This window comes from Martes martes (assembly GCF_963455335.1).
Source record: "Martes martes genome assembly, contig: scaffold_265, whole genome shotgun sequence".
NCBI lineage: Eukaryota > Metazoa > Chordata > Mammalia > Carnivora > Mustelidae > Martes > Martes martes.
The window spans coordinates 1,496-73,584 of record NW_027666359.1 but is presented as its reverse complement, the minus strand read 5'-3'; the positions used below and the strand labels follow the sequence as shown (position 1 = coordinate 73,584).

At 44.0% G+C, this 72,089-nt stretch overlaps 1 long non-coding RNA gene across 1 annotated transcript; it reads left to right on the top strand.

The window, feature by feature from the left end:
* The first annotated feature begins 31,209 nt into the window (after positions 1–31,209).
* LOC308338067 lies at positions 31,210–39,221 on the top strand. Its single transcript, XR_013966366.1, has 3 exons — positions 31,210–31,286; positions 32,139–32,226; positions 38,776–39,221. It is a non-coding gene; the product is annotated as an uncharacterized lncRNA (long non-coding RNA).
* Positions 39,222–72,089: the final 32,868 nt, after the last annotated feature.

Here is a 72,089-nt window from a genome sequence, read left to right as displayed (position 1 = left end):
CCATTATGTTTATATATAATACCTTCTCCATATAGCAGTGTGTATTAAATTAATGGTCATTTCAGTTTCAACCAATTGTTTACTCCTCTCCTCCCCATGTTTTAGGTATATGATATCATATTTTAAATCCTTTTATTTTATGAGTTTCTTGACTTATATTTTTATAGAAATATTCATTTTTATTGCCTTTTTGTTTCCTACCTTCACAGTGTCATTTTTTGGTCTTTCCTTTCCACTTAGAGAGTTCCCTTTAATATTTCTTTCAGGGCTGGTTTAGTGGTCATGAATTCCTTTAGTTTCTGTCTGGGAAACTATCTCTATTTCTATTCTGAATGATTGTCTTAATAGTTAGCGTATTCTTGGCTGTAGATTTTTCCCATTCAGCATTTGACTGTATCATCCCACTCCCTTTTGGGGTTTTCCTTGTATGTTACTGTTTTCTTTTGTCTTGCTCCTTTTAACATGTTTTCTTTATCCCTGTATTTTGCCAATTCAGTTATAATGTCTTGTATGTATCTGCTTTTGTTGATTTTGTTGGGCGTTCTCTGTGCCTCTTGGATTTGAGTATCTATTTCCTTTCTCAGATTATGGAAGTTTTCAGCTATTATTTCTTTAAAAAGTTTCCTGCCTCATTGTGTGTATGTCTCTCTTTCTTTTTATTTTTATTATTTTTACTTATTTTTAAAAATATTTATGTATTTGAGAGAGTGAGAGAGCATGGGGGGGAAGGGTCAGAGGGAGAAGCAGACTCCCCGCTGATCAGGGAGCTGAGTGTAGGGCTTGATCCTGGAACTCTGGGATCACAACCTGAGCCAAAGGCAGACGCTTAAGTGACTGAGCCACCCAGGCACCCCTCTCTCTCTTTTTAATGATTTTATTTTATTTTTTAAGTAATCTCAATACCCAGTGTGGGGCTCAAACCTACACCTGCAAGATTGAGAGTTTCACGCTCCACCAAATGAGCCAGCCAGGTGCCACATGCCCCCTTTTCTCTTCTTCATCTGGGACTCCTATAATATGAATGTTAGTGCATTTAATGGAGTCAGTGATTTCCCTGTGTTCTTATTTTGCATAATACTTTTCTCCTTTATTTAGCTTGCCTACTTTCCATTATTCTGTCTTCTAAGTCATTAATTTGTTCCCCTTCCAGTCTGCTGTTTATTGCACCCAGCATGTTTCTAATCTTGTTTATTGCACTCTTCATCTCTGCTGCTTTTTTATGTCTGGGTTAAGTGTCTCACTCATGTCTTCTACTCTTTTCTCAGGTCTGGTGAGTATCCTTATTATCATTGCTTTAAATACTCCATCAGCCATGTTACTTATATCTGTTTCACGTAGATGTCCAGCTGTGGCCTTGTCCTCTTCTTTCAATTAGGACAGATTTCTCTGTCTTCTCTTTTTGTCTAAGTCTCTGTGCCTGTTTCTATGTTAGGAAAGTCAGCTCGATCTCCTGTGTTTGAGGATAATGACCTTATGAAGAACAGGTCCTGTAGTGCCCTGCTGTGTATTGTCCCCTGTTCCCTAGGGCCTGGTGCTTCAGGAAGTGTCTCCAGTGTGTGCTGCGTGTGCTCTGCTGTTTCGTCCTGGCTGCCTCATCCCTCAGGCCAATCGTCTGCAGAGGTTCTTTGCCTGTTGTGGGCAGTGTTTCGTCCTTGGCCTGAATGTGGTGCATTTTAACTAGGTGTGCTCTGGTCCGCTTGTGAAGTAAGACCAGTCACCACTGCTACTGGAACTGAAGCTCCACAGTACTCCGAGATCAGGAGACATGGTGGTGGCAGGGGTTAGGGTCAATCTTTTGGGGGTGGAGTCCCACCACACTGGCCCTGAGGAAATGTGTCTGGGAAGGCCGGTTCCACCATAGTGTGGGGCAGCGCACTTGGTGTAAGCCAGTCAAATAGCAAGTGTCAGCACTGCGCTGGTTCTCGTAGGTGGCTCTCTGTTTATTCTGAGGGGCAGCAGAGGGAAAAGTCATGTTCCAGCTCCTTTGTTCCTGGCAGGGTCTCTCTGTGAATGCTGCCTCTCTGCTGCCTCTCTGGGACTTGCCTCGAGAGGAGTAAATAACCTCCCCCACGTGCCCCCGGTGCTCTTCAGACTGCCATTTCCACACTCTGTGTGTGCGGGCTGTTTGCCCTGCCTTCTCTCCAAGAGCAGTGCAGTGCCCTCTGTGCTCTCTCTGAGCCAAGCCAGCTGACCTTTTAAAGTCTAGGCTTTGGGGCACCTGGGTGGCTCAGTGGGTTAAGTGTCTGCCTTCAGCTCAGGTCTTGATCCCAAGGTCCTGGGATGGAGCCCCGCATCCGGCTCTCTGCTCAGCGGGGAGTCTGCTTCTGCTTCTCCCTCTCCCTCTGCCTGCTGCTCCCCCTGCTTGTGCACTCTCTCTCTGACAAATCAACAAATAAGATCTTAAAAAAGATTAAAAAATAAAAGTCTAGGCTTTAAGCCCCGCCAGTTCCAAGAACCCAAGAAATTTCACCCCTTTTGCTTTCTAGGCCAGTTGCTGTGGGGATTTGTTTTCCCTTTGCACACGCCTGTGTACTAGTCTGTCTCAGCCTTCCCTGCGACCCTGGCTCTTTCCCCACCACAGTGGCCATTGATCTGTTTCTCTCTCAAACCACATCTCCTCGCTTCCTACCATCTTTGATGTGTCCTTTTCTCTACTTTTAGTTGTGGAACTTTTTCTGCCAGTCTTCAGGTTGATTTCCGGGGTATTTAGGACAATTTGATAGTTATCTAGTTGTACTTGCCGCAGGTGTCCCTAGGGCCCACGTTTACATGGCCATTTTCTCTCTGGTTATTTTTTTAAATTTTAATTTAATTTAAAGATTTTATTTATTTGACACAGAGAGAGAGAGAGAGAGAGAGAGAGCATGCACACAAGCAGGGGGAGTGGCAGGTAGCCGGAGAGGGAGGAGAAGCAGACTCCTGGGGAGAAGGGAAACTGATACGGGACTTGATCCCGGGATCCTGGGATTGTGACCTGAGCCAAAGGCAGACACTTAAAGCCACCCAGGTGCCCCTGTTTTATTTTTTAAAAGATTTATTTATTTTAGAGAGAGAGTGGGTGGAGGGGCAGAGGGAGAGAGAATCTCAAGTGGACTCCCTACTGAGTGCGGAGCACGATGCGGGGCTTGATTCTGCTACCCTGAGGTCATGTCTGGAACTGAAACCAAGAGAAGGATGCTTTACCAACTGAGCTACCCAGGTGCCCCTCTCTGGTTATTTTAATAGTTCGTGTATCTTCTCTTGACCTTGAACAATATCTTTTTCTTTTTTTTTTTAAGATTTATTTATTTATTTGACAGAGAGAGATCACAGGTAGGCAGAAAGGCAGGCAGAGAGAGAGAGGGAAGCAGGCTCTCTGCTGAGCAGAGAGCCCAATGTAGGGCTCAATCCCAGGACCCTGAGACCATGACCTGAGCTGAAGGTGGAGGCTTAACCCACTGAGCCACCCAGGTGCCCCTCATTTTCCTTTTATTGTCATCTTCATTATCTTTTATTTTTACACATCCCATCATGTTGTGTTCCTTACTTTTTTCTTGACTGTGGTAGGTTAGGGTGCGGTTTGGCTTAGAGCACACTCTCACGGGCCAGTTTCCCATATTACATATAACTGGTTGAGGAAGCATCAAGGCCTTTGTACCTTGTACCAAGGTACAAGGCTACTTATACCACAGGTTCATGCAAACGTCTGGCAGTAATAAGTGTAATTTGGGTCCATTCTACTAGCATATCCTTAAGAACATGTGTTTCTTTTATCATAAGGGGACTCTCTATAGCCTACGGGCTCCATTCTCCCTTTTGATATTGGGGAACTGCAAAAGTGTGGTAATCCAACATCATGTTCTTTTATAAGTGCCAATGTATTAAAGGTTCTGATAGCATTTTTCAGGTAAGTCAAAGCTACCTCTCGAGTCTCTGTCCATCTAACTTCTGTATTCTTACTAGTTATATCATAGATAGGTTTTCATATCATCCCTATATGCAGTATGTGGTGTTTCCAATATCCAAACAGTCTTACCAGTTTATGAGCTTCTTTTGTGGTAGGAGATGTTTTGCAATCGATCTTGTTCACGACTGGATTGGGTATTTTTCTACCTTCAGAGAACTAAATTATGTCTAGAAATTTTACTGTAGTGTGGGGTATGTGGACCTTATGTGGGTTAATTGTCCATCCTCTAAGTGTAAGGAATTCAGTTCACCCTATGTTGACCTTAATCTGTTCTTCTATGTTATTACCGTAAGTAAGGATGTCATTAATAGAGGAAATCATGGTGTGTTTATGTGTTGTGTTTTCCTGAAGGCCGGGATGTCTTGTGTTAGAAGGTGGTGGGGTTTTGCTGGGCTGTTGAGGTATCCTTGTGGTAACATAGTAAACCGATATTGTCTGCCTTCCCATGTGAATGCGTTCATAGGTTGGTTTTCCTTATCGATTGGAATAGCAAAGAAAATGTCAGGTAAGTCTATAACTGTATAGTATGTTCCGGATCCCATGCTGCTGTTGTCTGTGACAGTGCCTGCGTTTGGGAGTGTTCCCTCAGTTTTGGGAGTGTTTAAATTCCTATAACTTAATGTAAATCCATATGATCCATCTAGCTTTTTAACAGGCAAGACTGGGTGAAAATAGTAGGAACAATACCCTGTTCCTATAATAGTTCCTAAATTTTGTTCTTAACTTGCATATGTCCTCCCTTAAGATCATATTGGGGTATGTTTGTTATTTTAAATAGGGTGGGCAGGGTGCCTGGGTGGCTCAGTCAGTTAAGCATCTGCCTTTGGCTCCAGTCATGATCCCAGGGTCCTGGGATTGAGTTCCGCATCGGGCTCCCTGCTCAGTGGGGAGCCTGCTTCTCCCTCTGCCTGCCGCTCCCCCTGCTAGTGCTCTCTCTCACTCTCCCTCTCTCTCAAATAAATAAATAAAATCTTTAAAAACTTTTTTAAATTAAAAAAAATGGGGTGGGCTGTTCAATTGCAGTTCATTTTGATATAGCTAAGGTATTCTGTGGGATGGTTATATCTTTGTTGTTTACATCTTGTATTACTACATCTATTTAAATCGGGACCTACAAAGCATTTGTTCTTAATGGGTGGTATAGCATCAGTTAAGAGTGTATGTACCCATGTCCAGGGGTTAATTTTCCTCCTAATCCTTCAGTTAGTCTCTTTTATTGGTTAAGTTTTCTAAATTAGTAGGATATCCTTGTATCATTGTTCTTTGGGACTCTGTATCTAACAGCGTAGTAGTATATGTAATTTTTTATTTACAGAAGGAGTTTCTATAGATATGGGCACTGTAACATGGGTAATTGTCCCTGACTTGGGCAAAGAGATGATGTCCCTGTATGAGGCTCATGGGGCTTTCTGCCTTTCACCTATCAGTGGCATGTCTATTTATGGGGCTAGGTTTTATAACAGGGTAGTATTTACAATAAATGAGTTAGTGGGTCTACATGTTGATTTATTTTCTGTTAGTCTATTTCCTGTAAAAAAAAAAAAGTGGGTGTTTCCATCTCTCTGCCACTGTAAATAGTTTCTGGGATTCTTACGTGGATTAAAGGTCTGTATTTCTGGCACCTTCAAATACTGTGAATAGTGCTGTTCTATCCTGTGGAGGTGCAGCTGTTAGAATGACCTTTTAGGAGCGCCTGGGTGGCTCAGTCTGTTAAGCGGCTGTCTTTGGCTCAGATCATGATCCCAGGGTCCCAGGATCAAGCCCCACATCGGGTTCCCTGCTCAGCGGAGAGCCTGCTTCTCCCTTTCCTTCTGCCTGCCACTCTGCCTACTTGTGCTCTCTCTCTGTTAAAAAAAAAAAAAAAAAAAAAAAAGGAATGACCTTTTAAGTTAATTCTCGTGCTACTGTGTATAGTAATGAGGGTGTCTGTCCCCTATTGTAAATTATAGCTAACAGTCCTAATCTCATTACATTAGGAGCTTCCCTTGCTGTTTTTCATTGAGATGTTCTCTGGGGTGATGTCTTACGTATAGGCCGTATTAATCTCCAGGTTGCTGCTGTCCAGACATCTTTGTATATTAATGTACTTTTCCCCAAATGTTCTAAATTGTTCGTTAAATTTGGCATCACTGGTAATGGGTCTGAGTTTCACAATTTCTGCTCCTGTGAAGATCAGATTCTGTCTTCCTTTGGATTATAAATGTAATAGCCACTGGGTTTCTGTGTCAAAATCAGTTTGTTGGAATGTCATTCCAATTTTTGCCATTTCATGTGTAGTATAAGCTCTCTCGTCAGTGATTCTGATTGGTTCCATATTATCATTTGTTGTAGTTCTGTCTATTTTCATGGGTAGTTTCTAGTAAGTTAAAATTTACCGAGGTCAAAAGGGTTAAAGTAATCATCATTGTTGGGGTGTGGATTGGTGCTATGAGGAGCAAAAAGGTCTAGGTTTCTTCCTACTCTGGAGATTACCTGCTAGTACTTTTCCTCCTAGTCTGTCAGTATCTGTGTTAATATTCCTAATAAGAGTGATAGAATTTCTTCCTTATGTGCTTTTTTTGAAAGAAAGCAATTATTTTATAAATCATAATAAATGTGTTATTTTGCTTATTAAAAGACAGATTGACAGGTTATAATTTAAAATTTCTAGTAATATGCTGGGTTTTATTGACATTTTGGCTTCTTCATAGTCTTTTTTTTTATACATAGTATATTAGTTTCAGGCCTATAACCTAGTGATTCAGCAATTCCCTACATTACTAAGTGCTCACCATGGTAGTATAGTTACCATCTATCACCATACAAAGTTTTTATAATATTATTGACTATATTCCCCATGTTGTACCTTTAATCCCTGTGACTTATCCCTTACAATTTGAACTTATACCTCTTAATCTTCCTCGAACATTTTGCCCAACCCCCAAACCTCCTCCTTATGTCCTCTTCTATTTTACTTTAAAAAATACTGTTTATATTCGTGTATGAAAATAATGGCTGTACTACCATGTTTATGTACATACCGATACTGGAAACAATTCAATAATGAATCTTTAAATCTTTTAAAGAACATACAAACATTAAAACACTGATTGATTATAGAAAGTACGATGGAGAGGGGCGCCTAGGTGGCTTAATTGGTTAAGCATCTGCCTTCGGCTCAGGTCATGATCCCAGGGTCCTAGGACTGAGTTCCACTTCAGGCCCCCTGCTCATCAGAGAGCCTGCTGCTCCCTCCTCCTGCTGCTCCCCCTGCTTGTGCTCTCTCTGGCAAATAAATAAATAAAATCTTAAAAAAAAAGAGGAGAATGTAGGAAAAAACCATTGGCTATATTTTCATCAAAGAGAAGCATTCTGAGAAGAATCAAATCAATTAGTAATATTCATCTATATTACAAAATGATGCATACATAGGAAAGTTTGTAATCATACTGATCTTACTACTTTTTCTAAGCCATTTTATCTTCCTCAAAGTCAATGCAAAGAAATAAAACAATATAAAGAAAAATATGTCCTCATTATTATTCACAATAAAAAAAGGTCTGCTTCATTCTACAGGCCTGGGCATATTGTATGATATGGAACACTTAATGGCTCAAGTGGGTCAAGGTACCAATTTGATTCTGACTCACTGAAAGGAGTTTCACGTGTATTTGGTGACAGGACTAGCTCCATGGGAGCTGTAATGTATTGAAGCATTTCGTTGGTGTCCCCAGATCTCACACTAAGTAAGAAAAGACCCTAGTCAAGAAAATATAACAATCAGTCTGTCCATAAATTATCTCCATAGGCTCCTTCTATTTATTTATGTATTTATTTAGAGAGTATGTGTGAGCAGGGGAGGGGGGAACGGGGCAGAGGGAGAGGGAGAGAATCCTCAAGCTGCCTCTGTGCTGAGCATGGAGCCCTATGTGGGGTTTGATCCCAGGCCCCCGAGATCACGACCTGAGCTGAAGTCAGGAGTCAGTCACTGAACTGACTGAGCCACCCAGACTCCCAGGCTCTTTCTTTAGTGTAAGGTGGGAAAAGGGGCCCTTTCTCGAGTACATGCATACAAGTATTGTTGTGGTCTAAAGATTATTAGATTGATATTTTGTCTGTTATAAGGAAAATGAGTTGTACAGCACAACGACGGCCAGATTAAGAAACTTCCACAGTGTGTCTCAGTTCTTCAAATAATTGAGCAGGTTCCTCTTCTAGGCTGATAGTCTGGTATTGGCGTTGCTGCTGGCTATGAAACTCCTCACCTGAGGTAAAGGTTCCATTGAACCACCTGGTTGGTGTTATGGTAACAGATGATACTGTTCTAAAACATTTTTTTTAATTTTTAATTTTTTTTGAAAGAGAGAACATGTGTGAGCTGGGGGAGGGTCAGAGGGAGAGAGTGCATCTCAAGCAGGCCCCACACTCAGCACAGAACCTGACGCTGGGCTTGATGCCAGGACCCTTAGATCATGACATGAGTCGAAATCAAGAGTCAGTTGCTTAACTGACAAACCACCCAGGTGCCCCGTTAACAGATGACACTTTTTTTGAAAGTCCAAGTTTGCCCTCTTGGTCTGTTACAAGAGCAAAGTAGGTAAGAAACCTGGTATCAAAGAATGCTTTGGAGCATGATCATTGGCTGCTTTAATATCAGGCACTCCGTCTCTAACAGACACAATAATAGCATGGGGCCCTTCAACATGGAGTAAGTTTTGTATTTTATTTTATTTTATGTATTTTAAAGATTTTATTTATTTATTTGTCAGAGAGAGAGAGAGAGCACACACAAGCAAGAGGAGTGGCAAGCAGAGGGAGAAGCAGGCTCCCTGCTAAGCAGGGAACCCCATGTGGGGCTTGATCCTGGGATCATGACCTGAGCTGAAGGCAGACGTTTAACTGACTAAGCCACCCAGGCATCCCTATAGTAATTTTTTAAATTAAGTGTTTAATTTCAATTCCAGTATAGTTAACGTACAGTGTCATATTAGTTTTAGGTGTACAGTATAGTGATTCCGAAATCCCAGACATCACCTAGTGCTCATCAGGACAAGTGCCCTCCATAATCCCCATCATCTGGTTCACCCATCACTCCTCCCCCACTTCCCCTCTAGTAACCATCAGTTTGTTCTCTGTAGTTAACAGTCTCTTTCTTGGCTTGGCTTTCTCTTTATTTTCCTTTCCTTATTTGTTTTGTTGTTTCTTAAATTCCACATACAACTAAAATTATATATTCATATTCTTCTGACTGACTTATTTTACTTATTATTATACTCTCTAGCTCCATCCATATTGTTGCAAATGGCACAATTTCATTCTTTTTTTATGAATGAGTAATATTCCATTGTGTGTGTGTGTGTGTGTGTGTGTATATATATATATATATATATATATATATCACATTTTTATTCATTCATCTATCTGTGGACACTTGAGCTACTTCCGTCATTTGTCTATTGTAAATAATGCTACTATAAACTTAGGGGAGTGTGTATCCTTTTGAATTGGTGTTTTTGTATTTTTCAGGTAAATACCCAGTAGCGCAACTGCTGGATTGTAGGATAGTTCTATTTTTAACTTTCTGAGGAAACTCCATACTATTTTGCACACTGGCTGCACCAGTTTGCATTCCCACCAACAGTGCAAGAAGGTTCCTTTTTCTCTCAAGTCCTCACCGGTACCTATTTTTTCTTGTGTTTTTGATTTTAGCCATTCTGGCTGGTGTGAGTTGATATAGCATTGTGGTTTTGATTTGCATTTTCCTGAAGGATGTTGTACCTTGATCCTTTTTTCTGTGTCTGTTGAGCTGGTCATATGGTATTTATCCTTTCTGGTTTTTTGTTTTTAATTTTACTGGGCATGTTCTGTTTTTTTTTTAAAGATTTTATTTATTTATTTGACAGAGAGAGTGAGAAAGCACAAGCAGGGGGAGTAGCAGGCAGAGGGAGAGGGAGAAGCAGGCTCCCCTCAGAGCAGGGAGCCCCATGTGGGTCTCAATCCCAGGACCCTGGGATCATGACCTGAGCTAAAGGCAAACGTTTAACTGACTGAGCCACCCAAGCGCCCCTATACTTTCTCTTCTTGATGTGATTTATTTGCAATCATTGAACTACCCTTGCATCCTGGCAATAAATCCCACTTGATCATGCTGAATGATTTTCTTTAATATGTTTTTGGTTTTAGTTTTCTAGTTTTTCATTTAGTATTTTTTACATCTATGTAAATGTTTATCAAAGATTTTGACCTGTAGTTCTCTTTTTTTGTGGTGTATTTATCTAGTTTTGGTTTCGGGGTGATACTGGCCTTATAGAATGAATTTGGAAATTGTCCTCCTCTTCTATTTTTTGTAGTAGTTTGAGAAGAATAGGTATTAACTCTTCTTTTTAAAAAAAATATTTATTTTAGAGGGGAGCAGGAAGGGTAGAGGGAGAGTTAGAGAGAATCTTAGGTGGACTCATGCTGAGTGTGGAGCCTGAGGTCTGGTCCTGGAATTTTGTTTGTTGGGAGTTTTTTGATTGGTGATTGAATTTCATTGCTGGCAATGACTCTGTTCAAATTTTCTAATTCTGGGACGCCTGGGTGGCTCAGTTGGTTAAGCAGCTGCCTTCGGCTCAGGTCATGATCCCAGCATCCTGGGATCGAGTCCCACATCGGGCTCCTTGCTTGGCAGGGAGCCTGCTTCTCCCTCTGCCTCCGTCTGCCAGCGCTCGCTCGCGCGCTCTCTCTCTCTCTGACAAATAAATAAATAAAATCTTTAAAAAAAAATTTCTACTTCTTCCTGCTTCAGTTTAGGTAGTTTATATGTTTCTAGAGATTTATCCATTTCTTCTAGGTTGTCCAATTTATTTGGCATCATGTAATTTTTCACAATATTCTCTTACAATTGTGTGTATTTCTGTGGTGTCAGTTGTTATTTCTCCTTTTTATTTCTGATTTTTTTTAACTTGGGTCCTTTTTTTTTTGATGAATCTGGCTAGAAGTTTATAAATTTTGTTGATCCTTCAGAGAAGTAGCTCTTGGTTTCATTGATCTGTCGTATTGTTTTGTTAGTTTCTATATCATTTATCTCTGCTCTAATCTTTATTACTTCCTTCCTTCTGTTGGTTTTAGGTTTTGTTTGTTCTTCCTTAGCTCCTTTAGGTGTATGATTATGTTGTTTATTTGGGATTTTTCTTGCTTCTTGAGGTAGGCCTGTATTGGTATAAAGTTCCCTCTTAGAATTGCTTTTGCTTCATCCCAAAGATTTTTGGCTGTTCTGTTTTCATTTTCATTTATTCCCATGTTAATTTTTTAATTTCAAATTTGATTTGTTGGTTGACCCATTCCCTGTTTAGTAGCATGTTATTTAACCTCTGTGTATTTGTGCTCTTTCCAGATTTTTTCTTGTTCATTTCTAGTTTGGTGGTACTATGGTCAGAAAAGATGCATGGTATGACTTTGATCTTTTTGAATTTGTTGACACCTTGTTTTGTGGCCTAATATGTGATCTATTCTGGGGAGTGTTTTGTGTGCCCTTGAAAAGAAAGTATAGGGGCTCCTGGGTGGTGGAGTCGGCTAAGTGTCTGAATCTTGATTTTGCCTCAGGTCCTGATCTCATGGGTCCTGAGATAGAGACCTGTCTCTGGCTCCATGTTCAGCAGGGACTCTGCTTGAAGATTCTCTCCCTCTGGCCTTCACCCCACTTGGATGTGTGTATTCTCTCTAAAAAAATAAATAATTTTTTAAAAGTAGACCAGTACTGGGCGCCTGGGTGGCTTAGTGGGTTAAAGCCTCTGCCTTCAGCTCTGGTCATGATCTCAGGGTCCTGGGATCGAGCCCCGCATCGGACTCTCTGCTCAGCAGGGAGCCTGTTTCCTCCTCTCTCTCTGCCTGCCTCTCTGCCTACTTGTGTTCTCTGTCTGTCAAATAAATAAATAAAATCTTAAAAAAAAAAAAAAGTAGACCAGTACTATACAAAAACATTGTTTTAACAGGGGAAAACCAAATCATAATTTTGTACCAGTGTACTTCTGATATTAAAACTCATTTTATTTTTTATTTCATTTTTTAAAGATTTTATTTATTTATTTATTTGACAGAGAGAGACACAGGGGGAGAGAGAATACAAGCTGAGGGAGTGGCAGAGGGAGAAGTAGGCTCCCGCTGAGCAGGGAGCCCTGTGAGGGACTCCATCCCAGGACCCTGGGATCATGACCTGAGCTGAAGGCAGACGCTTAACGACTGGGCCACCCAGGCACCCCAAAACTCATTTTATTTAATTAAATTTATTCTAATTTTAGCTAGTCCTGATCATGTATAAGATTACTTTCCAAAGATTCTTTTGTTTTTTTTTAAAGTAGGCTCCACACTCAGAGTGGAGCTCAACACAGCGCTCGAACCCACAACTCTGAGATTAAGGCCCAAGCTGAGACCAAGAGTTGGGTGCTCAACTGACTGAGCCACCCAGGTGGCCTCCACTTTCAGAAACATGTATTTATTTCCTTTGGTAATCTCTATACCCAACATGTGGCTTAAACTCATGACCATGAAATCAAGAGTTGTGTGCTCTTACAACTGAGCCAGCCAGGTGATCCCCAAAGATTCTTTTTTAATAAACCTTCTGCAAGTTTTTTTTTTTTTTATTTGACAGACGGAGATCACCAGCAGGCAGAGAGAGAGGAGGAAGCAGGCTCCCCGCTGAGCAGAGAGCCCCATGTGGGGCTCGATCCCAGGACCCTGAGATCATGATCTGAGCTGAAGGCAGAGGCTTAACCCACTGAACCACCCAGACGCGCCTGCAAGTTTTTTTTAAAGATTTTTTTTTAAAGATTTATTTATTTATTTATTTGTCAGAGAGAGAGAGGGAGAGAGAGAAAGCACAAGCAGAGGCAGAGGGAGAAGCAGGCTCCCCGCCAAGCAAGGAGCCTGATGTGGGACTCGATCCCAGGACGCCGGGATCATGACCTGAGCCGAAGGCAGCTGCTTAACCAACTGAGCCACCGAGGCGTCCCTTTTTTAAAGATTTTATCTATTTATTTATTTGATAGAGAGAGTGCAGGTGCGTGAGTCGGGGGTGGGGGACAGAGGGAAAAAGAGAGAATCTCATGGACTCTGTGCTGAGTGTGGAGCCTGACTCAGGGCTCCATCTTAGAACCCTGAAATCATGACCCGAGCCGAAATCAAGAGTCAGATGCTCAACCAACTGAGCCACCCAGGCACCCCTTGCTTTTTTACATTGAGATTTTGTGCTGTTTTCCCTCTTTCCCAGCCTCTCTTTAGGAAAAAAAATTCCTTATTTTCACTCAATAAAATGCATTTCCATTCCTTATACATTCTTTTACTGAAAACATACATCTTACTTTTTTTTTTGTATGGAGTTGTTTCCCTTATTTTTTTTAGTAGCTTTAACCACATGTTAATTGGAATTCTTAATAGCCACCCAGGCACCCTAGTACTAGTATCTTTGGAGAGGACATTATAGGCCTAATTTCTAAGTATCTTTCTCGATTTCTGCTAAAAAAAACTTCTCCCTTAAGTTTGCATTTGAAAGAATGGCTCTTAGGTCCTAGAGAAGATTGGGGGTGGGGTGGGGGGTGAGGGGTGGTGTTACATTCACAAAGGCACTGAGAAAGTACCTGCGTTTTCTCTAAGGTAGTGTTTTTAGGGGGCATATTTGCCTGTTATCAGTGGTGCTAGAAAATGGGCATGGGCACCTGGGTGGCTCCGTTGGTTGAGCAACTGCCTTCGGCTCAGGTCATGATCTCAGGGTCCTGGGATCGAGCCCCATGTCAGGGCTCCCTGCTCAGTGGGGAGCCTACTTCTCCCTCTTCCACTCTCCCTGCTTGAGTTCCCTCTCTCGCTGTGTCTTCCTCTGTTAAATAAATAAAATCTTCAAAAAAAAGGTGGGCACAGGAGCCTCTTTTTGCAGTTACAATTTTTAGAATACCTCTTCCTTCCCTCTAAGGTCTCTGGTGATTTTGGGCTGTGTTTGCATTTCAAAATCACGATAAGATTTATAATTTCAAGGGAAAGAGAAAGAATGCAGATTCTTTTCTGAAAGTTTCAAGGTAATTGGCATTTAATATTTTCTTAAGTACTGAACAATTTACTCTAATAGTCTAACATAGTATCTTTAAATATCTACAAGTATTTTGAGAGAAATAGGTGACATTTGGGGGTTGGTAAAGATAGGTGTGTTTTGATTTGTTTCTAGAGTTGCATTTCCAGGTTTGTATAGGTTTGCAAGATAAAGACAGTTGTTTCTAATTCCCACAAAGAACTGGATTACAGCCTGACTCTGTCTAGAGATTGACCTGCTTCTTTAAAGTTGCTTCCACCAGGGAGATTTTTAACCAAAATGGGAATTAAAAGATTTATGCTTTTGTAACATCTGTATAAAGCATTTTAACAGAGACCTTCTTCTATTAGCCCCTGATGTTGGCCTTTAGCTGATCACTTGTAGCATGACCTAAGAGAAATTTTGTTCCTCTGTGATGGGAGCGTGGGGGACGGTTGTGACTGTTCACTAATCTAATTCATCTCTAAATTTTAAAAAAATGTTTTTTTAAATTTAATTTAATTAAACTCTCTGAATTTGGTAAAATCTTCTCAAAAGAGAGGTTAAAGGATCTGCTGCTATCCAGAGGACATGAAATTTTTTCTTGGTGGGGCCCTAGGGTGCATCTGCAAAGGATATTGAATAGGAATGCCTGAAGCTGGCAGAGCCTGATCACAGAGCCCTAGAAGATAGGAGCAGAATGAGCCTTACTGCCAGTTTCAGGGGCTTTTGTTCAATTCATCATTTCCTGGCTTTTAACATTTACATGAGCAGTCTGCATACTTTGGGTCTCAACATTAGGCTGGTGGCCATCTAAATATTGCAGGGAAGGGGAAGTTAAATAGGAAGATGGAGCTGGATTTCAAGAAGGGGATTTGCTGGGCACCAGGGTGGCTCAGTGGGTTGAACCTCTGCCTTTGACTCAGGTCATGATCTCAGAGTCCTGGGATCGAGCCCTGCATTGAGCTCTTTGCTCAGCAGGGAGCCTGCTTCCCCCTCTCTCTCTTCCTGCCTCTCTGTCTACGTGTGATCTCTGTATGTCAATAAATAAACAAAATCTTTAAAAAAAAAAAAGGTTTGCATTGGTTATAGACATTAATTTTTATTTAAGTCTAATTTCTGTTCTTTCAGCTTGTCAAAGGAATCCCTAAGGCCAGCTGGTATAATTTAATTTTTTTAAATTAAAAATTTTTAATTAATTAATTATTTATTTATTTTTAAATTTTTATTTATTTTTTATTTGAGAGAGAGAGATCACAAGTAGGCAGAGAAGCAGGCAGAGAGAGGGGAAAGCAAGCTCCCTGCTGAGCAGAGAGCCCAATGCAGGGCTTGATCCCAGGACCCCAGGATCATGACCTGAGCCAAAGTCAGAGGCTTAACCCACTGAGCCACCAAGGCGCCCCTAAAATTTTTTAATTTTTTAATTATTTTCTTTCAAATCTAACCAAATTGAAGGATCCATTGTCTGGCCATTGACAAGTAGGATCTATTAATCTTTCTTTTAAATAAAGATTTTATTTATCTATTTGACAGAGAGAGAGAACAAGCACAAGCAGGAGGAGCAGCAGGTAGGGGAGAAGCAGACTCCCCGCTGAGCAAGGAGCCCCACATGGGGCTCAATCCCAGGACCCAGGGATCATGACCAGAGCCGTAGGCAGACACCCAACTGACTGAGTCACCCAGGTGCCCCGGATATATTAATAGTGACTTAAACCAATAAGCCTTTTTAAGGCTTAACTATGGACACAAGAGGCATACCTAAAGACAGTGTTAAAAAAAAAAAAAAAAGAGGGTAGCCCAAACAAGGTACAGAAAGTTCACGTCCCACAGTTGGTCTAAGAAAGCAAAGGCCTTTGTAATACAGGTGGTTAATTTATCCCAATATAGGAGTCTTTCATGGTATCAGAATGGCAGAATGTTCTAAGGTGCCAGACTCAAGCCCCACCTTCCCAATTTAGGAGTCTGTGTTAGGTAGGAAGTGCTGGAACAGCTTTTAAGTGCTTTACCCATGCACACTAATTTTGTGGCTTTGGCTTTCAAGGTGTCCATTAGCAACAGCCTTTACGTCATGTGCACATTAACCCACAGCAAAATTTGTCTGAAGTGACACTGGTCTGATGAGAAATACGCACTCACCAGTCTGTGAGCTTGCCTTGAACACTCACCAGTCTGTGAGCTTGCCTTGAACAACAGGCTTATTAGAGTCTATGCCTGCATTCTTACCCTATGGTTTCTCTTCCTTATGACAAATGACCCAACAGACAAAGACAGAGGAAAACAAAGACCATCTGTGCAAAGACATGGATCATGACTCTCCCAAGTTTACTGAATCCCTAAGCCCAGGGAACTAGTTCCACAGATATTTTTTCCTGTTCATCTAAATATATGTAACAGATATATGTAAATATATGTAAATATATGCAACAGACTCTTATCACTCTTGCTTCTCTGGACTCCACAGACAGAGATTCCAGGAGGCTGACAGGGTGAGACATCTTACCTTCTCCTGGCTGTATATCAGATGCCCAAGGATCTGCAGGGTTTTTGGAGCAAATATCCAGTGAAAGTTTATCCTGCCAAGTATGGCAACTGATGGGGAAGAAAAAATTTATTCTTCAGGGGCGCCTGGGTGGCTCAGTCAGTTAAGCAGCTGCCTTTGGCTCAAGTCATGATCTTGGGGTCCTGGGATCGAGCCCCGCATCGGGCTGCCTGCTCCGCAGGAAGCCTGCTTCTCTCTCTCCTATTCCCCCTGATTGTGTTCCCTCTCTTGCTCTCTCTCTCTCTCTCTCTGTGAAATAAATAAATATTATCTTAAAAAAAAACTACTCTTCAAGGGTCTTCTACCTGGTCTAACAATTAATCGACATGAGACATAGTAATGGGACAAAATCAGATGGGAATCCACACAGACATGAGATTCTAGATAGTTGGAACAAAATGAGGTACATATGTCATTCAGAACTAAGGAGAAGGGAATGGGGTCTGAGACTTGAAAGGGAAGGAAAGCAACTCACAGGAAGATGAAAAAGAGTAAGTGTTTGGGAAATAAGTATTTGCTGGGCCATCTAGAAATAATGGGTCACAGAGAGGACTTTGATCAAACAGGTCTTACTAGGTTCCTCCCTGTCTATCATGTAATATTAAAATGTAGTTCTCTATATTGATCACTTTCTCTCTGGAAGAAGTCCTTTATCTATATTCTTTGAGACAGTTAGGGAGAAGATCAAATTGTCTTCCTGAGTCCTTTGGACATTGATTATTTTCTGCTTAAAATAATCTTCCTGTCAAAGAGGCACATCTTGGGGTGGCCTGCCCTTGAACCCTACATGTGGAAAATAAAAAACACATACTTAAACAAACAATGGGTCAAATTAAAAAAAATAAAGAAAATTAGAAAATATCTTGATATTTTAAATGAAAAAGTAAACACAGGGGTGCCTGGGTGGCTCAGTGGGTTAAAGCCTCTGCCTTCGGCTCAGGTCATGATCTCAGGGTCCTGGGATCGAGCCGCGCATCGGGCTCTCTGCTCAGCAGGGAGCCTGCTTCCTCCTCTCTCTCTCTGCCTGCCTCTCTGCCTACTTGTAATCTCTGTCTGTCAGATAAATAAATAAAATCTTTAAAAAAAAAGAAAAGAAAAAGTAAACACAACATATGGAATATATGAGCTGCCGTAAAAGCAGTGCGGAGATCAACCTATGCTTGTAAACAGTGTGTTTATTTTTATTTTTAAAAGTTTTATTAGTATTTTTTAGGGGGGGGAGGAGGAGGAGAGGAACAGAGGGAGAGGGAGAGAGAGAAACCCAAGGCGATTCCATGCTGAGCACAGAGCCTGATGCGGGGCTTGATCTCAAGACCCTGAGATCATGACCTGAGCCAAAATCAAGAGTTAGACACTTTACCACCTGAAGCAGCCAGGCTCCCCATCACTCTATTTATTTATTTATTTTTAAGATTTTTATTTATTTGTCAGATTGAAGTGAGAGAGCACAAGCAGGGAGAGTAACAGGCAGAGGGAGAAGCAGACTCCCCACTGAGCAGGGAGCCCTATGTAACTCCATCCCAGGACTCCAGGATCACAACTTGAGCCTCAGGCAGATGCTTAACCCACTGAGCCTCCCAGGCGTCCCCTACTCTCTTTATTTCTTATAGGTCTTTCAAATACTCTGTTTTCAAATACTCTGACTTCTTGAGTCAGTTTCACTAGTTTGTGTCATTTTAGGAATTTGTTCATTTCATCTCTTATCTAATTTGTTGGCATACAGTTGTTTGGAGTATTCCCTTATAATTCTTTTTAAATAAGAATATTAGTAATTTCCCATTGTTTACTTCTGATTTTAGTAATTTCTGTTCTCACATTTTTCTTTTTTGGCAGTCTAGCTAAATGTCAATTTTGTTGATATTTTCAAAGAACCAACTTTGGGTTTCATTGATTTTTCTCTATTTTTAAATTTTCTATTTAATTTCTGCTCTAACCCTTACTTCCTATTCTACTTTGTTTGGGTTGAGTTTGCTGTTGTTATTCTAGTTTCTTAAGGAGATTGTTGATTTGGTATGTTTCTTTCTTTTTTTTTTTAATATTTATTTATTTATTTGACAGAGAGAGAGAGACACAGTGACAGAGGGAACACAAGCAGGGAGTAGGAGAGGGAGAAGCAGGCTCCCCACCGAGCAGGGAGCCCCACGTGGGGCTCGATCCCAGGACCCCGGGATCACGACCCAAGCTGAAGGCAGACACCCAACAACTGAGCCACCCAGGCACCCCGATATCTTTCTTTTTTGATGTAGGCATTTACAGCTATAAATTTCCCTCTAAGTACTGCATCTAATGTTTTCGTATGTTGTCATTTTCATTCATCTCAAAGTGTTTTCTAATTACCATTGTGATTTTTTTCTTTGATCCAGTGGTTATTTACACATCCTTTAATTTTCACATATTTTTACATTGACCAAACTTCTTTCTGTTTTTAATTTCTGTTTCTATACCATTGTGATCTCAGACATACTTTGTATGATTTTAGTTCTTCAAAATACACTGAGTCCATACCAACACGTAATTAAAATGTCAAAAATTAAAGATAGAATCTTAAAAGCAGCCAAAGGAAGACAGTTCCATACAAGAGAACACCCATAAGACTCTTAGCTGACTTTTTAGCAGAAACTTTTGCAGGCTAGAAGTGAATGAGTGGAATGATATATTCAAAATGCAGAAAGAATAAATTTACAACCAGGAATACTCTACCCAGCAAGGTTATCATTCAGAATTGAAGGACAACCCCAGACAAACAGAAGTTAAACGAATCTATCGCTACTAAACCAGCCTTACAAGAAATGTTAGAAGAGGGATGCCTGGGTGGCTCAGTTGGTTAAGCGGCTGCCTTCGGCTCAGGTCATGATCCCAGGGTGCTGGGATCGAGTCCCACATCGGGCTCCTTGCTCAGCAGCGAGCCTGCTTCTCCCTCTGCCTCTGCCTGCCACTCTGCCTGCCACTCTGTCTGCCTGTGCTCACTCTCTCTGACAAATAAATAAATAAAATCTTAAAAAAAAAAAAGAAATGTTAGAAGACCTTGTCTAAGTAGAAAAGAAAAGGCCATAAGCGAAGTAAGAAAATTATGAAAGGAAAAGATTGCAGTGGTAAAAACAAACATATCGTAAGATTGTAAAGGTGGCAGATCAATCATTTATAAAGCTAGTGTGAAGGTTAAGACAAAAGTAGTGAAATCAATTATATCTACAAAAATAAGTCAAGAAATAGGAGTCATGGCTTTGAAAGTTATTTCCCATGATCTCCTTATTGACTACAAATAAACTTACAAAAAGAAATTAGTTAAGGGATACACAAAATTAAATGATGTAAGATATGACATCATTTACATAAAATGTGGAGGGAGGTGAAAATGTAGATTGTGTTCAAACTTAGCTTAACAATCAACTTTATATAGACTGCTGGATGCACAGGATGTTATATACCAACCTCATGGTAACCAGAAACCTATAACAGATATATAAAAGATTAAGAGAAAGGAATCCAAGCATAGCACTAAAGAAAGTCATCACACCACAAGACAAGAAAGCCAGAAAGGAACATATAAGAACTACAAAATAACCAGAAAACAATTAACAAAATCAAAGTAAGTACATACTTATCAATAATTAATTTAAATGTAAATAGACGGGGTGCCTGGGTGGCTCAGTGGGTTAAGCCTCTGCCTTCAGCTCAGATTGAAGTGAGAGAGCACAAGCAGGGAGAGTAACAGGCAGAGGGAGAAGCAGACTCCCCACTGAAACCCCGCATCGGGCTTTCTGCTCAGCGGGGAGCCTGCTTCCCTCTCTCTGCCTGCTGCTCTGCCTACTTGTGATCTATATCTCTCTGTCAAATAAATAAAATAAAATCTTTAAAAAAATGTAAATAGACTACAAGTTCTAATCAAAAGGCAAAGGGTGACTGAATGGGTAGAAAAAACAAGACCCATCTATATGCTGCCTACAGGTGACTAACTTCAGACCTAAAGACACCTAGAGAATGAAAGTGAAGGGATGTAAAAAAAAAATTCATGAAAACGGAAACAAAAAAGCTGGGGTAGCAATACTTCTATCAGACAAAATAGGCTTTGAAAGAAGGAGTGTGTTAAGAGAGAGGGTATTACATAATGATAAACGGATCAGTTCAATAAGTAGATGTAACCATCTACTTATGTACCTAACATCTATGTACATAGATATAAACATCTACGCACCTAACATAGGAATACCTAAATATATAAAGCAAACATTAACGGACATAAAGGGAAAATTGGCAGTAATAATAGGGGACTTTAATGCCCCACTTATATCAGTGGACAGATCATCCAGACAGAAAATGAGTAAGAAAATAGTCACTTCAGATGACACATTAGACCAGGCAGACTTAATAGATACATACAGAACATTCCATCCAAAAGCAGCAGATTACACATTATTTTCAAGAACACCTGGAACATTTCCCAGGATAGATCACATTTTAGGCCACAAAACAAGTTTCATTAAATTTAAGGAGATAGAAATGATATCAAACAGATTTTTTTAAAAAACAAACGGACTCATAAATACTGAGAACAAACTGGTGGTTGCCAGAGAGGAGGTGGAGGGGGGGAATGGGTGAAATGGGTAGAGGGGATTAAGAGGGAAAAATTCCATTTATAAAATAAGCGTTGGGACACCTGGTTGGCTCAATCAGTTCAGCGTCTGCCTTCGGCTCATGGATCGAGTCCTGCATCGGGGTTCTTGCTCAGTGGGGAGTCTGCTTCACCCTCTGCCTGCTGTTCCCCCTGCTTATGTGCACTCTCTCTCTTCGTCTCCTCTGACAAATAAATAAATAAAAATCTTTTGAAAAATAATAAATGTCACGGGGATGTAAAGTACGGCACAGGGAATAAGTTAATCACATTAATAACTTTGTATGGTAACTAATGGTTAATACACATAACATGGTGAACATTTTGTAATGTTTAGAAATGTCAGATCACTATGTTGTACATCTGAAGCTAATAGGATATTATTTGTCAACTATATTTCAATTAAGAAAAGTTTCAATAAGGTGCTTCTCGATGCACAGTGTTAAGTAGCGAGGTTGGTTTTGTGCCCAGAGTCCATGTGCCTCACACTCACGTGGCTGGCCGTTCCAGGATCTATTTGCTGAGAGGCCCCTGGCTGGAAATCGATCAGCCTTATAAAGCTGTTCCTGGGTATTTTCAGCCTGCTGCTGCTGGGCCCTCCATAAGGATGGCTGCTGGGGAGGAAACTCAACTTCTGAGTCCTGAGACTGCATTTCTCACACTGGATGCCAGGCTGGGTGCTCCCTGGGTCTGTACTCCTTTCCATCCCACACCATGTCCCCTGGTTGGTCCTGGTCTTCTGTCCCAGAAGCCAAGGACCTGGGCGTCCTTCTGCTTTTCTGTCCGCAGAGGCTGGGAAGGCAGGCTGCAGGCTGAACACGTGGTGACTCTCCCTCTTCACCGTTCTTCCTCCTCTAGCTCTGCCTCCATTCAGCACTCTCCTCCTCCAAGCCAGCACCCTACCTTACAGGCAGAGGTGGTCATTCCCTGAATAGGGGGAAAATGGAAGCCAGTGGGCTGGGCTAGGGGGTGACTGCCGGGGACCTTTGGGGCCTGATGATCCGATGGGGCAGGACAGGGTCTGAGGGTGGCCAGTTGCTGCAGGAGTCAGGAGCCTAGGTCAGGACTCTTGTGCTCCCCTTCCAGGGGCTGCTGGCTGCCCACCGTGACAGAGAGAGGGTTCCCGGTACCCTGTACCGTGAGCCGCTGGAGTCAGGGGCTGAGCTTGGAGCGTGGTGCTCCTCGGAGCAAATAGGTTTTCACAGGAAAAGAAAGTGGGGGAGATGGGAAGCGCTGAGTATATGGAGCACTTCCTTGCAGGTCCCACTTAGTGGTCGAAGCTTACGTGATACCAGCTAGCTGCTGACTGGGTACCCCACTTTTAAGTACACATGTGTTTCCACTATGCCCGGAGGAAGTGAGCTGGTTGCTTTCCTAGCAGTCCATGGGGAAGGGTTATGAGCCAGTTTCAAAGACGGCCTTCTCCATGCCAGCCATCTCATTAAAGGGTGGGTTCTGATTTCAGAGCGTTACTACTCAACAGGCATTACAAGGCATCACAGAGGTAGTGAAATTAAAGCCCAGTTAGGGGAAAATCCTTGGCCGAGGTCAAACAGTGAGTTAAAGACACAGCTAGATACATTCATTCACTCATTCATCCATTTATGTATTCATCAGGCACTGTTTCCATAGCTGTTGTGTGCTGGGCACCGTGCTAAACACTGGCAGTGTAGCAATGCTGAGACCAGCCAGGCCCTGCCCTCCTGGATTCCCTGGTCCCCAGTACAGAGAAGTGAATTCACTGATGACCATTTAGATTTCTGGGATTGGGGGTCAAGGATCAAACAAGTCTCTATAGACCAGCACTGCCCGTACTTCCAGCCTCCTCTCCCCACTCAGTCCCTGGGTTCTGGTCACTTGGGCCTTCAAAACACACCAGCCTCATCGCTACCGTGGGTCCTTTGCACTGGCTCTCCTCTCTGCCCGGAATGCTGTTCCTGTACTGCTTTGCATGGCTGCCCCCTGCACAGCATTCGTGACTCTGCTTGGTTGCCCCTCCCCAAAGCCCTCTCTGAGCCCCTGACTTAAAAGCTCCCACCCTCGCAGCGTTGGGTCCTTTGCGCTCTTGTTTCATCTCTGGCTCCCTCCCAGAGCCCAGCGCTCAGCACTTAAATGTGCCTGGCGCGTCGTAAGTACTCAGCTCATGTCTGCCAGTGGTCTTAAAGGCTCAGGGACTCCTCTTCCCGTAAGGCCTCTGAGCACTTCGGGTTTGAAATCTTTAAAGAGGGCAAACACTCTCCTTTTACAAATAGTACATGGAGTTGCAGTGAGAGGCAGTAACTGCCGGAATCCCTAAAGTTGCTACAATCTCCTGCGTCGCCCTCGTGCTGCCCGAGTCTTGGGGACATCGGAGCCAGTCCTTCAAACGTTTCTTCTCACTGCGCTGAGACCTGAAGAGGCTCTTCTGTCCCAAGGACTCTGAGTTCGAAAGCAACAGATTCTCTCTGTTTTTGTTTAACGGGGCGGATCTTTGCCTTTGTTTCTGAAAGATCGCTTTGCTGGATGTAAGATTCTTGGTTGATAGTTTCGTGCGTTTTGAGCACTTTGAATGCTGTACCCTTCCATCAGATGGCCCGTTTGTGCACCAGCTACCCACGGTCATTGTTTGCCGGCTGTTCCTGGGGACACTGATCTCCCGGCACTTCCAGCCTTCCCTGCACAGGCAGAGGGGCCTCAGTCCACAGAGGAAACAGGGCAGGTGGATGCCGGACCAAGTGCGTACGGCTGGGGAGATGCGCTAGGACACACACGTCCCCTGCTATAGATTACCCGCCACGCTGACACAGCAGCAGGGCCACGCTCTGGGCCCAAATTCACGTGAAGGCCAATTCCATGTTCTTAGCCTCTTCTTGATTCCACGAGTGGAGAGATTGGCAAAGAATAGCAGAAGTTTGCTAGAGGGTTTGTCCAGATTACTTACCTGCACTGTTTCTCATTTACATATCCCACAGATTGTTAGGGACACGGCCTCTGTGCCTGTCCTCTGGCCAGGCTTTCAGGTCACAAAGCTGAACCAGGCGTGTTTTCCTACCCTCAAGGTAAATGTGTCTGCTGCTTAGATGGCCATCTAAGAGGATAAACCCACACTTTGTTCCCCATCATATCCGTGTTGACTAGGGAGTCCTTCCTGGAGGAGATGTTGGCCAAGCACTGGAGAGGACCTTTGGGGGCATCAAGCCTATTCATCGCACGTTATGGGTGAGGGAACACAGGACTGTACCAGAGGAATGGCCTGCAGAAGAGTGCAGGGGCGTTCTGGAGGCCAGCCTCCAAGTGGCCGTGTCCTCCCTTGGGCTTTGGTCGCAGATACAGACAGTGCACACTGTCCCCGGGTGCAGCCCCTCCACCCTGTCCAGAGCTCTTTCCTTCAAGGGGCTGCCGACTCAAGCCTCTTCTTGGAGCCTCAGCACCGGGCCATTTTACCTTAAGCAATGTAAGCAGCCTCTCCTGAGAGTACTGCATATCCTGCTGTGGGAGGAGGTGTGTGTGTACTGGGAGTGTGTGTGGGCTGGGAGCTCGAGAGGGCATCTTAAAGTTTGCTGAGTTGCTTTTTCTCCTTTGGATTTATGTAGTCTTAAGTTGAGTCCTGGAGGGGAAATGAGCCATAATGGAGAAAAGGTTTAAAAAAAAAAGGAATTATTTTCTATTTCCAAATCCTACAGCCTGAATTTCTCCAAGAAACTATTTACAGATGCTTTCCACCCCCACACAGCTTTTGCAACTGTAACAGGTCTGTCTTGCCGGGATATGGGCCTAATAATGACCTAATAATAACACAACCCGTTGTGGCTATTTGGCCAGTGGTACATTCGAACTCCCCTGAGAGGAGTTGTTACAATGACCTACCTGGTCTACTCGATCTGGCTCTGCTGGGGGGAGATCTGGCTCTGCAGGGGGCCTTCCCCCGTCACCCAGTCCATTCCCTTCATTCGCCAGATAAGGAGTGAGGCCCAGGGCCTCTGAGGGGCCTACTCAGGGACTCAAGAGAGCTCCCAGAGCTCAATAGAGAGAAGGCCAGCCTCTGGGCGGCCTTGTCCTCCTTTCTGTGTGTAAGGTCATTCCATTTTGGGCAACACACTCAAGTTCACAGCCAAGTTCCTATCCTAAGCACTTACTACACTGTCCTACCCAGAACTCTTTCACTTAAAGGGCGGAAGACTCGAGGCCAGTCCCCCAGTCAGGGGCCCCAGGAGTTGGTTCTTGCCAGCCTTGAGAGCCTTGCAATCTGTACTCTCCCCGCAAAAGGCCAAGTGTCCCATCACAGCTCTAGTTTCTCCCAGTCTTCTTGCGAATAAACCTGTTTGCCAACTGGTACTACACTTGACTAGTGTAGTACCAGCTATGTGCTAAGGGTGAACTGACTTTCTTAGAAAAGTGGGCCAATAGCTTGGAAACTATTCTACCGATATCTTAGAACCCAGGAAAACAAGACTCCTCCTGAAAGCGTGTTCTGTCTTGTTACATAAAGAGACATGAGAGATTTCAGATTCAGGCATAGATGGCATAATTGGTACCCCTGTTCCCCTCCAAAGTACAGCCCCCAGACAAAACTAGGGCTCTTATGAGAACTGCAGAGTTGTGGCATAATTTTCTATTTCAAGGCCAAGAATCTTGGTTTAGGAAAAATAATGGAGATAAGGCAGAGAATAAGGAGTCTCTGTCTGGTACCCCTTGAATTAGGGAGACAAAAAAAAAAAGGATGTTTTGAAATCAGAAGTGGAAAAGAAGGTAGTAGAGACCTAGAGGAGAAAGAAATTCATGGCAATGGCTGAGCCCAGACCTGTTGGGGCTGGGGATATTGGTTGTTAGTGAGGGCTGACAGGTAGGTACTCCTCCTGCAAGGAAGCCAGTGGGGCACTGGGAGGTAGCTCTAACCAGCTAGGCTTTACAAAAGAAAATCTAAAAGGGGAAACATTCATTTGTAAATTCGTCAATTCGTACGTAAATTCAGATTGATATGTAAATTAGCCCCTAACAACGCCTTCCAAAGTCCCCATCACAGGGCCAAAAATAGAGTTACCTTTATTTAACTCCACAAGTTGTCCTAAGCGGTTTCATTGGGATTAAAATATTCATGAAGAATGAGGGAAAATCGGGACTGAGAGGAAGTTTTGCAATGTGATTTTCCCAGCCTAGGTCACCAAGCCTAACACCCCAAGAAACACAAAAAGATGCCTGTATTTCTTCACCTTAATCAGAAGGAATTTTCAAAGATGTCTCATGAATTCCATGGACATCAAAATCTCATCTCCAATAAGGAGCCAGACAGAAATATTAAAAGATGCTAAACTGGTTCTTCTGGTATTTATTTAATATAAAAACTTGGACTTTGGAATATCACCATGGCCAAATTTGTTAGGTGAATAGACGCTATAGTCTCGAAACATTGCTTAATTCTCCCACTCTGGTGAGTGTTCCAGGTTTATTCATTCTGAGCTGGAAGCAAGGAGGTTAGCTACCCTCCCCCCCCACCCCCCCCCCCCGTGGATCCTGGCAACATGTGGGGTGTGAAGGGATGAGGAGGTCATCTTCAGTCATTGAGTTGCTGTCCAAGAGTTGCAACCACAGCCAAGGCCATAAATCGTGGTCCATTCACCTCACTGTGCTCTTCCTCACCCTGCGAAACATGGGAAAGCCTCAGTCCATAGGCAAAATAAAAATGATGCTTTGAATAACTCTGTTAACACCCTCCTGATATTTCAGGCACCCTGCACAAATTGGCATATTCTCTCTCCTAACTGGTAGCCTTATAATATTGTACATCAGCCTCTCAACTAAATAGAATCACATGGGCTCCTTGGTTGCTCAGTCAGGTAAGCATCTGACTCTTGATTTCAGCTCAGGTCATGGTCTCAGGGTCATGGGATGGAGCCCTGTGACTGGCTTTGTGCTGGGGGTGGAGCCTTCTTGGGATTTTCTCCCTTTACCTCTGTACCCCCCCCCCCGCCATTTAAAAAAAATAGAATCACACTAGAAGAGAACTTCCATTCACCATGATCATGCACTTATCGCAGGAAAAGGCAGATATCCAAGAAAATCATTTTTACTTTGCTAAGTCCTGTTGTTTTTTAAGCTGTTGTTTGCATTGTGTTTTGTTTTGTATGTTGTTTAGAGGAAATCACAGGGGTTGAGCACACAGTCTAATAGCTTTCATGTTTTCCAGCTACAGTCATGGCAATGAAGTTTGATCTCTGGAATGATGTCTCTTAGACACTACAACCTCACGGCGATTCCTCAGAACATGCCATACTCATTTCTGACCCCCCATCTTTGCTCGTGCTATTCCCATTCCAAACCCTTCCTCGTCTAGCTCAGTCATCTGGGTCTTGCCTATGTTCTCACATTTTCTGCCTCCTTTCACTCACCTCCTTCCTCTTCCTTCGATTTCTCAACCTTACCTGCCCAGTTGTCTCCCCTCCCCGAACCCTATAGGCCTGAAGTGTGGATCACTCATTAAGAGACAACAGCTGTAACATGGTCTCGTCTCCCATGGAAAACTGTTTTGTGGGTGTCATTCTTATGTTCCCTACCTGCACAGTGAGCACTTGAATTTTCAGATGGGGTGACCTACTTTTTTTTTCCCCCATTTGAAGCTGGGGTGGTGCCTTACATGTAGTAAAAAAAAATGAGCAATGATTATAATAACAGCTGAAACTTCTGGCAGGCTTACTGTGTGCCAAGTGCTGTGCTGAGCAATATGCATGAATCAGGGTTATTGCTATTTTGCAGATGAGAAAACAAAGACAGGGAGAGGGTAATAATTTGCCCAGATCACAGAGCTGACGAGTGGTACAATGGAATTTATCCATCACATATTCTGTTCGGTTTGCTAGACTCTGAGAAGAAAATGGCTTCATGAATATTTTCATATATCTTTTGTTTTTTAATATTTATTTATTTATTTTAGAGAGAGAGCACACAGCAGTACATTGAGGGTAGGGGCAGAGGGAGAGGGAGAAAGAGAATCTCCAGCAGACTCCCCACCGAGCACCGAGTCCAACATGGGACTTGATACCATGACCCTGAGATCACAACCTGAGCCAAAAATCAAGAGTTGGACGCTTAACCGACTGAGCCACCCAGGGGCCCCCAAAATTGGTTGATTTTTTAAGAAGAGAGAGAAAGCCATCTCTCTTTCCTGAGTGGTAGTCAGTCTAGGAACACATAATGTCATTGCAGTTTGGAAATCAAACACATTAAAAAGCAAGACAAGATCAAAGCTTGAATATGACCAACATCTCTGCTCATTTGAATTTAACATTTCCAAGGTATGCCTATTTTGGTGACTCTTTCAGTTTATTGGTATGGCTTAACTAACAAAATATAAAAACTAACTCATGGATTATTTCCTTTAATTTCATATACCTGTATTCAGAAGTCGAGTTCTTTCTAGAAACAAAACTAGAACAAAAAACATTTTCCCCATTGAACGCAAACTGGTGCAGCCACTGTGGAAAACAGAATGGAGATTCCTCAAAAAGTAAAAGTAGAACTACCATATATATGATCCAGTAATTGCGCTACTGGGTATTTACCCAACGAGTAAAAGACACTAATTTGAAAGGCTATATGCACCCCTATGTTTATTGCAGCATTGTTTACAATAACCAAATTATGGAAACAACTCAAGTGTCCATCAGAAGATGTGGTGTACATACACACACACACACACACACACACGCACAGTGGAGTATCATTCAGCCATAAATATAATGAAATCTTGCCATCTGTGACAACATGGATAGAACCAGGGGGTATTATGGTAAGTGAAATAAGTCTAATTCAGAGAAAGACAAATGCTATAGGACTTCACTCATATGTTGAATTTAGGAAACAAAATAAACAAAGGGAAAAAGAAGAGACAAACCAAAAACCAGGCTCTTAACTCTAGAGAACAGATGGTTACCAGAGGGGAGGTGGTTGGGCAATGGGGGAAGCAGGTGAAGGGGATTAAGAGTACACTTACCATGATGAGCACTGAGTCATGTATAGAATTATTGAATCACTATATTGTGCACCTGAAACTAATATATCACTGCATGTTAATTATACTGGAATTTAAAAAATTAAACATAAATAAATAATTAAAAAATAAAAGCAAAAAAATTCATTTTTTTCTCTCATTATCCTATGATACATTTTGATGTTTGTTAATGTCGTATATACCAGTAGCTACTCTGATATACCCACTCTGTTCCACTGATAAGTAGTGCCCTTTTGAGCCAGCATTAGTCTTAACAATTAGTGTTTCATGGTTTGTTCTAATAAATATGTGGTCAGTTGAATCTCTTACATATTTACTATTCTTTTGTTTTCTTGCTTATTTTTCCATTTTAATTGAAATTGTGTTAAAATCAGAAAATTATCTGGAGCAAATGGTCATATGTACATATATGCTGTCTTCCCATCCAAGAGCATATCTGTAGTGAATCGTTTTGCAAATAACACCTAAATCTTACATATTCTGTCGGCATTGCTTAAATCTCTCAGTGGCCCCAATCTCTTTAGCAACAGGGCCCAATTCTCTTTGTAACATTCAGTAGCTAAGTGAATGTTGTGCAGAAGCTTCTCTTTACACTGACCTAGTTTATTTATTTATATTTATTTATTTACAGATTTTATTTATTTAACTGAGAGGAAGAGAGCACAAGCAGGGGAACAGCAGGCAGAGCAAGCAGAGGGAGAAGCAGGCTCCCTGCTGAGCGAGGAGCCAGATGTGGGACTCGATCCCAGGACCCTAGGATCATGACCTGAGCTGAAGGCATCTGCTTAACCGACTGAGCCACCCAGATGTCCCTACACTGACCTCGTTTTGCTCAGACCTTAACCTCCTTTCTCTAGGAGGCTTGGTCTTGGTCCCTTTCTTTCTGACATCCCAGAACATAGAAGACAGCCTTCTGGAACTCAGTTGCTTCCATTTGGTAGAGTCTGTATCACTCTGTCCACTCCTGCCCACCCATTTTTGTCCTTCTGCCAGCATCTATCTGTAAAACACTTGGGGATCAGGAGATGTTCGGAAAACATCAAAAAGGGGGGGCCTAGGTGGCTCAGTCGGTTAAGCATCTGACTTTGGTTCAGGTCGTGATCTCAGGGTTCTGGGATGGAGCTCAGCCAGGAGCCTGCTTCTCCCTCTTCCTGTGTCACTCCCCACACTCATGCTCTCTCTGTCTCTTAATTAATTAAATATTAAATCCTTTTTAAAAAAAAAACATTATGGTGATGTTATCACAGGTATATGCATATGTCCAAACTCATTGAAATGTGTACTTTAAATATGTGCATTTTTATGATTAAGTATACCTTAATGAGGCTGAAAGAAAGCAACCAAAGTTTTTGGTAAATTTGGTAAGCTTTGGTGAATTAAGTCATATGGTAACTCGATCCTTCAAAGAATGGCCTGCTTGTTCACTTGGTCATTCTGTGACTCGGCTTTTGGTGACTTGGCTCTTGATGAACTGACTTGGAGACCAATTTGTGCCTTCTAATACCAAGCAAATGACGTAGGATTTTTATCCACAGATAGATCCTCTTGAGAACTTCCCCGTGGAAACCAGTGCTCTATCATGAGGAGGAAAATTCTGGGATTTTATCCTCACATAACTGTGGGAACAAATCACTCTTGACTTTCCCTTTCCCTGGACTTTTCTAGTTCCTTTCTCCCCTTACCTTCCTAGTAACAGGCGAATTGGGCAGAAGGGGTGGGGTCTAGGGGTCTAGGAAGGTTTGGGGTCTGGGTGGTAATGGGGAGAATGACGGCAGGGCCTCTGTATGCATCCCGCTCTTCACAATCCCTGGTATTTGTTGGGAGCAGCGGCTGCTAGAGGAGGCCCCCCTCCTCCCGCCACAAGCCCCTGACGTCTTTGTCTTTCTGCATCTTTCTGCGTATGTTCCCCAGAGTTCCCAGAAGGAAAGCTAATGAGTGCTGCCATGGCAACCACTTTAGCCAGGCAGGAAGTAAAGCTGTGACATTTCTGCCTGCTTGGGCTCTGTCAGGGAGGGGGAAGTAGGAGACAGTTGAGGGGAGAGTGTGATTGGTCCTGGTAACTATCTGATCTCAGTAAGAGGACCGTTCTGTAATGTTCAGACCCTGTTTCTTTCCAGCAGGAGGCTTGCAGAGCTTGCAGAGCTTGCAGGGCTGTGCCAGGATGAAGAGGAGTGATAAGCCTTGCCCCTGGTATGTATTACCGGTCCTTATTTGCCAGTCACTGGGTTAAGGGCTCAGTATCTGTTAGGCCATTTCCTTCTCACAACAGATACTAATATTTTCATATTAGATTTCAGAAAGCAAGAGGCGAAGAGCATTAATTTGCCCCAGACTCAAACCCAGAGCTTCTGTGCTTTTTGCTTGGCTATTTCCAGATTCTGAGATCAGGGCCTCTGTTGTATGCTTGATGGTTTCCTTTAAAGGTACCTTTTACGGAGACACCTGGCTGGCTCAGTCAGTAGAGCATGCAGCTCTTGGTCTCAGGGTGATGAGTTCAAGCCTCGTGTTGGGTGAGAAGCCCACTTAAAAAAGTCTATTCAAAAAAACCTTAAAAATAAGGATCTCTTTTACGAAACACAGATGACAGAGAGTAGACGATAATGGTTATCAACTCAGAATCAGGAACAATTTACGTAGCACTTTTTTTCCCCCAAATTTCCTTGCCTAAAATGGGGATAACAATGATGCCTATTGAATAGGATTTTTATGACGATAAAATCAAGTGGTTCATTGAAAGATTAAGAACACCTGGTATATCATGGCCTTTCTCCTTAAGGTTTACATATTATTCCTGTTCATTAGTATTATTAGTAGGAGGAGTATAAATGCTATTCTTTTAAATGGTCTTAACTGGTGAAAGGAGAAGACCACAATCTGTGTCAGAACCCAGTTTTGTTATTTAGTCCATGAAATCCGCAAGGCTGGGGGTCTCTGCCCTTAACCAGTGTGCTTTGTATATGGAGTGGTTGATTTCTCGTGTTGAAACAACTGGTCTCCATCCCAACAAAGGCAAGTACTTTGCTAAGCGTTCTCTCTCTTCAGGAAGAACAGTTGAGCTCGCTGCCTGGAAGACAGGGCACGCATCCAGGCCCGCCACACGCAGGTTGGCCTCCCCAGCTGGTACAGAGCGGTAAGCGCCGCGGGGTCGGGGGGTGGGGGAGAGTGCGGAAGGCAGGGTGGCTTCATGGGAAGAAGGACGAACGGTGGACTCGGTCGCAAACCACGCATCTGCCTCAGCCTGGCCCTGTGACTTCAGGCGGGTGGTTTCAGCTGTCGGATGATCCTCTGAGCAGTGGGATCGTAATAGGGGTTGACAAGGCTGAAAAGAAGAGGGAATGAAGGAATTCATATAGAGCACCTGGAACAGGGCCAGGCTTGCTGTAGGCTTTCGGTAAACATTAGCTACCCCACTAACGATGATTAAGAGCCTAACCAGAACAGACAGAATAAACAAGTAGGGGCCTTGGAAAGAGCCCACATGTTCCCTGACGCTGGGAACATTTTCTCAGTACTCCAGGCACGGGTGTAGCTTGAGCTGTCGCTGTTCGAGTCAGTGCCCAGTCGCCAGGGCCCGATCGGGATTTGTGTGGACGCTCGGTTCGGAGACTGCTGTCGGTGATGGTGCCCGGCCTCAGCTCTGCTCACTTCTCCAGATCCCACAGAGCCCCTCGCACCAGTGGCTGTGAACCTTGCAGTGCCACAGCTGGCGCCCAGCCGTAGCCCTGCCCTCTCCCCGTGATCCCTGTGTACGCGTGTGGTGGAGGGGGCCCTGGGGACCTCTGCGATGGGAGCCCGAAACACCCAACCCCGCAGCAAGGGCTTTCCTAAGGGGCAGAGCTCTGAGCTCCTTTGTGTCATGCTTTGAGGGTAAGGACAGCAAGACCCCCTGGGACCCCTGGCAGGGGTAAGTGGCCTGGCTTCTGGCCCAAAACCTTGGCGTGATCTTTCAGGCATATACAAGGGATTTGTTGGGTGTCCTGGAAAGATGCTGGTTTCTCCACATGCCACTTGGTGCGCAGCCCCGTGCAGTGCGTTCTCTGAGGGAGCTGGTCACGGACCACTGGTCAGCCACGAGCCCAGGTGCCTCTGTTCGGGGGCTTTTTATCAGGGGCCTATGGCAGAGGCCTTCCTCAGCCCCTCTGTCAAGGCCTCCTCATGTGGGGCCGTGGAGCACTTGCAGATGCATTTCCTCCACTCAGTACTCGGGACTTTTCCAGTTCTAGCCTTTTCTCTTCCCCTTCTCCTACCTGTGGGTCCATAAAATGGCGGGAGCCTTCTGTTCAGGGCTTCCTCCACAGGGAGACCACTCCTCGAGGCTGCGCTAAGCCACTCGACCCTTGCTGGAGCCGTTCCGTGGGAGAAAATGGGACAGTGGGGTCACTCTGCACCTTCTCTGATTGACCCCAGGTTATACTCTCAAAGGAAGTGACTCAAGGTTTGACTGTTAGTTTTCTCTGACTTCCTGTTTCAATCGACTGCTCTGAAACCCGGCGACTCCGCTCTCTCTGGCTCAACTCAGCTCTTGATTAAGAGGTGCAGTAAGCAGGGTGGTTGGTGTTGAAGAGCCCGAAGCCTGAAAACCTCATGGGGCACTTCACCAGGGGGTGCCGGTGGAGCGTGTTGCCAAGTCAGCTGCGGGAGGCGAAGGCTCTCACGGGCCACTTGGCCAAGGGGTGTCAGGAAGTGGCAGTGGGAGCCACAGGGCATTCTTGGAGGATGGCAGCAAAGTGTCTATCCGTCATTCCTCCCTCCCTCCCCCTTTCTTTCTTTTAGATTTATTTATTAGAGAGCAGGAGCGGGAGGGGCAGAGGGACAGGGAGAGAGAATCTCCAGCAGATTCTGTGCTGAGCACGGAGCCTGACACGAGGTTCGATCTTAAACCCTGAGATCATGACCTGAGCCAAAATCAAGAGTCAGCCCCCCAGGTGCCCCGCAAATGGTTTATATACGCTTTTTGGTTCCAAGGTAGACCATTGGTCCTTCTCTTTAGCTCCCAACACCCTGGCTGAAATCGTTGGGTGGGTCACATTCGAAATCCAACAGCGAGGGCCTGTAAGAAGCCAGGGAAGCAGTCCCCTCAATATTGTTTCCGGTTCTCCGAGGACGGGCCGGGGAGTAGTCAGAGAGCACGGAAACTGAGTTGCACCCGATGACTGTTCTTAGATCTAAGCCCATCCCTGGTGCCCGTGGACAGCCTGCTGGACAGTGTGTTATTGAGATTTGTGCTTCTAATTAAAAAAAAATGTAGAGTTCTTTGAGATTGCTATGTCCAGTGGTCTGAGGAGACCTTAGTAACTTGACAAGTTTGCGTCCGTGATGAAAGAGGGGATCTTGTTCAACTTCACGAGGCAAAGTGGCTCCAAGTGAGGTGCGTCACCATGGACCCCCTCCTCCAGAGCCTTGACGGTAGCCACCTTGCTTGAGGAGGAGGAAGGGAGAGAGCGGAGGGTGGGATTACAGAGACCCTCTTCTCAGCTCTGGGCTCTGACAGATTTGGCCACACAGGATGAGGCAGTCAAGAAACCTGGGTGAAGCGCCCTTACAGAGCTACGGAGGCCCCCCCACCCCACCTGGTGGTCTTTGGGGTCTATAGTGAGGGAGCAGGAGCTGTGTTGGATGAAATTTTTCACCAGGTGAAGATTTTTAGGTTCGTTCATACTGCTCCTGCTGGTTAACGAACCCAATTAAACGTCCACCCAAGTAAGCTTCAGAATGAGGTTAAGTCAGTCAGTCAGCCACACAATCTGGATCTTCACTGAGAAATTTCTGGTTGCCGAGAAAGTGGCTACTGCAGAAATAGCAAATGGTGATCAGGAGCCCTCCGGTGGACTCTCTGGGCAAGAGCTTTTCCAGAGACGGCTGTGGGCCCAGTCACTCAGCAACAGGCTCTCAAAGGAAGAGATGGACGTACTCCCCACTAAGGAGCTCCGGGCCAGTACCAGCTCACGGGGGACTTGATACAGGGGCCTGCTAGGGTCTGCATGGCGATGGCCCTCTGCCTGTCCTGCATCCGAGAGCCTCCAATGTCTTAGTGTCCTAGCTCAGGACAGAATTAGTGGCCCGCTGTTGGACCCTGTTGGATACTGAGCTCATGCTCGATGGTTGTGAGGTAATCTTAAGACCAGAAATCCCCTCGTGTCCTGGATCCCAGCAGATGTCTCAAATCACCTGGTGGAGGTGATTCAAGAGTTTTCCATACTAAAATATAAATGGTACCTGCAGGGATGTACAAAACTCAGCCCCGAGAAGGTCTCATCACTCCAAGGAAAGATCTCAGGAGGGTCCCTCTGGCTCCCTGGCATATTGCCCAAGGAGGCACTGTCTCCACCAGACCAGTGAGGTCCCTGAGGTAAAGGCTTCCTGGACCACAAAGGGGCTCTTTAGTGCCTGTTCCTCCTGGTTCATAACAAGCAGGAACAGGGGGCACCTGGGTGGCTCAGTGGGTTAAGCCTCTGCCTTCAGCTTAGGTCATGATCTCAGGGTCCTGGGATCGAGCCCCACATCGGGCTGTCTGCTCGGTGGGGAGCCTGCTTTCCCCTCTCTCTGCCTGCCTCTCTGCCTACTTGTGATCTCTCTCTGTCAAATAAATAAATAAAATATTTAAAAAATAAATAAATAACAAGCAGGAACGATGTGCGCTGCCATCCACACAGAGACAGACCTTTCCCTTCCCGAGTGTGGCAAGGGATGCTCGGTCCAGCGGGCAGAGCTGCGTGCAGGATGGCTGGCTGGCTGGCCCGGCCATGTCCACAAAGGAGGCTCGCTGTATTTTCGCGACTGGTACATTGTGGTGAGTGGCCTCGACATTTTGGGGGGCCTCTGGCAAGACTCAGATTGGCATGTAGAGCAAGCTTCCCTGTGGGGACTAGCCACTGGGGTAGAAATGAGTTCTGCTCCTAATAAGCATCTTGTTACCTGTGTGGGTGCTCACGAGAAAGGCCTCCACGCTGACAAGGGGGGAACATCACAAATGGGCAGACTGTGCTTGTCAACCACACAGGGAGACTGAAGTGTCTTTTTATTTTATTTTATTTATTTTATTTTTAAGAGTTTATTTATGACAGAGAGAGACAGCAAGAGAAGGAACACAAGCATGGGGAGCTGGAGAGGGAAAAGCAGGCTCCTTGCCAGGCACGGAGCCCGACGTGGGGCTTGATCCCAGGGCTCTGGGATCATGACCTGAGCCAAAGGCAGACACCCAATGACTGAGCCACCCAGCCACCCCTGAAGTGTCCCTTTACCCCAGAGCAAGTAGATACGCTTCTAGGATCCACAGGAAATGGCCATTGGGAATTCAGTGTAGGGAAGGAAAAATTCTTTCTCTACCCTTCAAGGTCTTCTAGCTCAATTAAATTAAATTTACATGAGACAGATTAATAGGAAAGAAAAAACACTGTCATTATGTGGGCGCAGAGGCCCAGTAATGAAATTGAGACCTAAGGAAATGACCAAAGTAGGCAGTTTTTATACTTTTCAGACCAAGAGACAATAAGCTTGTGAAGAATTGACAGGATAAAGAAAACAGGTGTTTGGGGGCGTGACTAGGGGATTCTAAGCAGAATTTAGGCTGAGGTAGTAGATTAGGAGGAAAAAAACAGCACAAGGTTTGTTTCTATGGTTTTCTCAGCTTTAAAGTCTCTGTCTCTGGTCGTAAAGATGTTTTTTTCACTTCTTAGTACAAAGAGGGCATTTTTCACAGGGGAGATCGGTTTCCCTCTTTCTTGGGGGACAGGACGGTCTAAGTGTCCTTGTATGAGCTATAACTTCTCTTTAAAAAAACCAGTATGCCATCATGGCACATTTTGGGGTGGCCTGCCCTTGGCCCCGCATTAGAAGCCATCCTAGACGGGCCCACGTGCCTGGGCTGCAACTGGTGTCTGAAGAAAACATGGGGCAAAGCTCCTCGGTGTGGGTTCTGGCGGTGATTGCTTGGATGGGACATGAGAAGCGCATGCAGCAAAGCGGAAGTAAGCAAGGGAGGCAACCTCAGCCCAACAGGCTTCCGCACCACGACGGGAACCCTCAACAGAACGAAAAGGAGAAATACTGGCAGCCCATGTGTCTGCTAAGAGGCTAATCTCTAAAATACACAAGGCACTCCTGTCATATAAGAGGGGGAAAGCAAGTAACGGGTTAAAGAATGGGCAAAGGACCTGGGTGGACGCTTCACTTTCCCAGAGAGGTCGTGCACACAGTACCACTCCTCAGCAGGAAAACGCAAATCAAAAGCACAATGAGATCTCACCTTCGCGGGGGAGCAACATTGTCACTCCAAAATGTGTCTCTTTGGCACGAGGATTAATTTAGGCTGATTGTTTTTAAGAAACAGAAGACTCAGGAAGTTTTTCTTTTTACCTCTTTCTTTTTACCTTTACCACACTGCCTGGGAGAATTTAGATAGAGGCCCTCTTCCCGGAGCCGAGCTACCATCCTAGACAGTGACAGTGTAACGTGACGGCCTCTGTGGTAGACAGGGAGGAACCAAGCCAAGTCTCTGTTAAAATGCCTCCCTGCGTCTGGTTGTTTCTTTGTGGCCTGGCAAATATCTGTTTACCAGACATTTATTCTTTTTCATCTTCCTGTAAATGGCTTTCCTTCCCTTTGAAGCCTCAGACCCCTCCCCACTTCTCCTCAGTTCAGGAGGACGTACCTAACTTCATTTTTGCCTGTCTTTGGAATGTCTTAGGTCTATGGGGATTCCCCGCAGGTATATAATTAAATTTGTTTCTCTCCTATTTTTCTGCCTTGTGTCATTTTGATCATTCAGCCAACCTGCCAAAAGTACCAAGAGGTGTAGGGAGAAACTGTCCCTTCTCTGACAACCTTACACCTGTCGAGGTGGCTACTGTCAAAAAGACAGGAGATAACAGGCAGTGGCCAGGAGATGGGGACGAGGGAAGCCTCATGCATTGTTGGTGGGAATGTAAATTGGTGCAGCCACTATGGAAAAACAGCATGGAGGTTCCTCAGAACCTTAAAAATTGGATCACTATATGATCTGACAATCCCACTTCTGGGTATGTTCATGGCAGCATTATTCAAATTATTCACAGTAGCCAAAACTTGGGAACAACCTGAGGGTCTGTAGATGGATGAAGAGATAAAGATATATATGTATAAAATGTGGGAGAGATATATAATGTGAGATATATATATAGAGATATAGATATATCTGTATATATCTGTATAGATAGATAGGTAGATAGATATCTCTGCTGTCATTTGTGACAACATGAATAAAACCAGAGGGCATTTTGCTGAGTGAAACAAGCCAGACAGAGAAAGTAAATACTGTAGATCTCATGCATATGTGGAATCTAAAAAAAAAATTAAATTAAACTCATAGAAACAGAGAGTTGAACGGTGATCGCTAGGGGCTGGGGCTGGGAGAAATCAGATGTTTGTCGAAAGATGAAAAAGTTCTAGGGAGCTAATGTTTGGTTGGTGACCACAGTTGTTAATACTGTATTGTGTACTTGACATTTGCTAACCGAGTCTATCTTTTTCACTTTTTGTCAAGTTTTAGATATTTATTGATGATTTTGTGCATTTAAGGGGAAGTCTTTCTTGGATAAGTGGAAAATTGTGCAGGTGGCTTCTGGAAGCCCTTCATTTTAGGCAGGTTTATAGTGAAACATTTCATTTAGAAGTCTGGACCTTCTTTTTTTTTTTTCTTTAGAAGTCTGGACCTTCTTCCGTTTGCTGTCATCTGCGTTCACTGAGTAGACCTTGTGTTGATTACTGGGACCCAGTGTGTCCCAGGGCTGTGGACTGAACGTATACCAGGCGCCAGACGTACAGCGCTGCTCCCATACCTCTGACCGAACGACAAAGGAAAAGAGGCCCCGAGCTTGGCAGCTTCTTGGAACGTCTCAGAAGATCTGGAGTCTAGAAGGAGAGAACAGGTCTGCAAGGAAGAGATTCTGTTAAGAGAATAGATCTTCAGACTTCTTTCTACACACAGGAAAGGTAACTGTGTGAGGTGAGGGGTGTATTACAATTACCCTGATTGTGATCATCATTTCACAACGTGTACATCTATCAAATCGTATTACGTACTTTAAGTCTATATAATTTTATCAATTAAAAAGAAAGCTGGGAAAAAATACAAATAAAATGTCAAGCAGATCCCCTGATGGGTGGTTCTGTTGAGTTCAGCTTTATCCTTGCTGATCGTCTGCCTACTGGGTCTGTCAGTTACTAATAGAGGGAGTGTGGAAATCCCTCACGTTAATAGTGGGTAATCTATTTCTCTGCATTTTTGTCAGTTTTTGCCTCTTGTATTGTGACGCTTTGTTGTAAAGTGCATATATTTCAAAGATTATTGTGTCTTCTCAGAGAATCGACCCCCCCTTAATATGTAACACCCTCTTTATTCCTTGGAAGTTTCCTTGTTCAGATGCCTTTTTTGTCTGAAATTAGTATCACTACTCCAGCTTTCGTTTGATTAGTGCCCGTGGTACCCCTCTCCCCGCTCTTTTACTCTCAATATTTGTGTGTTTTTATATTTAAATTGGGTTTCTTATAGACACCATATAGTCCGGTCTTGTTTTTCACCTACCCTTACAGTGTCTTCTTTTAACTGGCATATTTAGAGCACGCCCATTTAAAGTGATTATTGATAGTTGGATTTATATCTACCATGTTTGTCAAAATTCTGTATTTGTTGCACTTGTTCTTTGTTTTTTTCCTAATCTTTCTGTTTCTGCCTTCTCTTCTAATTGAGCATTTTTTATTATTCCATTTTCTCTTCTCTCTCAGCGTATCAGTTATATTTCTTTTTAACTTTTTAGTGGTTTCCCTAGACCTAGACTGCGCAACATAAATTTACAACTAATCTAGGTCCACCTTCACACAACACTGCACCACTGTCTGTGCAGTGTGGGTGTAACAGAGAATCCCCAGCTCCCCACTCCCATCCCTTCATAACACTGCTACCGTCTCTTGCACTGACCTATGCGCTATGATCACCCGTATGTTGTGGCTGTTATTCCTTTGAACAGTTGTCCTTTAGAGTAAATGAGAAAAATAAAATATTGTATTTTAGTCTTCACTTATTCCTTCTCTGATACCTTTCCTTTATTCATGTAGACCCAAATTTCTGACTAGTACCATGTTCTTTCTCTCTGAAGACCATCTTTTAACATTGACTGGTGACAAAAATTCTCTCAGTGCTGTAAGTCTGAGTGTTTCACATTGAATTATGTCCCCCTCCAGAAGTCATATCTCAAAGCCCGAGCTCCCAACATGACTGTATTTGGAGACGGGGCCTTTAGAAATGTCATTAATGTCACATGTGGTGGTCATAAGGGTGGGGCCTTACTGCAATTTGGCTGGTGTCCTTGTAGGAAGAGGAAGAGACCCAAGAATGCGCACACACACACGGGGAGGTCAGGCCATGCGAGGAGACGGCTGTCTCCAAGCGGAGCAGAGAGGCCTCTCGAAAGGCAACACTAAAGCACCTTGATCTTTGACTTTCAGTCTCCAGAACTGTAGAAAATCATTTTTGTGTCGTTGTTTAAATCACCCAGTTTGTGGTATGTTGTTATGTCAGCCCTAGCAAACTGCTATACCAAGAAAGTCATTATTTTCCCTTACTTCGGAGGAATGATTTTTCTGAATATATAGACTCCCTTGGTTGGTGGGTTTTTCTTTCACCACTTGAAATATTTCATTCTACTCTCTTCTTGCTTGCATGATTTTTGAAGCAAGTCTGATGTAATTCCTGCCTTTGTTCCTCTCTAGATAAGGTGTTTTTATCCTTTGACTTTTTAAAAGATTTTTTTCTTTGTCTTTGTCTTTATGCAATTTGAATATGATATACCTAGGGGTGTGTGTGTGTGTGTGTGTGTGTGTGTGTGTAGATATATATATGCATTTATCCTGCTCAGTGTTCTCTGAGGTTCCTAGATTTGTGGTGTGGTTTCTGCCATTAATTTTAGAAAAATCCCAGTCATTATTATGTCAAATAGTTCTGTTTCTTTCTCTCTTTCTTCTACTTTGGATAGTCTCATGATACGTATGCTATACTTAGATATTCTGTTCCGATTTTTATTATTTTTTATCTCTTTACAGTTCAGTTTGGGAAGCTTCTATTGACATATCTTCAAGTGCTCTGATTCTATCTCCAGCCCTTTCCAATCATCTGGTGAGTCCATCAGATGATGTATACTTGATTTGTGTTTCTAGTCTTTCCTTTATATTCTCTCTTAGGGTTTCTATCTTCGTTTCCATTACCTGTCTGCTCTTGCATATTGTCCACTTCTCCCACTAAAGCCCTCAGCGTATTAATCATACGTATTTTTAATTTCCCTGTCTGATGATTTCAAAATCTCTGCCATATCTGAATCTGGCTCTGACACCTGCTTGTCTTCTTCAGATTTTTTCTTCTTTCCTTTTATCATGCCATGTAGTTTGTTGTTGTTGTTGTTGAAAGCCAGTCGTGAAATATCAGGTATTAGGAAGTAAATAGGCCTTTGGTATGACGTTTATTTTTACCTGGCTAAGAGATAGGCTATATTTACTGTTTCCTGTCTCTGTAGCATCAGAGGATTCAGTTTCCACTAGTGTCTTTGTTTTTGTCCCCCAGCATCTTTCGTTTCCCTAGAAAACAGTTATTCTGTAGAATTTGAGCCTTACAGTTCTTTTTGGCTATAATCCACTATTATAAGCCAGGAGCCGTGTTGATGTTTGGTTAGGTCTGGACTGAGGACACTCATTCTAGAATCCTGGGATTAGGTCTCAGTCTTTTAGTGTAACTGCCCCCCTGGGCTGGGACCTTCTCAGGTGTTTCTCTGCCCCCCCCCACCTTATGTGAAGAGGGAAGGCTCAACGGCCTTGAGTTGCTCACTTCCCTTACCCCCAGTCCCGTAAGGCTTCTCCCTCGCTGGGTAAGCCTTTGTTGTGGAGAATGCTCTTGGCTTCTTTCAAGATAGTTCTTTCTTGCCTCTCCCTGGCCCAACAGGAAGCAGTTTTGCTCTGCTCCTTATCGAGAGGAGCTGCGGAGGATTCTAGGGGTAGACACCATGATTGTGGAGGAGGTGGCTACCTTAGATGGGGCCCCCAGGAGTTTTCATCTCTCAAGCTAGTCCACAGCTCACTGAAGCTGCCCGTTCAAATCCTGGTTGCGGTCGCCAGGGCCTCCTGCCTCGGGGGTGCAACATTATAGTCCGTGCGGTCTGTCATCTCTGTCATCACTGGTTCCTCTAGGATTAGGGTGCAGTTGGTCCCATGACCTCAATTCTCTGATGTCCCCACCAAGACTCATTGATTTTTAATCTGTTCATATTTTTTCTTGTTGTGAAGATGGGAGTGAAGACTTGCAAGCCCTTTATGTGTTGGTGTAGAATCTTTCCTTTAGATTTTAGACATTGTTTCTGTTTTAGCTCTTTGGACATATTAAAATAGCTGATGAAAGTCCTTATGTAGTAATTCCAGTGCCTGTGCTTCCTTGGGACAGTTCTGGTTCTATTGCCTGCTGTCCCCTCCATACGTGGGCCATCCTTTTTTGATTCTTCGTGTGACTCGTAAAATTTTATTAAAAACTGGACATTTTGAATATCGTAATGTGGCAACGCTGGAAATGAGATTCCCTCCCTGCCGGGCTTCCTTGTTGCCACCTGTTATAGTTCGTGTTTATTTAGGACTTCTCTGAATTAATTCCGCAAAGGCTCTCTTCGTTTTTGTATATAGCCACTGAAGCCTTGATTCAGTTAACTCAGTGTCGGCTAATGGCGGACGGACGGAGATTTCCTTGAGTGCCTGGAACAAATAAATCTTGCCATCATTTCTGAGAGGCTCAGAATATATTTCTAGGGACACATGCAGTTACAGACACTGGAAGATAAGGTTGTGCTTTCCACCTTCAAAGACTATCACAGTTTGATTCTGGAAGTCAGATGGGGGGCACTGGGGGGCACTGTGTACTTACTCTAGCTATCGGTAGCATCTCTTAGGGTTTCTGTACTTCACACTCTTGATGAAGCTAGAGACAGGTTGTTGCACCTCACTCTAGTTGACCAAGCTGGAAAGGTAAGCTTCCTGCCCCATCCTCAGTTTGCCTGCAGCCCAGGTCCACGGCGCACCTACCACATGTGATCCACTCGATCTTTCTGCTGGGTATGAATTTCCTTCTGGGGCTAAAGAGAATGTTCTGGAAATAGTGAGGTTTGATGCAATAATTTGTAAATATACTAGAGACCACTGAATCGTACATTTTAACAGGGTGAACATCATGGTATGTGCATTGTCTCTCAGTAACAATGTTATTTTACAAAAGAAAAAATAATACTGTGGAGAGCATAAATCCCTCCATGTACTCAAAAAATACCAATGGACCGGCCACCATTTGACATTTCTAGGGACTAGGGACCAACAATTGAACACAAACTCTTTCCCTTGTAGGCCATATATTCTGGTATTAGACGAAAAGCAGTAAAGTAGCTTTTCGTAATATCTCTGTATAATATCTTAAGATAAGCACACTCGAGAGTATCAAATAATTTGTTTTATGGCTTCCTAACTACGCTTCATGTATGATCTAGTCTGTTGTTTCTGCTCATTAGGGTCCCAAAAGGCAACAAGTAAACTTTTCTCAAAACAAACACGATAGTGAAACTTTACACAGAATTGCCAAAACATCGAAGGAACCAAGATGTCCTTCGCTAGGTGAACGGCTGAATAAGCTGTGGTACATGCAGACAGTGAAATATTGTTTAGCATGAAAAAGAAATGAGCTATCAACCCATGAAAAGACACGGAAGAACCTTAAATGCATTATTACTAAGTATTTGAAAAGGCTCCATCCTGTAGAATTCCAACCATAGGACATTCTAGAAAAGACAGAATTAGGGAGACATAAAAAGTTCAGTGGTTGCCAAGGGTTGGGGTCATCGAGATGGTGAGAAGGCAGAGCACAGGAGTTCCGGGGCCATGCGATTCTGTTACTGTCATGGCGGATGCGTGGCGGTACTCGTTTGTTCACAACCACAGACTATACAACATCGAGAGTCCTCTGGTTACTTCTCCAGACTCCCGTGGTGTCTCTCTCCTCCTCACTCCTGATACTCAACCACATGGCGTCTTCTACAAAATATGAAACTCTCCTCACTCAGGATCTTTGCCCAGAACCTTTCATCTGGCTGCTCGTATTTATCCTTCAAGTTCAGCTTTCATGTTCATCCGACTCTTGGAGTAGCCTTTTTTGACCTCACAGCCTCTATCTGAATCCATTGTATTCTCTCCTTATACCATGTCCCTTATTGGACGCACTGACCACCATCTGTGTATTTATTCGTTTATTGTCTGGGCCCCCAGCTGGGTGGCCTGTTTCATGAGCGTAAGGAAGGCGTCTGCCTTGTGCACTGATGTATTCCCAGCACATAGCCCAGGGCCCAGCTGGAGTAGGTGCTCAGTGCACCTGCTGACTGTGAACAAATGAATGGACTCGGTGAGGTTGGTGTTACTAGCTCAGAGTACTTTAGCCATTTACCCGCTGCCACGCAGCTAGCAAGTGGACAGAAATGGAGGAGACCTCAGAAGTATAGTTCCTAGGTGACTATACCATCTGGGAAAGTATTTGCTAAGAAAGGAGGGGAGGGACATGGAGAGGGCAGTGGAGAAGATTCCAGAACAGTGACTCTCAGGGAGATGGTCCCAGGTATGGGGGATGGGGTGAGAATGTGCAAGCTGCATATTCAGTATTTTACTTTTGTTGAGAAATATCTTCTGTTTTCATAAAACAGACTGCTGAAGACTATCCTTTCCCCTGGCTGGGAAGGAGAATAGGAAATACAGCGCTTTTCCTCTAAAAGGGCAGATTTTTTTGGTTTTCCGGAAGGAAGCAGGTTTCAAAGTCTATAGGGAAACCGCCGCCCTAGGGCTTTCTAGCATTTCCCGAAGCAGAGCAGAGGTCTGCGGGGCACGGAACCGCTGGCAGAGGGGAAGGTGTGTCTTGGCGACACGGCACCCCTCAGGCTGCATGTTCCCACCCCCCCACCCCCAGACTGCCTACCCTCCACACCCTGCCGTCTGCCCGTTGCTCAGACGCCTCACGCCCCTCCAACCGCAGCCCTCCCTTTCACCCGCCTCACCTCCATGGGCTTAGCATCCGCCCTCTGCCTGGACTAGGCTGCTTGTCATCCTCTCTGCTGGGCGGTGAGAGCCGTTGTTTCTCACTGAGAATAGTTTCGGTGGCCCTATGGCCATCTGTGAAAGGAAGGCTGGGTAGTCCATGAATCAAATCCACGGGCGGACAGTTGATCTGAAGGGAGAAGCCAACACGGTGTGGCATAAGGACGTCGGTGGGGACTGTGTTTGGCTAGACGGCTTTTGTTTCTTTTTTGGCTTGGATCGTGAGGTGTGTTGTTTCGGCATGTTGTGGTTTTTTTGTTTGTCCACTTGTTAATATATAGGTTAAAAATAGTCTTTCTGAGAGAGGAGCCTTATTTTTCTAGAATGATTTCACACATTTTTGGTGAGATGCAGTAGCATTCCCTTTTCAAAGGACTGATGGGAAGGGAAGAGTGAGAACAACTTCATATGCCAAAGAAACCAGATAAGGTGTGAAGAGACTGTTCATCGACATTTAAATCCCCACCTCCTGTTTTTGTTTTTAAGAACTTTGCTAGGAAAGAAATCGACTAAGTCAGTTAGTTAGAGCTGGGAGGAACTTTTGAAAAGATCCCAGCTTCTCATTATTGTATATACGGAACAAGAGGCCCAGAGAGGGTACGTAACTTGTCCAAAGTCACAGAGCACTTCAGTGTGGCTGGGGCTGATTTCTAGTCTGGACCTCAAGTGGGAAGCAGTATCTCTTAGTGAAAGGAAAGTAGTGGGATTTTTAAAGATTTTTTTTAATTTTTTGTTATACGGTATTATAAGAGAAGTTGGGAGAACTTAGTGTTTTAATTTCTCTGGAGTCCTAACCTCTTCAAAATGATCATTGTTAGTATTTTTGCTGTGTAATTTTCCAGACCTTTTAATGTACATGTATCCTGGCAAAAATGCTGTATTTATTAAAATTGGATCACACTGTGCATACTTCTCTGTAATGTAATTCGTAACAGATGCTTAACTTATTGTATTGAGTGAATGTACCTTCGTTAATTTAATCAGTGCCCTATGATAGACATATAAGCTTTTTCAGATGTTAAGCTCTTATAAAAGATGCTGCATTAAAGATTCCTGTTTGTACATTTGTTGCTGAAGTCGTGTCTCCTTACTGATCGGTGTGTATTTTTGTAGGAATGTAGTGCTGTGGTGTGGGGTGGCTGTGAGCTCTGGCTCTAGAATTTACTGTGTGTCTTTACACACATCACAGCAACGCTTCTGGGCTCCAATTTCTTCATCTTTAAGTAGGAGCAATCATACTACGGCTCAGCTGGAGGTGCTGGGAGGATTAAATGAGATAATACATGTAAAATCATTAGTGCCTAGCACATAGCAAGTCCGGAATCTGTTATAGCTGGTGTTAGTGCCACAAGAAGATTAGTTCGTCAACACAACCCCCTTCGTTTTCTTTCTTCCTTTTTTTGATTAAAGATTTATTTATTTTATTATTTATTTACTTGACAGAGAACACAAGCAGGGAGAGTGGAAGAAGGAGAAGCAGGCTCCCTGCTGAGCAGCAAGCTGGTTGCGGGACTTGATCACAGGATCCCAAGATCATAACCTGAGCCAAAGGCAGTCGCTCAACCAACTGAGCCACCCAGGTGCCGCCCCCCCTCATTTTCTATTACTCTGTAAAAGAGAGTAATCAGTTTCTTTTCATAAGGAGCTTTTTAGGTATAAAACTCCAGTAGCTAAATTAATAACTCCTATTTCTAACTCAGTTTCTCCAGAGGATAAATAATAAATTTCAGTGAATTGTGGGCAGTTGAGCTACTCACCATGTTCTGGTTACAGAGTTTAGTGCTAGTCAAAATGGAAAAGCATAGCTTTTCATCGAAAGTTTTTCGTTTAATATTTTATTTAAAACAACAACAACAAGCTTTTTTTATTTGACAGACTTTTTTTATTTGACAAGACTTTATTTATTTGACAGAGAGAGAGCAGGAGAGAACACAAGCAGGGGGAGCAGCAGAGGGGGAGGGAGAAGCAGACTCCCTACGGAGAGCAGGGAACCCAAAGCAGAGCTCGATCCGAGGACTCCAAGATCATGACCTGAGCTGAAGGCAGATGCTTAACCTACTGAGCCATCCAGGCGTCCCTCAGGGAAGGCTCTTGAGTAAAACTCAGCTGTTTTGTGATAAATAGAGCCACCTTAGACTCTTGGTCCTTTGCAAAGTGCTCAAAGCCCAGCGTATCCCATAAAACCAGCGGGATTTCTAGGCTGTCACCTGCAAAGTGTCCCGGTGCCTCAAAAAAACGGGCAGGTTTGGGGAGGCGGAAGTGAAGCAGCAACAGCCACTAGGTTCTGGAGTTTGGTGTCAGGCCAGGGCTGGTGTCCCCTGCGCACAGCGGCGGGGACCCTCTGGCGCGCCCTGTTGGTGTTGGGCTGCCAGTAGCCCCAGACAGCTGGAGCTTCCACACTATCTCTTCCAAGGCGCGCAGCTCCTTCTCCAGGCTGGAGGCAGGAAGGGGCAGATAGAGGTTCCACAGTGTCTTCCCAGGTTTTAGTCTGTCCTCATGGGTTCAAGGGAATCCTGGCGGGTTCCCTTGTACAAACTGAACCCCCACCCCCTGCCCTTGACTCCTTAACTCCAGGACCAGCTCCTGTTGGCTGCGTGCTCACCATGGGCCTTTAGGACGTTAACCTTCACAACCTGTGGTTAGGGGCAGGTACCACTGAGGCACACAGGAAGGTCAGCCAACTTGCCCAGGGTCCCACAGGGAGTAGAGAGTGGGGCTGGGCAATCTGCCTCCGTAACTCGTGGCTTCTTTCTCTGGTCCCACAGCAGGGTGGCTGGCTCAGGCATCGTGACGGTCCCCACACTGCCTGGCACACGGCCCCTGTCACCCAGCAGCCGGCAAGGCTTATTGACTGAAGGTCCCAGGTACACAAAGGTGTGGGAGGGACCTTATTTTCACAAGAAAACAGCCTGTCCTTGCGGCAGACCACCAGAGGATAGCAATCTCTCTCTCTGCTCTCATGGACCCTCATAAATAAATAATTAGAAAAGTGTCCACAGTCGTAAATATAAAGCTGTATGGCACGGTCATCTGCGAAGCTTTGTTGGAAATATTCAATCCAAGAGTGTTACTGCCCGTGATGTAAGCAACTACTGCTCTCAAGGACAAACCTCCAAAGAGCCCATCGAGGATGGGCGCACAGACCTTACACTACGCCCTCTCCGCCACACCAGCACCGGAGTGTCATGAAGAATGAGAAACTGTGGGGCACCTGCATGGCTCAGTGGGTTAATCCGCTGCCTTTGGCTCAGGTCATGATCTCAGGGTCCTGGGATCGAGTCCTGCATCGGGCTCTCTGCTCAGTGGGGAGCCTGCTTCCCTTCCTCTCTCTCTGCCTGCCTCTCTGCCTACTTGTGATCTCTGTCTGTCAAATAAATAAATGAAATCTTAAAAAAAAAAAGAGAGAAACTGAAGGGGCACCTGGGTGGCTCAGTCAGTTGAGCATCTGACTCTTGGTTTCCCCTCAGGTCAGGGTCTAGGGGTCATGGTCTCGGGGTCGTGAGATCGAGCCCCCCTGCCCATAGGCTCTGCACTCAGCAGAGAATCTCAGCGCTGTTGTGTGAGATTCTCTGTCTCCCTCTCCCTCTGCCCCTTAAAAAAGAGAGAGAGCAACTTGGAAGAATTTATAAATGGAATTAATTAATGACCAGAAACGATTAATGGATACGTCCCAGGATAAAGGTATCCAAGTAGCTGTTTAATCGAATTCCCTTGAGTCCTCAAAGGCAGGTTTGCTGACACAGCAGGCTCAGCCTCCGTCTACCTGCCCTTATTTTTCTCTTCCAGCTTGCTGGTAGAAGAAGGGCCCCATCTGCAAGTCCGACGAGCAGAACCCCCCGCATTCATCGAGGCAGGGGAGGGCTTGTCTGTGACTGAGGCAGTGTCCCTGCACACTGGAAGAAGAACAGCAACTGCACAGGTTTAAACACAGTTTTTATTGAAAATCCTAACAGATTCATCAAAGAGCTTTAAAGCAGGGAAGGCTTAGAACAAAGGAGAGCTATTGCTTTTAAACATTAACTAGGAACTCATGCATAGGATATGTGCAGTTATGCAGAAAGTACGGGTAGAAGAAAGATCGGCTGTAATTATCCCTGGTCCCTAGAGCCTCCTAAGGGTCCTGAGAGCTTTGTCTCCAATACCATCACTGCGAGGGGCTGAGGCAAAGCTGATGCTGACGTTTCAGCAAATGCCTCCAGACTCATGCCGGCAAGTTCAAAGTATATTTTCTAAAATTAACCCCACCAGGTTGAGCCATCCCACCCCGGGTTAATTTCTTTTTAAAAGGGGACGATTACAGTGGTTGTGCAGGGGGAAATAGGGGCAGTGATGTACGGGTTGTCACGCGCTGGCGCCCAGGGTTGGAAGCCATTCTCAATATTCAGGATATTAACACATCCCAGGGCACCTGTAAACACCTCTCCCGAGAACCATAAAGTCCTCAAACTGGCCTGGCTCTCATTTGGCACTTTTCAGTGGGGAACGAGTGGAGGGGAATATGGAAACTCTCCCGGGTCCATGACATAGGCCTGGCGAAGGGCAAACTTGGCGCAGAGCGGAGCCCGGCAATCGTTGCGTGCCCCACGGCTGTGTCCGAAGTCACAGGAAGGGCCCCTTGGACTGTGAGCGTTCTTGAACGCCCTAAGTACTGGGCAGGGGGTTACACTTGCACCTTGACGCCAGTTTATTCGTAAAAGCGTGGAGAACTTGGGACTTTCTCAAGGGGCATGTGGGGTTTCTTGTAGGGTGCATCTGAGCACCCAGAGGGCTCCGCGTTCAGTGCGTTATGGCGAAAACCCAGAGCAAGCAAGCAGCCCCCGAGCTAATCGTTTCGTCCGAATCACTAGCCCGGTTCGTGGACTCTGGGGGCGAACGGAACCCAACCAGAGAGTCGCATCCATTAGTTACTGACTTGTCGGAGGGGAGAGGTGTGCTCTGAGCCCACACGGCGAGGGGGATAACGTCGCTTCGGTGCCGGGGCTGCCAGGGCCCCCCCCCGAGCCTTCTCCAGTCCTGTCTCTGGGTCTCTCGCCCTGGAGGGTCTTGGGGCGACAGCCCTGTACCGACCCGCGTGCAGCGAGGGCAGGCGGTGAGACATTCTCCTAACCCGTCTCCCAGGGCCCGGGGGAGTAGTGGGAAGTATCATTCCCCACCCCGTCCCCGCCCCGTCCCCGCCCCGTTCCCGCCCCCGGCTGGCTGGCACCACCCACCAAAGCCCCTTCCCCAAAGCGGTGCCGGGCGGGATCCGGCAGGAGTCAACTAAGCGGCGAGTTAGAAGCCCCGCGCGCGCCCCCTAGCGGCAGCGCTCTTCCGGCAAACGCTCCGCCTACTTTGTGGCCACGCCCCGGCCGCGTGCTCGCCCCGGCAAGTCCCGCCCACCACACCTGCGCTACTGGCTCTCACCCGTCGGACTCCGGCGAGACCAGGGAGAGTCGCGGGGTCAGAGCCGGGGCTCAGACAGGTGCTTTGGCTAACGTCAGGGGACTTCCTTCCCCTGGAAAGGCGGGATGCGGGGCGCCGCCGCTGCTCCTAGGTCGCAGCCCTTCCCCGCGCTCTGCCTTCTTCCTTGCCCCCTCCCGGGATCTCAGTGAAGGTAGCAGAAGAGGAGGAAATACGGTCCGAAGTGGGCCCGGTGGAGGCGGGGTGGGGAGGGCGAAGAGGCGGTGGCGGCGGCCCGGAGCTGGAGCTGTCCTTCCGTTCCCGAGAGGCGGCAGCCCGGGGACAGGCGGCAGCGCCTCTGCCGCACCCCGTTCACCCCCTGGCAGCTACGGACGGAAAGCATTTTACGTTCCTCCAAACACTCCCACGTGTTCCCCGCCCTGCGGCTGCTTCTGGAGGTGCTGGTTCTCCAGGGCTTCGGTCCTCTCTGGATCTCTTCCTGAGTCCCTCTCTGCCCCCCACCCCTTCTTCAGAGCCAAAAGCCCCCTGGCAGGCCCAGGGCCACCAGGCGCCCCCTCCCCCGCCACCGCAGGACTCCGGGGTGGGAGCGGACCCACGGGGCATCAAGGTAAATATTTTCATGCGCTGTTTAAATCCAAGTAGGGAAACGTTGGCCAGAAGCCTGTTTTGTAAATTACCTTTTATCGGAGCACGGTGGAGCAAGTACAGGATCAGGTCCCACCTCAATTTACATTTTTATAATTTTAAAATCATGAGTTATTTTTTGCAATAACTTTGATGTTTGTTAAGTACTGCACTAAAGCATGTATCCTGGTTACTGATTTCTTTGGCCCCACATTATATTTTGCGTGGGAGGCAAAAACCATCCCCCTAAAGCAAGCCTCAAACTGAGTATTACAGAAAAGCGTCCTGAGAGGAGCGGCATGAAGGGGATAGAAATTTTGAAACAAGCATGAAATAACCTCCGTGTATTTAATGCCATCCACGTCTCCAAAGAGGAGACATTGGTGGTTTTTTCTTCTCAGAAAGGAGCTTGGGATGAGCATGGATGTAAGTGAAGCCACAGTGCAAGCGAGTCAACCTCAGAACAACCGGCCTGGGGTCCATTCTAAAACGTGCTTTAGGACTTTTGTCCTGGACATTCTCGCACTGGGTTTTATGGCTTTTTCCATGATTGGAAAATAAGTTTTCAATTCGGGGGCTTTAAGGGATAGAAAATGGGATAAATTCCAGGTTATGGAAATTGCCCATTGCCAGTGGTAACATGGGTTCATAGAGGGCAAAAAAAGTACAGAACCATTTTCCTACACCTGTACTGTAATTTTTTTTTTTTGCTATGAAGCACGACACCTAACATAGAAATCCTTTGGGGCGGATGGTAGCCCTCTGTAAAGGAGTATTTGTGTCTCCTGCAGTCATATTGAGACCCAGTCTGACCTGGAAGTATTTACATTAATGCACTGAGGAGCTGAGTTATGAGAGTTCAACTGTACTGAATTATTTAAAATATTTAAAACTAAGCAGAACCTCTGAGCTACAATGAGGGATTTTGTAAGTATGCGGACACTGGTGCCAGGGAGTCATTTGTCCACAGAATACAGGATAGGAGTGCCTAATGTCGGCCTTGTCATGTTGAGACTGATGGAGGAAGAGGGCTTCAAGTCCAAGTCCTCCTGCTGTTGTTTTTAAGCATCTGGTAAAGCAGTGTAGGGAGTGGCATCCCTACATTTTGTCTAAACAACAAAGCAAAAAACCAAAACAATGAATAAACTTCCACTGACCTAAAAAGGGTGAAAATAGGGACGCCTAGGTGCCTCAGTCATTAGGCATCTGCCTTTGGCTCAGGTCATGATCCCAGAGTCCTGGGATCAAACCCTGCATCGGCTCCCTGCTGGGCAGGAAATCTGCTTTTCCCTGTCCCACTCCTCCCGCTTATTATGTTCCCTCTCTCACTCCCTCTGCTTGTGTTCCCTCTCTTGCTGTGTCTCTCTCTGTCAAATAAATAAAATCTTAATTAAATAAAGGGTGAAAATGGGATTTCTAATATAGAGGTTGCAGATACCACACAAATTCAATGTTATAAGACTACTTAAGGCATAAGTGAGTATTCTCTTGAGGATTTTCTGATGTCTAGGGACTTTTTCCCCCTTTGGCAGTACAATCACAAACAGGTGGGTTTTACAGAATTTGTGCGGTGGATAGGTGCAAGGTAGATTTGTACCTGGGTTAATTTGAAGTACTTTCTCATTTTCTCAAGCAGTGCTGACTTATTTGTAGGTCATGGGATCAAAAGGTGATTACTTGAGATGATAAAAAAGTTATATCTAAGTATTAGCAGGGGCAAATCAGGATGACATTATTTACTAGCTTTGCTGCAGAGCGTGTGTGAACGCACCGTAGGAAACAGGCTGCAGAACTAGTGGTGGGGTAGTGGAGCCGAAAAGCAGCTCGAGAGAGCAGCCCACCGAGGGCTGGCCCCCTACGGCCACAGCTGGGCTCACCAGTCACGTGTGGCCAGGACTTGGGAGGCCCAGGCCTCTCTGCTTTCTCAAACAGGCAAAGCAAACTCAGAGGAAAAGAAAAAGTCTGGTGACTTGCTTTTGCTGGGTTTACATAGTGGTCCGTTCATGAGGTTCTGGAAGAAGAGCCACAAGAAACAAAAAGGAAAGAAAATGTTCTCATCTACTTTCAAACTCTACAGCATGAATTCCAAGAAACTCAATATATGCTTTTCCCTCTCTCTCTCTCTTGCAAATATAATTGACCCTTTTTATGAAGCAGTATTGGGAACAGGGACCTAATACTGGCCCAGATGACAGCCCACTGTGGGCTCTGGGTGTTGATGGAGGTTCGAGCACTGGTATATCTGAATCTCCCACAGATGAGCTCTGTGACACCAGCCTTCTTTAAGATTATGTATTCATGCAGAGGAAGGATCCTAGACCCTGAATCTGCGAGCAAAAGTGAAGAGTCAGGTAGGGAGAGGAGGCCCACAGTGTCACAGTTTATAGTTTGAAAACTTCCAGAAGGATTAAACATAATGTAAATTCCATTAGTTAGGATGCCAGATGCTGGGTGGACAATGAGGTCAACTGACATGGTTGTTTTGTTTTTAAAAATAATTTTATTGAGGCATAACCAACATATAACATTAGTTTCAGGTGTACAACATAGTGATCTGTATACACTGCAAAATGATCAGTCATCAGTTACAAATTTTTTTTCTTGTACTGAGAGCTTTAAGATCTACTCTCTTAGCAACTTTCAGATATGCAATACAGTATTAACTAGTCATCATGCTGTACTTTATATCCCCATGACTTATTTTATAACCAAAACTTTGTACCTTTTGACCCTCTTCACCCATATCTCCCACCTCCCCCGTCCCCAGCAAATGCCAATCTGTTTGTTATCTAAAGCTTGGTTTCTTGTTTTGTGGGGTTTTTTTTTGCAGATTTATTTGAGAGAGACAGCACATAAGCATCAATGGGGGAGGGGCAGGAGAGGGAGACAGAATCCTCAAGCAGACTCCCCACTGAGTGCAGAGCCTGATGCAGGGCTTGGTCCCAGGAACCGGAGCCAAAATCGAGTTGCCCATAAGCGACTGAGCCACCCAAGCACCTCTTGGTTTTTTTAGATTCCACACATAAGGTCATACCACATTTGTCTTTCTCTGACTTACTTAATTGAGCACAATGCTCTGGAGGACCGCCCAGGATGGGCAGGGCTGGGTAGGGAGAGACAGGAAGGGGGCTACATGACTAGGTTCATAGAACTCCCAGACGTGGAGAAATGCTGAGGCATACAAAACCATGAGTATTGTTGGGAGTGAGTTAAGATGGCAGAGGAGTAGGGGAAACTAAGTTCATCTGGTCCTTGGAATTCAGCTAGATAATCACCAAATCATTCTGAACACCTGTAAAAACCAACTGGAGATCTGAGAAAAGAAATGCAATTCTACAACTAGATAAGCAACCGCTTTTTGGAAGGCAGGAGGTACTGAGCTGTGAACCTGGGGCAATATATCAGGGATAGGCAGAGGGGAGGGAGCCTACTTAAGGAGACTACTGCGAAGTATCATAAGCAGTGGAGCACAAAACCAGAGCGTTTAGAAGTCTGCTACGGTGGGGGACGTCCCTGGCTTAAAGGTGCACGGGTGGCAAAGCAGGGTAGAATCCCAGGTGGGACAGTGTGGTCTCAGGATCCCCAGGATCACAAGAACAGGGGTGCATGAGTGCAGCAGAGTTCCCAGGCATCAGAGCGGGGAGCTGGCTGCAGACCTTGGTTCTAGGCATTGGCTTTCTGCCTGGTGTCACCATAAACTGAGAACTGCCGCATAGTCGAGTGACCGGTCTCTGGGCAGGGGCCCAGCAAATGCAGAAGCGTGGCAAGACCCCTCCCTACCCTGAGAGGAACGGTGCGGGTCTGCGCCACACGAGTCTGTAAAGTTTGGAGACTTGAGACTGGGTCACGTGCCTGAGATAAAAATGCTCGGTCACAGGCTGGGTGACCAGAGTGCGGTGGGAAACCGGGGAGACAAGAGTGATCAACTGCTTTTCTCTGAGAGCACACTAAGGAATGGGGGGTGCGGACTCTCAGCTCCAGGGCTAGAGAGCGGGACGCTGCCATATTCACCCCCCACCCATGCCTGCTGAAAGCCTGCAGGAGGCCAAACAGCAGCACACAGTGCAATCCGGAGCCACTTACACTGAGCCCGGGCCCCTGGCAAGGAGGATGCAGTTCCACCCAGGCAAGGACACCCGAGCATCAGCGTAACAGGCCCCTCCCCCAGAACACCAGCAGGAACTTCCGGCTAACACCAAGTTTACCGATAGTAGAGACTGCAGAACTTCAGCTATCAGGGAAAGCACTATATAGCATTCGTGGTTTTTTCTTATTACTCTTTAGTCTTTCAATTTTTTTTTCCTTTTAAGCTATTATTTTTTCAATTCTTTATTATTTTTAAATTTATATATATGTATTATAATATATATGTGTGTGTATATATATGTGTGTGTGTGTGTATTTTTTTATTTTGGGATTCCTTTCATTGTATTTTATTTTTGTACATTTATTAGTTTTTCTTTTTTTCCTATTTTGGGATCTAGTTTCCTTTAACGAACAGATCAAAATATACCCAGGACCTAGTTTATTGTTTTGTTCCGTTCTACTTCTTGTTTGCTTTTTCTTATTTTGTTTTGTTTGTGTTTTCTTCTGGTTTGTTTTTTCTGGTGGTGTTATTCTTTTTGTCTTTTCTCTCTTCCTTCTATTCTTTTCTGGACATAATGACAAGACAGAGAAACTCACCCTAAAGAACAGGAGGAAATACTCACTGCCAGGGATTTAATCAATATGAATACAAGTAAGACGTCAGAACTAGAATTCAAAACAACAATTATAAAGGTACTAGTGGGGCTTGCAAACAGAAGACACTAGAGAATCCCATATGGTAGAAATAAAATAACTAAAATCTAATCAGGCTGAAATTTAAAAAGCCCTTACTGAGATGCAGTCAAAAAGGGAGGCTCTGGGGTGCCTGGGTGGCTCAGTGGGTTGAGCCTCTGCTTTCGGCTCAGGTCGTGATCTCAGGATCCTGGGATCGAGCCCCGCATCAGGCGCTCTGCTCAGTGGGGAGCTTGCTTCCCCCTCTCTCTCTGCCTGCCTCTCTGCCTACTTGTGATCTCTCTCTCTCTCTCTCTCTCTGTATCAAATAAATAAATAAAATCTTAAAAAAAAGGGAGGCTCTAACACCAAGGATAAATGGGGCAGAAGAGAGAGTGATACAGAAGACAAAATGATGGAAAATTAAGTAGGTGAGAACAAAGAGAAAAGCAACTACCGGATCATGAAGAGAGACTTCAAGAAATCAGTGATAGCATAAAGCAAAATAGTATCTGGATAATAGGGGGTCCCAGAAAATGAAGACGGGGGCAGAAGGTTTATTTGAACAAATTACAGTTGAGGACTTCCCTAATCTGGGGAAGGAAACAGGCATTCAAGTCCAGGAGGCACACAGAAACCCCCTCAAAATCAATAAAAACAGGTCAATACCCCAACATGTAATAGTGCAAATGTCAGAGATAGGAAGTCCTGAAAGCAACTCGGGACAAGAGGTCCATAACCGACAAGGGTAAAAGCATTAGACGGGCAGCAAACCTGTCCACAGAGACCTGGCAGGCCAGAAAGGACTGGTAGGATATATTCAGGGTGCTGAGTGGAAAAAATATGCAGCCAAGAAGACTTTGTCCACCAAGACTGTCATTCAAAACAGAGTTTCTAGGACAAACAATAACTAAAGGAATTCATGAACACTAAATCAGCCCTGTAAGAAATATTAAAGGGGATCCTTTAATATTTCCCTTTAATATTAAAGGGGATCCTTTAATATTATCCTTTAATAATCCCAAAAGTAACAAAGACCAGAAAGGAACAGAAACAATCTACAGAAACAGCCACTTCGCAGTAATACAATGGCACTATATTCATATCTTTCAATAATTACTCTGAATGTAAATCAGCTAAATGCTCCAATCAAAAGATAAAGGGTATCAGATTGGATAAAAAAAAAAAAACAAGACCTAGGGGTACCTGGGTGGCTCAGTTGTTTAAACATCTGCCTTTGGCTCAGGTCACGATCTCTGGGTCCTGGGATCAAGCCCCGCATTGGGCTCCCTGCTCTGCGTGGGGGCCTGCTTCTCCCTCTTGCTCTGGCCCTTCCCCCTCACCCTGCTCTCTCTCTCAAATAAATAAATAAAATCTTAAAAAAATAAGACCCATCAATATGCAGTCCACATTTTAAACTCATTTTAAACCCAAAGACACCTCCAGATTAAAAGTGTGGGGTGAAGAACCATTTACCATGCTAATGGACATCAAAAGAAAGCTGGGGTGGCAATTCTATCAAACAAACTAGATTTTAAATCAAAGACTGTAAAAAGAGATGCAGGAGGACACTATATCATAATAAAAGGGTCTATCCAACAAGAAGATCTAACAATTGTAAATATTTCTGCCCCTAACTTGAGAGTAGCCAAATATATAAACTAATCAATAACAAAATTAGAAGAAACACATTGATAATAATACAATAATAGTAAGGGCCTTTCACACTCCACTGAGCAATGGACAGATCATCTAAACAGAAGATCCTTGCTAAACAGCAAGGAAACAAGCTTTGAATGACACTGGACCAGATGGACTTTACAGATATATCAGTACATTCCATCCTAAAACAACAGAATACTCATTCGTCTCGAGTGCACATGGAACATTCTCCAGAATGGATCATATCCTGGGTCACAAATCAGGTCTTAACCAGTACAAAAAGACTGAGATTATACCATGCATATTTTCAGGCCACAGTGCTTTAAACCTTGAACTCAATCACAAGAGGAAATTAAGAAGGAACATAAATACATGGAGGCTAAAGAGCCTCCTACTAAAGAATGGGTCAACCAGGAAATTAAAGAAGAATTTTAAAAATACATGGAAACAAACGAAGATGAAAACACGACAGTTCAGAACCTCTGGGAGGCAGCACAAGAGGTATTAGGCGGGGAAGTATATAGCAATACAGGCCTTTCTCAAGAAGCAAGAAAAGGCTCAAATGTGTAAGCTAAATGTGTAAGCTAAACTTACCCCTAAAGGAGCTGGAAAAAGAACATAAATAAAGCCTAAATCCAGCAGCAGAGAAATAATAAAGATTAGATCAGAAATCAATGATATAGAAATGAAAAAAAAATAGATCAACAAAACTAGAAGCTGGTTGTTTGAAAGAATTAGCATGATAAATCCCTAGCCAGACTTATCAAAAAGAAAAGAGAAAGGACCCAAATAAATAAAATCATGAATGAGGGGCACCTGGGTGGCTCAGTCCGTTAAACGTCTGCCATCGGCTCAGATCATGATCCCAGAGTCCTGGGATCAAGTCCCATATCCGCTCTCTGCTCAGTGGGGAGTCTGCTTCTTCCTCTACCTCTGCCTGCTGCTCTGCTTGTGCTCTCTCTCTCTGGCAAATAAATAAAATCTTTAAAAAAATAAAATCATGAATGAAAGAGAAGAGATGACAATCAACACCTAAGAAAAACAAATATAAGACAATATGATGAGCAATTGTATGCCAACCAATTAGGCAATCTGGAAGAAACGGATGCATTCCTAGAAACACATAAACTACCAAAACTGAAACAGAAATAGAAAACCTGAACACACCCATAACCAGCCAAGGAATTGAAATCAGTAATCAAAAATCTCCTAACAAAGAGTCCAGAGCTGGATGGCCTCCCAGTGGAATTCTACCAAACATTTAAAGAAAATTAATACTGGGGTGCCTGGGTAGCTCAGTCAGTTAAACATCTGCCTTCAGCTCAGGTTATGATCCCAGGGGCCTAGGACTGAGCCCTGCATTGGGCTCCCTGCTCAGTGGGAAGTCTGCTTCTGCTTCTCCCTCTCACCCTCCACCCCTGTGCTCAAGTGCTCACTCTCTCTCATTCTCTTTCTCTCAAATAAATAAAGTCCTAAAAAAAAGAACTATACCTGTTCTTCTGAAACTGTTTCAAAAAATAGAAATGAGGGGCAACTGAGTGGCTCAGTTGGTTAAACGTCTGCCTTCAGCTCAGGTCATGATCTCAGGGTCCTGGGATCAAGCCCCACATCAGGCTCTCTGCTCAGTGGGACATATGCTTCTCCCTCTCCCTGCCACTCCTCCTGCTTGTGCCCTTTCTCTCACTCTCAAATAAATAAAATTTTTTAAAAAAGGAAATGGAAGGAAAACTTCCAAACTCATTCTATGAGGCCAACATAACCTTGATCCCAAAACCAAAGACCCCACCAAAAAGGAGAACTACAGACCAATATCCCTGATGAACATGGATGCAAAAATTCTCACCAAGATACGAACTAATTGAATACAGCAGTACATTAAAAGGATTAGTCACCATGACCAAGTGGGCTGCAAGGGTGGTTCAACATCTGCAAACCATTCAATGTGACGCACTACATTAATAAAATAAAGGACAAGAACCATATGATCCTCTCAATAGAAGCAGAAAAAGCACTTGACAAAGTACAGCATCCTTTCTTGATCAAAACTCTTCACACTGTAGGGATAGAGGGTACATACCTCAATATCATCACAGCCATCTATGAAAAACCCACAGCAAATATCATTCTCGATGGAGAAAACTGAGAGCTTTTCTCATGTCAGGAACATGACACGGATGTCCATTCTCACCACTGTTTTTCAACATAGTACTGAAAATCCTAGCCTCAGCAAACAGACCAAAAAAAAAAAAAAAAAGAAAAGAAAAAAGAAATAAGAGGCATCCGAAGTTGGTAAAGAAGTCAAACTTACACTCATTGCAGATGTCACTATACTCTATGTAGAAAACCCAAAAGACTCACCCAAAAATTGCTAGAACTGATACAGGAATTCAGCAAATTTGCAGGATATAAAACCAAAGCACAGAAGTCTGCTGCATTTCTCTACACTAACAATGTAGCAGAGGAAAGAGAAATCAAGGAATTGATCCCATTTACAACTGCACCAAAAACCATAAGATGCCTAGTAATAAACCTAACCAAAGAGGTAAAAAATCCATACTCTAGAAACTATAGAACACTTGTGAAAGAAATTGAGGAAGACACAAAGAAGTGGAAAAACATTCCATGCTCATGGATTGGAAGAACAAACATCATTAAAATGTCTCTACCACCCAAAGCGATGTACACATTCAATGCAATCCCTATCAAAATACCGTCAGCATTTTTCAGAGCAGGAACAAGAAATCCTTAAATCTGTATGGAATCAGAAAGACCCTGAATAGCCAGAGGAATGTTCAAAAAGAAAACCAAAGCCGGAGGCATCACAATTCCAGAGTCCAAGCTCTATTACAAATCTGTAATCATCAAGATCTCACGGTACTGGCACAAAGCAGACACACAGATCAATGGAACAGAACAGAGAACCCAGGAACGGACCCTGAACTCTGGTCAACTGATCTTCGACAAAGCAGGGAAGAATGTCCAATGGAAAAAAAGACAGTCTCTTCAACAAATGGTGCTGGGAAAATTGGACAGCCACATGCAGAAGAATGAAACAGGACCATTTCCTTACACCACACACAAAAATAGACTCAAAATGGAAGAAAGACCTAAATGTGAGACAGGAATCCACAAAACCCCCGAGGAGAACACAGGCAGTAACCTCTTCGACTTCAGCCACAGCAACTTCTTGCTCGACATGTCTCCAAAGGCAAGAGAAACAAAAGCAAAAATGACTACTGGGACTTGTCAAGATAAAAAGATTCTGCACAGCAAAGGAAACAGTCCACAAAACTAAAAGGCAACCTACATGGGAGAAGATATTTACAAATGCTTTATCAGATAAAGGGCTAGTACCCAAAATCTATAAAGAACTTATCAAACTCAACACCTAAAGAATAAAGAATCCCATCAAGAAATGGGCAGGGGCGCCTGGGTGGCTCAGTGGGTTAAAGCCTCTGCCTTTGGCTCAGGTCATGATCCCGGGTTCCTGGGATAGAGCCCCACGTCGGGCTCTCTGCTTGGCAGGGGGCCTGCTTCCCCCTCTCTCTCTGCCTGCCTCTCTGCCTACTTGTGATCTCTGTCAAATAAATAAATAAAATCCTTTAAAAATAAAAAGAATGGGCAGAAGACATCCTAATGACCAACAGACACAAGAAAAAATGCTCAACATCATTTGGCATCAGGGAAATACAAATCAAACCCACAACCAGCTACCACCTCACACCAGTCAGAATGGCTAAAATTAACAAGCCAGGAAACAACAGATGTTGGAGAGGATGTGGAGAAAGGGGAACCCTCCTACACTGTTGGTGGGAATGCAAGCTGGTGCAGCCACTCTGGAAAACAGCATGGAGGCTCCTCACAAAGTTAAAAATAGAGCTACCTTACAATTCAGCAATCGCACTACTGGGTATTTACCCTAAAGATACAAATGTAGTGATCCGAAGGGGCACCTGCACCCCAATGTTTATAGCAGCAATGTCCGTAATAGCCACAATATGAAAAGAGTCCAGATGTCCATTGACAGATGAATGGAGAAAGAAAATGTGGCATACACATACAACAGAGTATGACTTCAACCATCAAGAAGAATGAAATCTTGCCATTTCAAATGACATGGATGAAACTAGAGGGTATTACGCTAATTAAAATAAGTCAATCAGAAAAAGACAAATTCTGTATGATTTCACTCTTATGTGTAATTTAAGGAACAAAACAGATGAACATAGGGGAAGGGAAGGAAAAATAAAATAGGACTAAAACAGAGAGGGAGACAAATTACAAGAAACTCTTAACTATAGAATAAGCTGAGGGTTGCCGGCAGGGGAGATGGAGTGGAACCGGGTAACTGGGTGAAGGGCATTAAGGAGGACACTTGATGTAGTGAGCACTCGGTGTTGTATGTAAGTGATGAATCACTAAATCTACCTCTGAAACTAACAATACACTGTATGTTAATTAAATTGAATTTAAATTAAAAAACGATAGGGAAACATCTTTTCCTAACACAGGAAACCTAAGATAGGGAAATATCTCATTCCTAATGAGATGTTCAAAAGGGAACATCTCATTCTCCCACTCCCCCTGCTTGTGTTCCCTCTCTGTCTCTCTCTGTCAAACAAATAAATAAAATCTTAAGAAAAAAAGAACATTAAAAAAAAAGAACATTAAAAGTGGGAGAATAAAAGCAAAGCAATAGGCCTAGACCAGAGCTTGGCACATAGTTCACGCTCACTAAGGGTGAGCTGAATGGAGGGAGTGCAGTATTAACTTTCCTAAGATATTTCAGCAACAATGAAAAAGCTTCTCCTCCATTGTGGTTTAAAATCTCAATAGCATATAAATTGGTATGCTGTGTTTTTCTATTAAGACATTAACTACTCAATATACCAAACAAATCCCTCTTTTCTAACTGAAGGTTTGGTGTAAGAATAGGAGACCCAAGTGTTGGAGACATCAGAAAGTCTCAATTCTCAGAAATATGTCTCTCATTACCGTGGGTCATGCTGTCATCATAATCTCAGATGGACCTTATAATGCCATTTGTGTCCTGGAGCCCAAATGGAGATGGGTTATTCTGGTGTCCCTGTGGCCCAGAACACCCAGGGCTAATCTACTGGGCGAGATAATGATATTGTAGTTAAGTAGGAAAATGTCTTTTTTTTTTAAAGACCTGCATATAGAGATATTTAGCATCAAAGTATATTTATAATTTACCTTGGCTACCTTAGCAAAAAACTCGTATTTGAAACAACTATGTCAAAATGCTAACAAATGTCTAACTTGAGTGGTGAGTATATGGTATTACTTATATTATCCGCTTTGCTTTCCCGAGTATTTTCATGATGAAAAGAAAAATACCCTATGTGTTTGGGGTCGGGGACACTCAATCTAATAGAAGAGACAGAGGTAAAGAAATTATCAGAATCTGGAGTGATACAGGGAAGCATGGGGGTGCTCTGGGCACCAGAGCAGAGAAGTCTCTGCTCTGCTCTCTCTCTCTTCTCTGCTACAGAGAAGTCTCATAATCAGGCTAGCTTGCTTGGGAAGGGTGCTTCAGGAATGGTGACTCCTAAGCTAGTTCTTTTACAAATCAATTTTATTGGGGCACCTAGGTGACTCAGTCGGTCGGTTAAGTGTCTGCCTTCAGCTCAGGTCATGATCCTGGGGTCCTGGGATCGAGCCCCGCATCGGGTTCCCTGCTTAGTTGGGAGCCTGCTTCTCCCTCTGCCCCTGCCTGCTGCTCCCCCTGCTCATGCTCACTCACTCTCTCTGTCAAATAAATAAAGAAAATCTTTAAAAAAAATAAAAATCAGTTCTTTTGGGGCACCTGGGTGGCTCAGTTGGTTAAGTGTTGGCCTTTGGCGCAGGTCCTGATCCCAGAGTCCTGGAATTCCGCTCCATGTTGGGCCCCCTGCTCAGCGAGGAGCCTGCTTCTCCCTCTGCCTGCTGTTCTCCCTGTTTGCATGCTCTCTCGGTCAAATAAATAAATAAAATCTTTTTAAAAAGTAAAAATAAAACAAAATCAGTTCTATTACACAAGTACTGCATGCCCACTGTTGAGGAGAGTAAGCCAAGCCGCATGCAGGGAGAGACTGGCACGGCAGGCAGATGGACTCTCTGTATCAAGTCACAGAAGCAAGAGAAAGAACCTGGAAGACTGAGGAGACAGTCGTTCTCAGGCTAAGAGGATGCTGCAAGAGGGACAGGGCATGTGTGATCAGAGAGGGATCAATCAGGGTCCCAACTTTACCCTGAAGACGACAGAGAGCTGCCGAAGGACTTTTAAGTAGGGGACAGATGTGCTCACATCTGCGCTCTCAGAAAGTTCATCAGGGGCACCTGGGTGGCTCAGTCGGCTACGCGGCTGCCTCTTCATTTCAGCTCAGGTCACGATCTCACGGGCTGCGGGATCCAGCCCTGGGTCAGGCTCCATGTTCAGTGGGGAGGTCAGCTCCAGATTCTCTCCACCTGCCCCTCCCTCCCACCTGCACACCTGCACTCCCTCTCTCTCTCTAAAATAAATAAATCTTAAAAAAAAAAAAAAAGGTAGTTTACTCTTCCAGCAGTGAGGAAGAAAAGTAACAACAGGAGCCAGAAGCCCCAGTGACATCAGGGGAAAAGACACCTTTATGTAATGTCCCCAGAGGCGGCACCCCCTGTCAATCATCAGCCAGGAAAGGGCACAAAAAGGTGGATTTCTGTGAGGCACCACGCCACGGGGGCTGGGGGTGTCTTCCATAAATCAGCTGCCAGCCTGCAGGGGGTCCTTTACAGTGTGCCTTTGTGGTGTGAAAATGGCACAGAGGTGCCCACTGAGTGTGAGGACAACACAAGAGAGCTGCTCCCTGGGGCTGATGCAGCCCCGCAGGGCTGGCTTTGCTACCACACATCTCCCAGCCCGACCCCGCCTCAGTTCGGTTTGCTGCCACGACGTGCCTTGTACGGCTAGACACCACCCATCTGGGGTCGCAGCGCTCGGGTCTGGATCTCAGCTGTGTGAGCCTGAGTGCGGTGTCGCAACCTGCTCTGCACCCCATTTCCCTATCTCTAAGACGTAGTCGGAGCCACGTGTGGATTGAGCAGCACTGAGAACACCGAGCGCTTAGCGGGGCTCCTTAGCGGAGACAGCCAGTGCTCAACACCTCTCGGCTACTGTCCTTAACCTTCCTCTGAAATCAGTTCTACGAAGTAAAACGAGTTTTGAAGCCAGGCTGGCAGAGCGATGCCAGCCTTCTTACCACTGGAGTCTGAGTCAGAGTCACTGTCGCTGTCACCAGAGTACTTCTTGCATTTTCTTTTAGAGGATTTCTTCTTTCTCTTTTTCTTGGACCTCTCTTTCGAATGACTAGACTTCTTCTTCTTCTTCTTTTCTTCTACATGAAGTACAAACATAAAATTAACTTCTAGGCAAGTATTACGATTATCAATTTTACTGTATCTGAAATACTGAAAAAGAACAGGTGACAGGCAACTTGATTTGTAAAAGCAAAGTCTACTATTTGACTATTTATAAACATTTTTTTTCAACTTCTTAATACAGCAGCTCTGTAGTAGTTAAAAAAATACCTTCTGAAGTAGAAGCTGAACTGGTGCTTTTCTTTGGCTCATCGTCCTCCACTGGTGTGTGTTCATCAGAGCTGAATTTAAAGAAAACGGTTGTAAGAATCAGAAAACGGATAAACCGTGAATCATGGAGTATAAAAATACAGAATTAAAAATTTCAGTAATGATACCAGTTGTCCAAGAACCATAAAAAGCAAACACTGGAATAACTTTGTAAGGGTACACAGTTCAAGGGTCTACCACCTTCAAAATAATGTAATAATCATTTACATTTGCATGCTTTAGCATTCACAAAACACTATTCAAACTGAAAGGAACATGTAAGATTTATATTTTCTTTTAAGACTTAGTTTATTGGGGCGCCTGGGTGGCTCAGTAGGTTAAGCCTCTACCTTCAGCTCAGGTCATAATCTCAGGGTCCTGGGATCAAGTCCCGTGTCAGGCTCTCTGCTCAGCGGGGAGCCTGTCTCCCCCCGACACCCCGTGCCTGCCTCTCTCCCTACTTTTTATCTCTGTCTGTCAAATAAATAAATAAATCTTTTTAAAAAAGACTTAGCTTATTATTTGAGACACAGAGAGAAGGGGGGAAGGGGCAGAGGGAGAGAGAGAATCCCAAGCAGATTCTCTGCCTAATGCAGAGCCCAATGCAGGGCTCGATCCTACAATCCCGAGATCACGACCCGAGTCAAAATCAAGAGTCGGACACTTAACCAACTGAGCTACCCAGGTGCCCTGTAAGACTGATATTTTCAATGCTGCCTACAAGATGCTCACTTCAGACCTAATGGCATGCACACTGAAAATGAAGGGATGGAAAAACATTTACTGTGGAAATGGAGGTAGAAAGAAAGCTGGGGTAACAATACTTATATCAGACAAAATAGGCTTTATTTTAAGAAAATTCTAAATTTTGAGTAATCTATATGCCCAATGTAGGGCTTGAACTCATCACCCCAAGATCAAGAGTTGCATACCCTACCGACTGAGCCAGCAGGGGCCCCAGACAAAACAGACTTTAAAACAACAACTAATAGGGGTGCCTATTTTCCATTTTTTTGTTTTAAAAAATATTTTTATTGTTACATTCCAAAGAGGATATAAGAACAAAAAGCCAGTTATCCAATAACTGCTATACCTTTCAGAAGGAGGCACCCAGAAAAGAACTCCAGTCTTAGTTCAAAGCTGTACACAACAGAGCTCAAACAGCTGCCTCTCCACCTACTGGAAATGTTGACAAATGTGTGTATGTCACCAATCCAGAGACACCTGGGGTTAAAAGAAAATTCCTTTATTGCAAGTGTCCAAGTTCTTAGGATTCATCCTTAAAGATACTAGAAGATGAAAAGGAGCACACACACCAGACCATGTTTAGTCATTAGAGTAAACTAGCGAATTGCTAGTTTGTTCAGGATGCATTGCATCAGACATCACAATACACAAGGAAAATCTGCATTTTATGAGTAAATGAATTCAATAAGAACTCACACAACAGGAATCTGGTGCATTTACACAGTAATAATGTAGTGGCAGAACGAGAAATTAAGAAAACAATTCCATTTACAATTGCACTAAAAATAATAAAATACCTAGGAATAAACTTAAGTAAGGAGGTGAAAGACCTGAACTCTAAAAACTATAAAACAATGATGAAAGAACTGAATATGACACAAACAAATGGAAAGGCAGCCCATGCTCATGGATTGGAAGAACAAATACTGTTAAAAGGAGCATTCTACCCAAAGCAATCTACAGATTTAATGCAATCCCTAGCAAAATACCAACAGCATTTCTCACAGTACTGGAACAGATAATCCTAAAATTTGTAGGGAACCACAAAAGAATTCTAACCAGCCACAGCAATCTTGAAAAAGAACGAAGCTGGAGGTATCACAGTCCCAGATTTCAAGACCTACTACAAAGCTATAGTAACCAAAATAGTATGGTAGTGGCACAAAAACAGACACATGGATCAGGAGAACAGAGTAGAGAGTCCAGACATAAACCCACACTTTAATGGTCAATCTATGACAAAGTAGGCAAGAATATACAATGGAGAAATGACAGTCACCTCAACAAATGCTGTTGGGAAAACTGGTCAGCTACATGCAAACAATGAAACTGGACCACTTTCTTACATCATCCACAAAAATAAACTCAAAATAGATAAAGGACTTAAATGTGAGACCGGACACCATAAAAATCCTAGAAGATAACACAGGCAGTAACCTCTCTGACACTGGCAAATGATCTATCTGATAATGGGTTAATATTCCAAAATATATAAAGAACTCACAGAACTTGGGGTGCCCGGTTGGCTCATTCAGTAGAGCATGTGACCTTTCATCTAGGGGTTGTAAGTTCAAGCCTCACACTGGGTATAGAGATTACTTAAAAATAAAATCTTAAAAAAAAAAAGAACTCAAGCAACTCAACACCAAAAAAAGAATATCCAATTAAAAAATGGGCAGAGGACCTGAACAGATATTTTTCCAAAGAAGACATCCAGATGGTTAATATACACATGAAAAAATGTCATCATCATGATGATCATCACTCATCATCAGGAAGTGCAAATTAAAACCACAATGAGGTATCACTTTATACCTGTCAGATGGCTAGAATAAAAACACAAGAAATAACAACTTCAGGTGAGGATGTGGAGAAAAAAGAACCCTCATTCTCTGTTGGTGGGAATGCAAACTGGTACAGCTACTATGGAAAAGAGTATGGAGGTTCATAAAAAAATTAAAAATAGAGGAGCGCCTGGGTGGCTCAGTCAGTTTAGTGTCTGACTCCTGGTCTCAGCTCAGGTCATGATCTCAGGGTCATGAGTACACTGAGTGGAGCCTACTTAAAGAAAAAAATTAAAAATAGAATTACCAAATGATCCAGTAATTCCACCATTTTTACCCAGAGAAAACAAAAACACTAACTAGAAAACATATGTGCACCCCTGTGTTTATTGCAGCATTATTTCTAATAGGCAAGCTATGGAAACAGCCCAAGTGTCCAATGACAGACAAATGGATAAAGATGTCGTGTATGTACGTGTATGTGTGTGTGTATATACACACACACATACATATACATACACATACACTATGGAGTATTACTCAAACATAAAAGAGAATGAAATCTTGCCATTTGCAACACGGATAGACCTAGAGGGAATAATGCTAAGTGAAAGAAGTCAGAGAGAGACAAATACCATATGACTTCACTCATATGTGCAGTTTAAGAAATTAAACAGTGAACAAAGAAAAAAAGAGACAGACAAAAAACCAGACTCTTAAATACAGAGAACAGGGGCTCCTGGCTGGCTCAATTAGTGAAGCATGCAACCCTTGATCTTGGGGCTTTAAGTCTGGGCCCCACACTGGATGTTGAGATTACTTAAAAATAAAATCTTAAAAAGAAATATAGAAAACAAACTGTAATTGCCATAGAGAAGGTGGGTAGGGGACTGGATAAAATAGATAAAGGGGATTAAGAGTGCACTCACCAGGGCGCCTGGGTGACTCAGTCTGTCACGCATCTGCCTTCAGCTCAGGTCACAATCCTGGGGTCCTGGGATCAAGCCCCGCATCTGGCTCCCTGCTCAGCATGAAGCTTGCTTCTCCCTCTCCCACTCCCCCTGCTTGTGTTCCCTGTCTCGCTGTGTCTCTCTCTGTCAAATAAATAAATAAAATCTTTAAAAAATAAAAAAAGAGTACACCCACTGAGATGAGTGATAAGTAAAATTGCTGAGTCATTATATGGCACACCTAAAACTAACATAATACCATATGTTAATTATACTTGAACAAAAAAAAAAAAAAATCCATAGCGGACTCGTAAATGCATATTGCTAAGTGAAAGAAGCCAATCTGAAAAGTCTACATACTATATGGTTCCAACTATATGGCACTCTACTAAAGGCAAAACTATGAAGACAGTAAAAAGATCAGTGGTTGGAGGGTAAAGAGAGATGAAGAGGCAGAGCAGAAAACTTTTTAAGGCAGTCAGACTCCTGTGTATGATAGTATAATGGTGAGTACATGTCATTATACAGCTGTTCCACACCTACAGAATGTATAATATCAAGAACGAATCCTAACGTAAACTAGGGACTTTGGGTGATTATGATGTGTTGGTGTAGGTTTCACCGATTGTAATGGAAGTACCACTCTGGTGAAGGATGCTGACAGTTAAGGGGGCTGTCCATGTTTGGGGCAGGGAGGATATGGGATTTCGCTGTATTTTGTGCTCAGTTTTGCTGTGGACCTACACTGCTCAAGAAAAAAAAAAGTGATTTATCTTTTCAGAATGAAACCACAGGGTAAATACAGGAAACTACAAGGAAAGATGGAAAAAACTAGAGAAGGGAAGACTGAAGGAAGACCTCATGATTGCAAGGACATAGGGTAGAGCAGCAACCATTCTGTCCCCAGAGCAAGAAGCTAACACACTACAGGAAAAAGAGATTTCATTCTATTGTAGAGAATTCTGAAAATGAGTATTATTAAAATTCTACAATAGCTAAAAAGGGAATTTCCATATCATATAATCTTTTCCTCTGGAGATCACATCTGGAATAATTTAGGTATTGCCTAGAACATTATTTTTAGGGTTCCTTCCAACTCAAATTCTATGATTTCAGGTTCTTAAAATCATTTAAGAAAAAGTTTTCTGGTTTGTTATTTTTATTTTTTAAAAGATTTTATTTCTTTATTTGACAGAGAGATAGAGAGCACAAGTAGGCAGAGTGGCAGGCAGAGAGAGAGGGGGAAGCAGGCTCCCCACTGAGCAGGAAGCCCGATGTGGGGCTCAATACCAGGACCCTGGGATCATGACCTGAGCCAAAGGCAGACACTTAACAACTGAGCCACCCAGGAGCCCCCAGTTTGTTTGTTTTTTTTTAAAGATTTTATTTATTTATTTGACAGACAGAAATCACAAGTAGGCAGAGAGGCAGGCACAGAGAGAGGGGGAGGCAGGCTCCCTGCCAAGCAGAGAGCCCGATGCGGGGCTCAATCCCAGGACCCTGGGATCATGACCTGAGCCGAAGGCAGAGGCTTTAACCCACTGAGCCACCCAGGCGCCCTGCCCCCTGTTTGTTTTTAAAAGATTTTATTTTTAAGTATGCTCTATGCCCAACGTGGGGCTTGAATTCACAATCCTGAGATCAAGAGTTGCATGCTCCACCAGCTAAGCTGGTCAGGTGACCCATAAGAACAAGTTTCTGAGGCACCTGGGTGGCTCAGTGGGTTAAGCCTCTGCCTTCAGCTCAGGTCATGGTCTCAGGGTCCTGGGATCGAGCCCCGGATCAGGCTCTCTGCTCGGCAGGGAGCCTGCTTCCCTGTCTCTCTCTGCCTGCCTCTCTGCCTACTTGTGATTTCTCTCTCTGTCAAATAAATAAATAAATAAATCTTAAAAAAAAAAAAGAAAGAAACAAGTTTCTGACAATCCTTTATCACCCTGTCACAAATTACAAATTCTACCTGTCAAAGCACATTGTTTCCACTCAACCTAAAGTAGACCCAGAAATAGATGAGAGGTGGGCGGTCTGGCTGGCTCAGTCAGTAGAGCACACAACCTTTGATCTCAGGGTGGTGAGTTCGAGGCCCATGTTAGACATAAAGATCATTGAGGGGGGATAAAAATAGAGGAGAGGGAAAAATGCTTATGAATAGCACCAAGGAGGAAAGAAATAAGGAAAAAGCAGCAGCATTAAGCCTTCAGAGACTACTGATGTTAGGAAAATTAACTAAACCAAGCCATACTGGTATATTCATTTTAAAAAATCCCTTTGTAATGCTAAAATCTGACAAGCAATCTGCTACTGAGTTAGCTGAGAAATTCAAAATAATAGAAATGTATCATTAACACTGAACCCTTCCATGAACAAGAAATTAGCACCCCACGAATTATAATTTAAAGAGAACATTTAGCTAAAATCCACTGGCAACATGTTTTAATTCTTACATATGTTCCATGTTTTTATTTTTTTAATGATTTTTTTCTATTCTGTAAAGTAAAAGAATACCATAACAAAATATCACATACTGGGTGGCCTTTATTTTCTCACCATTCTGGAGGTTAGTAGATGAAGATCAAGGTGCCATCAGAACTGAATTGTGGTAGACCTCTCTTCTTGGCCTGTAGATTGGCAACTTCTCCCTGTGTCCTTACATGGCCTTTCCTCTGTGCACACACAAGAAGGTGGGGGGAGATATCTGGTATCACTTCCTGTTCTAAGGATACCAGTCCTACTGAATTCAGGCTCCAGCCTTATGACCTCGTTTAACCTGAATTACCTCTTTTAAGTCTTTTTTTAAAAGATTCATTTTTGGGACGCCTGGGTGGCTCAGTTGGTTAAGCCGCTGCCTTCGGCTCAGGTCATGATCCCAGGGTCCTGGGATCGAGTCCCGAATCGGGTTCCTTGCTCGGCAGGGAGCCTGCTTCTCTCGCTGCCTCTGTCTGCCTCTCTCGCTGCCTCTGTCTGCCTCTCTGCCTGCTTGTATGTACTCTCTCTCTCTCTGGCAATAAATAAAATCTTAAAAAAAAAAGATTAAAAAAAAAGATTCATTTTTAAGATGTTATTTATTCATATGAGAGAGAGAAAAAGAGAGCAAGTGTGCGCACATGTGCATAGGGAGAAGCAGACTCCCAGCTGAGCAGGGAGGCTGAAGCTGGCCTCAATCCCAGGACCCCAGGATCAAGACCTGAGCGGAAGGCAGATGCTTAACCAACTGAGCCACCCAGGTGCCCCTAAAGGCTTTACTGCTAAATATAGTCACTTTGAAAATTAGGGCTTCAACATTTGAATCTGGGTGGTGGGGGGACACAATTCAGTCTACAACAAGGATTCTC